Consider the following 72,089-nt stretch of genomic DNA (forward strand, 5'->3'; position numbering starts at 1 on the left):
GATATCTAAAAGTCATAAACTCCTTACTAATAGTTTAGAAACATAAAAATACTAAGAAAGTAAAATTACCATTTTATCCCTATATATGTGAAAAATGACAATTTTACTCCTAACTTAAGGATTACACATCCTTGCTCCCAAACTCACCAACATTTACATTCCTCATTTAAATTTTGTCCTAAATCTAAATATCTAATTAGAAAAATTTAAAATACATTACAACTAGGTCAATCATGCATAGGCCTTGATTTTTGTTCCAATTCTTTCAAATCAACAACATCATATGGTTAAAAATCAAAGTCCTTACATTTTCGAACTAACATCCTAACATGTAAATCAAAGTTCTAGGAACATCGTATGTGAATATTAAAGCCATTGGAGCATGCTTGCACAATAAAAGATTCAAACTTAGTCAAAATAGAATCTATTTTCAACCTCCCAGATTTCAACTTTTTAGATCTTTTCAAAACTCTCTTCAAAAACTTATAACATGCAATGAATCTTTATCAAACTTTATATTATCATGTTAAATATAATCCATAAAACAATCAGACCAAGATCTTGCCAATAACATGGTCAAAAAATAAAAATATCACACACTAACCAGACAATCGCCCAAAAAGACCTCTTCATGCTTAAATAAACTTTTCAAAAAACACCTAGAATAGCTTCAAAAAAGTTTCCAAAATATCACACACTGTCTAGATTAAAAGAGAAACAACTTATGTGAAGGGTACTTCGTTAAAAAACACCTAGAACTGCTTCAAAAGAGTTGAGAAAGGTAAGCTAGAAAAATAGTCCAAGAACTCCTCTGATTTTCTCTCTAAGAAAAGGTTTGAAAAGTGACCAAATACAAGGGGAATAGACATGAACGACTTTTAAACCTATGGAAGGGTGATATGAGGTGTGGGAAAGACACTTTGATTGAGGGGGTGTCGGTCAAAACTGTGGGTAATACCATGTGCCACTGCACATGGTTTTCAGCTAAGGAAGCTTCCTTGTGAAGGATGGTGGTGAGGTGGCTTTTGGCCCTCCTATCAACCACTATTCGGGGATAACTTGGGCATTGAAAGGATAGTTTGGCAGGGGTAAACTTCCTCCGCAAGTCTTGCCTTGATGGTTCAATTTGGTAGGCCTTAATGAGCCGAAATTTTTCTTAGACCAATAAAATTACCAATATTTATAAGAATAAATAAGGATATATAATAACATGAATTTAAGTGATTAATAGCATGTGAAAGTGATTTAATCAAGTGATTAAACACTAGGCCAAAATCGAGTCAATTGGCAAACTTTTGGGGTTGGGGAAAACCATTTGGGGTTTCAGTTTTCAACAAAATTTTAGAATTTCAATTGGATTCCAAGTGGTTGGGGTTTCTCTAAGATTGAAACCCTCTTTGGATAGTTGGATGGAATTGGATTTTTCTTAGGTGGCCAGATTTTCACTTGCCTAAGGCTCTTCACGATTTCATTATTCAAGTCAACCGCTTTTGAAGTGGACTTAAGGGCTTGAGGAAAAGGCACCCTAGATGGAATTTTTGCTACCTCATCATCTATTTGAGGTGTCAACCTCGTCATCAGCTTAAATTTTCGTATGTCTCCCTCGGCTTATGAGTTGGCTCTATAACGTTTTTGGTTTGAGTGGTTATGGCATTTACCTCCTTAAGATCTTGACTATTAGGGTTAGACGTTTGTGCCATATGCTGCCCACTAGGATTGGGTTGAGCTTGGGATGGAAACTTCTCATGCTCACTTATGGTCAAAGCACTAGTCAACTTAGAAACATGGTTCCTCATCTCTTTGTTCTCTTCTACTACTTGGGTGATCATTTACTCAAATTTCTGGTTTGTTTTACCTCGAACCTCAATAAATGCATGTAAAGTGTCCTCTAAAGGGTTCCTAGAAGGTGTGGGTTGATATGGAGGCGTAGGGTAAGCTCTAGGTGGCTGTGCAGGTTGCTGATTTTCAGATTCCTAGCTAAAATTGGGTTGATTATGCCACCCCGGATTGTAGATATTGGAGAAAGGTGTAAAAGGTTTCTTGTAAATATACCTAGGGCATTACATTGTTCCTCATACATTTTCCTCATTTCAGCAATATTGGGACACTCTTGAGTAGGGTGATCTACCCCACCTCACACAAAACACGGTCCAAAGGACTCTACACGAGTAGCCATGTGTGTTGGCTTTAAGTCTTTAGTTTTTAACACCTCTAATTCCCTAGTAAGCATCTCCACCTTAGCTTTTAGGTTATCATCTTCCCTAAGATAGTAAATTCCACCACCATTTGGATTTCCAGCAGGCCATGACCTATTTGTACTCTCAGGAGCACTAGGTCCAGTCCAAGTATGAGCTTCTTCAGCAGGCTTATTGAGATATTCTATGGTCTCTCATCTAGATTTTTCTGCAAAAACTTACCATTACACATCATCTCTATAAATTGACATTCTCTAGGTACAAGTCCCTCATAGAAATAACTAAGCGCCAGTTCTCATACCCATGGTGAAGACGCATACTTAACAGCTCCTTGAACATCTCTCAAACCTGATACAAAGTCTCACTATCATTTTGTGCAAAAGTATATATCTGCCTCTTCAAAGCATTAGTCTTATGTTAGGGAAAATATTTGTTAAAGAAAGCTTGTGTCATCTCATTCCATGATCCTATTGGTTGTAGTCTTAATGAGTACAACCAGCTCTTTGCTCTATCCTTCAAAGAGAAAGGAAAGAACCTAAGTCTCACAACATCATTTGTAGCATTACGACTATGGAAAGTCAAAAACTACTTTCTCAAACTCCCTGATGTGCACATAAGGATTTCATTCTCTAAACCATGAAAGATGGGAATTAACTATATCACCCCGGGTTTAAAATCAAGATGGAAAGTGTCAGCTGGAAACATGATGCATGATGGTGTGGGTGTGCGTGTAGGGTGGAGGTAATCCTTTAGAGTTGTAGTGGGTTGATCTTCGTGTTCACTCTTTTTTTCGAGACTAGATGGATTGTAAAATAAAGGATTAAAAAAATTGATTCTAACTCTAGCACAGGCCTACGAGCAAACCTACCCAAAACTTCTCTATATCTGTGCATGCAAGCTAAAAAAAATTCTAAAAAGTAGAAAAATACTATGAAAAGGAAATGAAAAAATATAATGTAGCAAGCTAAAAGGGGGAACGAAATTACTGTCTTTACAAGCTGCTGAAGTAAATTATGCATTGTATCAAGTCTTGCACCGTACTCCCTGGCAACGACGCCAAAATCTGATTATGCACAAACTACTACGCAATGTTATAGTATAGTTTAAGGTGTCACTCAAAAGGGAGTCTAAAGAAACACTACAAAAACGCAAACTTAAAGGAAAAGAACAATGGCAAGATGACAGGAATCTAAAAAATATTTTGAAATCTACCAAAAACACTTATTTAAAATGAGATTAAGAGACGAATAAAAATGCAAGTAAAGCTTCGGGTTCCATCAACCGGATCCAATACTTTGATTTTTTCAATCCAAATTATACACATGATTAGGAATTATAACACCAAATTCCTAATTGGAAGATATGACAATATACTCATCTAATTTTTCAATTATTTCTAGAATCTATTCCCCCTTTGCAAACCACAGTTTTCATGTATATAAAGGAATATAATATCTAAAGATGACACTATGTTCACAAATAATAGTGTAGTAAAACATCACATCAATGGCATGAAAAACATGTTTAAGTCACAATCATATATTCATAATCATATGGCTCAACAAAATCAAACCATTGCAAGATTTAATATAATTATCTCAAACTTATTATATCCAAATCAAATAGAGAATTCAATCATAGAGTCTTAAACAATAAAGCTTAATCTGTGAATTGAAACATAATCAAAGCATTTTCACCAATCAATTTCTACCCTAGGCTTTACCTAAATTTTACCCTTTCCTTTTCGCCAACCCCCTCTAATATCCATTTTTGAAAAGTCCTCCCCAAATTTTCTGATCCCCTTGAACCTCGGATTTGTTTTGTTGGGTTTGGCAAGGATTTTTTTTCTCTTTTTTTAAAATTCTCTTATCCCATAACTTGATCAGAATTGAATAGATCCAACCAAGCGCTCCCTTAAATATCACTATCTTTGAAAAGTCTTCCACACGTTGGAAAGTATTGCTCATTAAAACAATTGGGAATTGTCCCAATTCAAAAAATCCCTTTGAATTTTACAGATCAGCCAAATCCCTTAAATTTCGTAGATTAACCAAATCTCTTTGCTGAAAACTATCCTCATCTTGACCGAGTCAAATTAACCAACTGCCAAGTGATTCTTTTCCTTTTAAATCTCGGCTGGAGATCATATTTGTTCAGCAAATCTTGGACCCTCACATTTTGGCGCCCATTAACCTCCCTTTTGAATTCAAAATGTACGTCATTTGAGTAATAGTTCTAGCTCATTCTTCAAATTAATGAAATATGAGTCTTGAACCCTAAAGTTATTGGAGGCGCAAAACAGGAAAGAATAAGCATAATGGGCTTGCATCTTTCTTTTAATGGGCGTTGGCTCTCATTTGATTGGGGTTTAAGCTCCTCTTTTATGGACTCTAAAATTAAATATAAAAAATGTGCTTAGAAATATCTCAAAGTAAATAGAAATTAAATTCAAGAATACAAGTTAATTCCTATGATTTCTGTTCATATTTTAGCATTCTCGTCCAAAAATAGGGTATTTAGATTGCACTTTCGTACACTCATCATCTATTGCTATGGTTTGTATAAGATTCCACTTATTCTTGTTGCAAGAAGCTTAACCTAAGGGGTCCATGCATTTCGGCCTTTAGGATTGTGCTGAGTAAGCCACACACCTTACACACACACTTGCATCCTTCGCACCAAAAGGAAGGAGCTTGTAGCCGAGTAGATTTAAGAGCACAAAACCCTAGTTCACATTGAACATATTTGGTTTAATGTTAAATTTGTCTAATTGTTTAAAAACATACACTTCCTGCTTGCTAGGTCATAAATACATTTTACGCCGGGAAATTTGTAAGTTAGCCTCTAACTCACTATTGGATAGTGTATTTATGTTTATGTGTAAACTCTGCATCTTGATTGTTCAAATTGGATTTGGAATTGCTACTCGTTACATATCATGTATCTCTTATGTGCATGCTATGCTCAAATGTTTGCTTGTTAAATGGTTGGTTCATATGACATGTTCGAATTTGCAGAAGTGATATATGATTTGTTGAACCACTCGCATGTGGTATGCAAGTATATGTTTCGAAATGTTCTAATTCTTTCATGTTTTTGGGTTGTGCCTTAAAAATGGTTTTGTCATGACCCCAATGCTAGGATGGGAGAATATCCTAGTGGAACTCTCCTATCCACTCTGAAGTTATTAAATTAGAGTGTTGACCCCTTGGTTGATTAAGCACAATCAAAGGACTTCGAATGACTTTTTTTAAAGGATTCCGGAGCGAAGTAGGATCTAACGCTACTGGGTGCAACACATTGAAAATGCAGTCGAATTAGGAACTGTCGTATCATATGGACTCTGACGTAATCAATTGTATTTTCCATGTGTAACACCCACTAGCGCAAGGTGTTACTTCACTCCGAAATCCTTTAAAGAGAACCCATTTAAAGTTCGTTGATTGTACATCATCAACTCAGGGGTTACCACTCCAATTTAAGCACTCCAGAGCAACAGAGAAGTTTCACTATGATATTCCCCCATCCTAGCATTTGTGATCGTGACAAAAACTATTTTTCTTTTAATGCACAACCCGGAATGCATGTGACATGTACTTGTAACAAAACCATTCTTTTTCTTTTAATGCACAACCCAAAATGTAAGTGACATGTACTTGTGACAAAACCATTCTTTTTACTTTAAAGCACAACTCGAAAACATGTGACACATGACCATGTACTTTTGTGCGACAATATCATGTACTTATGCCATATACACCAACATGCATAGCTTGAATGAATTAGAACATGTTGAAACATATACTTGCATTCAACTTATGAATGCTCAAGAAAGCACACAACATTTCTCACAACTCTAAACATGTCATTTGAACCAACAATTTTATCAAGCAACATTTAAGCATAGCATGAACATATAAGATAGAATCATTGATATGAACCCATGGGAATGAATTCCCTTGAACCCACAATCAATTTGAAAACTCCCCAATAAAGCCAAAAATCAAGTCAAGGATGGAGAATCTAGACCCGATGAGAACCCGTTTCAAGAACCCAGATTATATTAAAATCTAGACCAATTGAAGAACCCGTCTCAAGAACCCAGATTACAAAGCAGGAACGCCACAAAGGTTGTGATTTACCTTTGATAAGTTCAAGAGTTCAATCAAGAACAAGAGGAGAAAACTCAACTCACAAATAAAATTCAATACTGTCTAATCTCTCAAATGACGCTACAAGGAGTATTTAAACTAAACCTAATTAAAACCCTAGCCAAAATAAAGCCCATTTTTACCGAAAATGTCCTGATGAACAGTGTCTCACTACAGTAACCGCGGCTACAGTACGACTACAGTAACACTACAGTACCTCTTAAAACCCTAATTCCTAAAAAGTAACTTTCCAAATAAGCCCTTGGCCAAAATACAACGCCTTCTTGAGAACCCTAGTTCATTGAAAATAAGACGTGTGGTCCAGGCATCTTCAAGCCCACTTATTCTAAACTAATAACATAAATCATTTAACCAAATTGGAAGTCTCCAATAACAATAGGCCCTATCTCTAAGTCACGTCTTCCACAGCTTGAATCAAGTGGATCAAAGCTAGTTCTCCTTCTTTAAGCCCATCTTGAGTGTTGGGCTCTTGCTAGCTTCATCTCAAGTGGATTGCACCAATTCGTGCATTGCTTCCTTGATCTTCTTGACCCATGATCTTGTAATTGGCCCATTTGGAATTTGCAAATGATATTTAAGAATAGGTCCACCTTGGTTCCCATCATTCTCCCTCTCCTCAAAAGGATTCGACCTCGAATCTCCACCTGGATCAAAAGGAAAAATGTTTGTAACATTAAAAATAGCAAAAACATGATACTTACTTGAAAGATCTACTTCATATGTATTTTCATTAATTTTCTCAAGAAATTGAAAATGTTCATCCAAGCTACTCCTATCATCAACAAGCAAAGCCATCAAAGGTAAATGAGTAAGTGGATTAAAACCATAAACAAGCTCAAATAGAGAATAAGAAATAGTAGTATGCATGGTTTTATATGCACACTCTAATAAGGGCAAATGATACTCTCGCAAATGTCCATGTAGCAATTCAATGAATGGTAAATGATACTCCCACAAACGTTCATGAAACACACCTAAAGTTTTTCTTACACCACTCCAATTATATGCAAACTCAATGAATGGCAAGTAATACTTCCACAAATGTTCATGCAACACGTTAATGAATGACAAATGATACTTCCACAAACGTTCATGCAATATGTCAGTGAATGGCAAATGATACTCCCACAAACGTTCATGCAACATATTGAAAGCCTTCCTTACACCGAAGTTACCCAACAAACCACCATGTCTATCACACACAAGCAACTTAAGCATAAAACTAGTTGGCACACAAAATCTATTCTCTCTAAACCAATCTAATTTATAGAACTTACCAAACGATGCTTTTTCACATGTTCCATACACACTAGCAAAGTCATCATCATTAGCATGCAATTCCTTATTATATTCAAGTCTCAACAAATTTGCATCTAAAATGAAGATAAAGACGTACCTTCTTGCTAAAGCATCAACCATAAAATTTTTCATACCTTGTGTGTATTTGAATACATGAGGAAAAGTCTCCACACAGTCCTCCCACTTAGCATGCATTATAGTCAACGACATACCTTGTCCCTTCAAGTGTGTAAAAAACTCATGTTCTTCAAGGAAAGGTCGGTTAGGAATTGTCGCACCTGGCACAAAATCAATGTAATGCTTTATCTCCCTAATAGGTGGCAATCCACAAAACACGCAGCTAGGATTCATGACCTCATATCCCTGCAACAAAGAAACAACAACACTAGGCAAAGAGTTGTTAAATTTGTTAGTATAAAAGTTTGCCTTAGCATAAAAACTCACTTTTGTCTCTCTGTTTCTCTTTGCAATCTCTCTTTCTTTTTCCTCTTGTGGCACCACTCTTTTTTCTTGACTCTCAGCCACCTCTATATTTTCTTTTTCACTCTCACTTTCTCTTGATATTTCGGCCTCATTCTCTCTTTTCATCTCACTATATTTTTCATTTTCACTCTCTTTTTTTCTTTCACTCTCCTTTTTTTGAACTCTCGGCCTCACAATTGTTTTCCAACTCATTCTCTATTTTTCTTGAGGTTTCAGCCTCACCCTCATCTTTTCCCTTAGGTAGTTCGGTCTTCCCCTTTGTTACACCTTGATCATTTTTGTCCCACTTTTGTTTCTAATGAGTACTAGAAACGAAAGTATACCTTGATGTACCCTTTATTTTCAACTTCCTCTCCACCTTCATAGCCATGTGTACCATGTCCTCTACCTCCACATAATGTTGCAACTCAACTACATTGGCTATCTCCCTATTCAACCCACTCAAAAATTTTGTCATCGTGGCCTCCCGATCCTACACTACATTAGCCCGAATCATAGCCACCTTCATCTCCTTATAGTAATCCTCTACACTCCTAGACCCCTGTGTAAGATTTTGTAATTTTTGGTGGAGGTCTCTATAGTAGTGGCTAGGTACAAATCTCCGCCTCATGATAGCTTTCAACTCTCTCCAAGTTTCTACAGGCCTCTCAAGATTCCTCCTCCTATTGGTCACTAATTGATCCCACCAAATACTGGCATAATCAGTGAACTCAATTACCGCCAACTTCACATTCTTCTCCTTAGAGTAATTATGACAATCAAACACCAACTCTATTCTTTTCTCCCACTCTAAATAAACTTCAGGGTCAGTTCTACCTTGAAATGATGGTATTTTCATTTTGATGCTCCCAAGGTTCTTATCTACTCCATCCGACCCCCCGGCTTTGCCCCAAGTCCCCTTCCACGCCTAACTCCTCTATGTCTACCCAATCCAACTTCATATGTTAAGTCTTCCTCATCCTCACCATCTCCCTCATTCTTATACTCCTTTTCAACTCTATGCTCACGTCGCCTCCTATCTCTCCCACATTGAAGATTTCTAATCGCTGCTTCTTGATGATCCATCCTATCTCTCACTTCACCCAATACAAAGTTCAACCGCTCAAACTGTTGTTACATGGCTTGCAACACATAGGATGAGTTATCTGCTCTCCCCCTTGGTGATGCGTTACTCCGTTGAGACATTATAAGGTGCTGCACAAAAGAATGTTAGTGGCAAAAAGAAAACCTCACACACTCCCTTACGTGTTTACACTCGAATAATGGCACTCCACTTGTGTTTCACTCTTAATTGGCTTTTTCTCGATAATAGTCTCACACTCTCTTGCCTTTTACCTCAAGAGTTTTCCCGCTCAAGTTCTTTAAGAACCAGTTGAACTAAATCAAGACAATACAACCTTGCATTATTCCAACCAGTAATATAGATCCAAGAAACAATAAACAAGGAAGGAATAAAACGACATGGGACTCAAGGAATTTATATAAGGGAAAGAGTAATTATAGAACAAGATACCAACTACAAATATGTATTTGGCCCCTTTGACGGTAAAACTCAATCAACAAATGTTTTTCTTTGTCTTTGTTGTAACTATGTAGCATCCTTTAAATATGCTACCTCTCCTTATCTTCTTCTCCTTCTTCTTCTTCTTCTTCTTTTTTTTATTTTTATTTTTTTGAATTTTCTTTTCTTTTCTTTTCCTTTCCTTTCCTTTCTTTTCTTTTCTTTTCTTTTCCTTTCGTTTCTTTTCTTTTCTTTTCTTTTTTTCTAATTCAATCACAAATAGAAATATTCAATTGTAAAAATCAAGCAATTGAATTGAAGCACACAAGAATTGATAACAAAATAGAAGAGAATCAATGGAACGACATTCCAAGCAATTGACAAACTCAGATATGCATTAAACCCTAGAATTTTGAAACCCTAGGTGATGCAAATTTCAGCCAAACCCAAAACCTTTAGAATTTTTGGCAGCCTACTTTTCGTTTCTGCAATTTTTTTTTTTGGCAACTATAGAACAATATAGTCCTAGAATTAAATTTAAGGATGTAAGAAATTAAAAGATAGAATCAGACCTGATTGGAAACCTGCCTCTGATACTAAATGATATGAACCAGTGGGAATGAATTCTCTTGAACCCACAATCAATTTGAAAACTCTCCAAGAAAGCCAAAAATCAAGTCAAGGATGGAGAATCTAGACCCGATGAGAACCCGTTTCAAGAACCCAGATTATATTAAAATCTAGACCCGTTGAAGAACCCGTCTTAAGAACCCAGATTACAAAGGAGGAATGCCACAAAGGTTGTGATTTACCTTTGATAAGTTCAAGAGTTCAATCAAGAACAAGAGGAGAAAACTCAACTCACAAATAAAATTCAATATTGTCTAATCTCTCAAATGACGCTACAATGAGTATTTAAACTAAACCTAATTAAAACCCTAGCCAAAATAAAGCCCCTTTTTACCGAAAATGCCATGATAAATAGTGTCTCGCTACAATACCCGCGGCTACAGTACGGCTACAGTAACACTACAGTACCTCTTAAAACCCTAATTCCTAAAAAGTAACTTTCCAAATAAGCCCTTGGCCAAAATACAAGGCCATCTTGAGAACCCTAGTTCATTGAAAATAAGACGAGTGGTCCAGGCATCTTCAAGTCCACTTATTCTAAACTAATAACATAAATCATTTAACCAAATTGGAAGTCTCCAATAACAATAGGCCCTATCTCTAAGTCATGTCTTCCACAGCTTGAATCAAGTGGATCAAAGCTGGTTCTCCTTCTTTAAGCCCATCTTGAGTGTTGGGCTCTTGCTAGCTTCATCTCAAGTGGATTGCACCAATTCGTGCATTGCTTCCTTGATCTTCTTGGCCCTTAATCTTGTAATTGGCCCATCTGGAATTTGCAAATGATCTTTAAGAATAGGCCCACCTTGGTTCCCATCAATCATAACATGTAACAAGTAGCAATTCCATAATCAAATTTGAGCAACCAAAATCTAAAGTTTACACAAAGACATAAATATATTATCCAAGAGTAAGTTTGAGGCCAACTTACAAATATCCGAAGTAAAGGAATACCAACGAACAAGCAAGATGTGAATATATTATGCAAATCATTAGACAACAAAATAACGAAACCCTAATATGAAAGTGTGTGTGAGTGGTGTGCTAAGGTTCTTCCCATTCGGTTATAGGATTCTTTCTCTATTTCATAATGTCTTTAAGTGCTTGGGCTTAAAGGGTTGCCCTAGGCCGAGAGGAGATGGTGTTCCTCCATATTTTGGTCTTAGCGTTTTGCTAGTGAGGATGGCGTGTATAAGTGGTGCATGCGATGCATCATGAACATCACTCCCATGGCTGACACTTCATAGAAAAGGAAAACCCTAGTTGAACCTAAGTGGTGGCCGAATGTCTCTCATTCTTCCAAAGGTCTCCTCTTTCACTTGTGTCTTGCTAGTGGTGGTTCAGTTTTCCTCTTGAAGAAAACCCTAGTTCCGAATAAACTTATCGAAGTAAAGTCTGAACACTCTTCTATTGACTTGGTCGTGAGGGTGGTGTTCTCTTATTAAAAAACCTGAGACCTTTGTCACCGCAACACTCTTGTGTTCGTGTGTGTGTTGGTGAAGAAATGATAGTGGGAGTTTTGTGGTTCTCACTGTGTGGTTTTCTTCAAGATGTGAGCTTCATGCTCTTTCCTTTACCCGTGTGGCTAGAGGGAAAGGATTGGTATGGGCATATGTAGTGTTTGGTTGGAGAGAAAGAAAATGGAGTTGGCCTCCTCCTATGGTAGTCGTGCAAGAGAGACAGCGAGAGATAGAGAGAGAGAGAGAGAGAGAGAGAGATAGATGAGTGAAATCTGAAGATGGCAACCAAATGACTTTTCGTGTAACCTCTTGGGCATCGGCCTCATAAAGACCCTTTTTATAGTCCTTTTCCTCATACTAGCCCCTCTCTCATCATTGATCCTAACATAGAAAATTCCAAAGTTTGAATGCTTCTTGCCTTGGTCGAAACTCCCCCTCTTCCCCCCCCCCCCCCCCATCATTGCCCTAATTTCAGGAACTCCAAAGGTCTTCATGCATGTGTGACACATAGCCTAGCTCCTTGCCCTATACTAAACCCTAAATGCCCTTGGGCGTGATCCTCATGTGGTCTAGGTTCATTGAACCTTTAGGGCTTGTAGCTCCTTTAACAAAAACCCTAAACCAAACCTAGGGTTAGGTGTGTGCATGCATGCCATGTGGCAAGTGGTGTGAGTGTGTGTCTGTTTGTGCCATAGCCGACCCTCTCTCTTCCTCTCTTCTTACAAAGTTTTTGCTAAACCTTGGGGAGTGCGTATGCCCTTTCCCCATGCAACCCTTCCTCTTCCCCATCATCTCTTTCTTCTAGAAAACCCCAACCTTAGTGTATGTGTGACACATGGCAAAGTGATGGTTGGTTTCTCTTCGATAGGTTTGAAGCCCTAGGCCAAATCCCTAAGGTTTCTTGGAGACTCGTGCTTGAGGCCCTTGGTATCCCCCATGTGCGACTCTACCCTAGGCCTCTCCTCCTCTTCCTCATGATTACACCCTTCTCGAGACTCTCATACTTGATGTGTGATAAGTGTTGAACATGGTGGTTGAGGCCCCTTGGATGGGCTTGTATCCCTTTGGCTGAAACCCTAGAGTCTCTTTGAGACTTGTGCATTAGATTTTGGAGCTTCCTTATGCTCCTCTTCCCATTCCTCATCATTTCATATCTTCTAGGAATTCAAACATCTAGTGCATGCGCAACAAATGGCAAGTGGGATTGATAAGTATTATTTTTATGTGATTTTGATTATTCTTTTATTTATGAAAAGCGTCATTTTTCCTTAAATACTATTGATTTTATTTTATTTCTATATATTTTTCTTTATTTTATTGGATTTGAATGAATGAGAAGATTTAGTATGAAATGAGAGTATTTTGGTACAAAAGAAGAGACTACAGATCCAGACCGATGAGATGCTGATGAGATTTAGGCAAGGAGACGTTCGACCAGAATTGGCGACAAGAGTTTGGCGATAAGCGAGATATTTTGCCTTCTGGGTGAGAAGACTTGGCGCAAGGCTCCAGGCGACTAGTCTAAACGACAACCTCAATGACATCGTGGGCGACAACTAGCAAAGGCGAGCAACTTTAACGCTCGGTAGTTTGACGAGAGGGTTCTATCATCTCGATCAAGAGTCTTTCCTCTTGGAAGGTGAGAAGACCAGTTATATTCAGTGCACACGGTATCTACTCAGTGGGACCCTTTTGAGTTCCACAATCAATCAATCTGTTGATCACCAAATTCTCCCAATCTCCGTAAATCAAGCTATATATAACTGAATCTTCCATTTTAGATAATTCCATTATTCTCGGTATAATTCCTTTTATGTTAATTTTTATCTTTAGAAACTATTTTTCGGATCTTCAGGATAGATTGTAGCCGTATTTATCTTGTTTTCGGATTTGAATTTTGACATATATTTAATCTCTCATCTTGTGGGATGAATAGGGGGTTCTGAATTAGTTTTTAGAGTCTGAGTTTTAGAGTAAAAAGATTCCAAAGTTTATTCTTGAAGTTCCTTTGAAAGAGACAGATCTAGGGAGCAGAGGCAGAGCTACATTCTTCATCAACTGACTCCAATGAAGAACACTAGTTTTATTGTTTTTCTTTTTAGATTCATTATGAACTAATTCTATTTTCTAGAGCTTTGATGTAGTCTATCATTGAACACATAATTTATATTCTAAGTTATTTTATTTTCAATATTTCCATGATTGAGTGTTTATTCTTTTTTCTTAATACTTGTAATTTTTTAGCTAATTATTGTTCGATCTATTGAATCGCAATGAGACCGAGAGATGATTTGTGATTAAAGCACGATTAAGCACCATTAGTTGAGCGAAAGTAGAGATACTTTACCGCAATTAGTGTGATTTTCAAGAAAAATCCGAAGAACTTAATGAGTCTCCAATTAGTTAAATTCACATAGAGATATGGAGTTATTAGTTGGAGATATTTTTTGTATTGGTCGTAACAAAATATTAAGTAGTTAATGGATTTTTATCATCAACTTGGGATAACTGAAATCCTATAACAATGAAGAATAAATTGTGTGGAATTTGCTAAGTGAAATCAAACGCTCTAGATCTATTTTTATTATCTTTAAAATCTTAATTTTGATGCTACTTTCTTTAGTTTAATTTAGATAATCCATTCTTCAAATTTCGATTTTTCAAATAGTAATTAATTTAGTAAATTTCAATACTAAATAGCATAATTATTTCCTGTGAGTTCAATATCCATTTTCTTAAAAACACTTTACTACTTGTTACGATTATGTGCATTTGCAGATATATTTTTAAGCGAACAGGCACCTTCCCTAGGCACCCAACATCATTGCATTGGTTTTCTAGGAACTTGGCACATTCATCACTATATGGTGCGTCGTGTTCACCCATTTAGGGTTTCCGAAACCCTCTTTCATCTCTTCCCCTTCTTCCACTTTTATGTCCAGGTTCATGGCACCCAGGAATTAGATTTGCATGTTGGGCATGTGGCATGAGGGTAGGTGAGATGGGCGTGTGCCCTTTGTGTGCCAAACCCTGGATTCTCCTCCATCAAATTTTGGCTTCTTCTACAAGTCTTCATGCATGTTTGCCAAGTGGCATGCTCTGCCATTACCGAAACTTTTCTCTTAACCCCCTCATTATTGCATCCTTGAAAATGTAATAAACATCCTTGCATGTGCGCCATGTGTCAAAAGCCCTTCCATTCTCTCTTCTTCATGCCTTAGCCGAAATCCTATTCCTCTTCCCTGTCATCATTGTTTTTCTTGGTACTTAAGGGACTTATTACATGGAAGACAAGTGGCACCTCTCTTGAGGTGGCCAAACCCTAGCTTCCCTTCATCCATTTCTAGTCTAGGTACAATGAACCTAGAGAAGGTGATGTGCATGGTTGCCATATGGCAGTGTGGGTGGCGTGCACTCTAGTAAACCGAGTTGGGACTGTTCATCGGGGTTTCGGACCGGGTATCCGGGTATACCCGAACCGGAACCTGGACTTCAACCCGAGCCGGGTTCCAGATCGGATATACCCGGGTTATGACCCGGGCTGGAACCCGAAAATCCGGGATCCAGGTTGTACCCGGGTAGTTTTTTTTTTTTTTTTTATTATTAATCTAGAAACCTATATTCTATTACAATTTTTTCAAGAAAAAATTTTGAAAAACATCATTTTTACATGTAAAACTAATTATCTTTTTAACTAAATGCATCCAAAAAAAAGAAATTCAATATTTATCATATAAAATGCATGCAACATATAATGCAACTCACTACTACATATTACATTATTTGATATTTTATACATTATATTACAAAACGTAAAATTACAACATATAATGCGAGAAATAGGGATGATGTATAATTAATCCTTCTAGAATGCAGCTAGCAATCAACTAATTAATGACTTGTGGAGGGATAGAACCAAACAGACCCCTGTTTGTAGCAAATCAGTCGGCCTAGACATAGACATGAATGCATACCTCAAAAATCACCTGCTCAATGCATTTTATGAGAAGCCCCAACCATTTTATCAAACATATAATGTGCAATCCACAACCAGAAGTGTGGCAAACCCAGCATAAGATCTAAATATCTATCCAACACTTGTAAATTCAAAAAACAGAACAAGCACCCATGTGAAGGAGATACTTTATTCAACCAGAAAAATGCTAGCACTGAAAACCCTAAAAAAAACCCATATTATCATGTTCTTAAACTATGTTTTTTTTGTTTGAAAAGCAGATCTCCACGAAATAATGCAAGAAACTAATTTTCTAAGAACATCAAAGTCATATACCAGATCTCCACGAGTAAAAAAAAAACCCAAAATAAAAAAACAACCCAGATATCATAGCACATCAAGGATTCTAAGATCTACAAATAAATAGAAAATATAATGCAAATTATGGGATCAGATCTAAGAGTAGATCTAGAACAAAAAAGGGTTTCGGCACTTAACAGTCCAAAACTCAAATCCATGATAGAAAATACCAAAATTTCCCTCACCTGGTCGTGGAATGGGACCCTGATGACGATGCGAGAGAGAGAGAGAGAGAGAGAGAGAGAGAGATGGAGCGACGGAGGTGATGAAGACAACGATGCGGATGAAGGCAGAGGAGGCTAGGGTTTCGGCGTGAGAGTGAGAGAGGACATCGGCGCAAGTTGCAGAGAGAGACTGAGATCGATCTGAAGGAGTCATATTTGTTTGTTTTGATACGTAGGTTTAAAAACAAAACCCGGGTACGGGTTTAGATCCAGGTTCCAGATTTAAAATCCGGTACCCGAGCCAGATTAAACAAGTTTTAATCATGCGGGTACCGGCCCGGGTATGTCCCGGGCCTGAACCCGTACCTGGAATCTGGTTATCCGGGTTCCGAACCAGGCCGAAAAAAAAACCGGCCCGGATGAACAGCCTTAAACCGAGCCCTAAGTCCTTCATCTTTCTTGTAAGATCTTCTAAAAGCTTGGTTGCATGTTTGCCAAGTGGCAACTCTTTGGCAAAGCAAAAACTCCCATTACCTAGATGCCTCATGATTGTGGCCTTGGGAACTTAAAGGTCCTCTTCTTGCTTGGCTCCAAGTGGCGCCTCCCACTTACACACACAACCCTAATGGCTTTTTTGAAGCCCTAAACCCCTTTATGACTGAAATTCACCTATACCTTGGGCTTTCTTTTAGGCTTGGACTCCTAACCCACTAGCCAAACATAAGGTCCACTTCACTCACATGGTTCTAGTCTTCACAATATATTCGGCTTAAGTCCACTTAGGTCAAAATAGAAATTAAGTCTTAACCTCAAGAATTTAGTTTTGGCCGGGTTGTTACAGAAATATACAACCTTATGATATTAGGGATTCTAGGGAAGATTATTGAGCACATCAGGTTCTTCATTACAGTTCGAAAAGGCTGTAAGGGATGCATCCAATTCGGCAATGTCATTCTTCTCTTTTACAAGTCTTGCTTGATCATGTATAGGATCACTTGTAATAGAATTTGCAAATTGGACCACAGTTTTTTTCCATTCTTCTATAATTGTCTTCTCAATAATCCCCTTACTGTTTCCTGCAATCAATGAGAGTAAACATTAATTGAAGAAGCAGCAAACACTATGTTTACTATATACATTGTGTAATTAGCAACCATGCAGTTACCTTCTAATTCTGGTATAGGATAATCTAAAATAAAATCTTGGGGTGGGGCTACATTGCTTTGCCCTTCTCCTGTTGGCTCAGCTCTCCCCCCAAGGTTCTTGTTATTAATGAAGGTGAAATACAACCTTAGAATAGTACTACACTTTTTTCCCATTCTTCTAGATTGGGTGGATTCTCCACTATCACTGTGTCAGTTCCTACAATCAGTGAGAGTAAACAATGCAAAGAAACACCAAAACACCACTTTCACTATTTTCATCATGTCATTAGCAATGATATAGTTACCTTTTCAGCCTAGCCAAAATCTGGGAACAAGATTACACTGCTTTGCCATTCTTCTAGATTAGGTTGTTCTACAATCCCCCAATTTTTCCGAAAATTAATGAGAGTACGTGATGAAAAGAAACACCAAACAGTACTACTTTTACTATCTACATAATGTAATTAGTGACGATGTAGTCGCCTTCTGTCTCTAGTACAGGATCAGCCAAGGAGTCTTGGGTTGGGGCTACATTGCTTTGCCCCTCTCCTTGTTGCTCAATGCTCATCTTCTTGGTTCCTACAATTAGTGAAGCTGAAATATAACCTTGGGCATGGATTACACTATTATGCCCTTGTCCTTTTGGCTCAGCGCTCCTCTTCTTAGTTCTTGCAATCAGTGAAGCCGAAAAAAATCTTGGGTTAGGGCTACGCTTCTTTGCCCTTTTCCATTTGGCTCAAAGTGGAGTTGATATAGAATCTTGGGTTGGGGTTACACAACTTTGCCTTTCTCCTTTTGGCTCAACTCTCTTCCTCTTCTTGGTTCCTACCATCAATAAAAGTATACAATGTAAAGGGAAACTAACAATAATGCACTGTTTTTATTTTAATTTTTTTCGGATAGGAAACATACTCTACATACAACAAGTAACTAACAACAGTGTGATTACATTGCGGGATAGTTTCTTCCAAGTTAAAGTAATTAAGTACGTGCTATATTCAAAACTTCATCAATTGGTTTTCTTTTTCTGGCTTGTTCCTTAGACTCAGATGAGAACAAGGTATACTTTCTTGCTTCACTTCCATGGTTCAAGCTACTATTTGTAGAACCGAGAAATTTTTTATATGAAGCTGCTAAGAAGTGTTCCACTCTTTCGGATGTATATCTTTCGCAAACCTTGGATAAGAAACATTTCTTCTCCTTATTTGATTTACAACCGCTTTTGGAAACTAGAGATGTCCAATTTCTCTTTAGTATTTTTTTTTTTCCTATATTCATATTTATGTACCTGAAAAGAGGTATGTACCATCAATAGAATTTACAATCACCATGGAATAATACAACTCACTGAATCTTCTCCTTCTAATGCTCCCTTGTTTGCCTTCTTCAGTTTATCTGGATAAGCCTCGTACAGTAGAAAATTTTCAACCTCAAAGTTGACCTGAACGTTCAGCATGCCTTTTCATGATAGTAATACTGCATGCATGGAAGATTCCATCGTGTATATATACATATATGTACATATGATTTACCAAAATTAACTTTGTAGTTTTGATCCTTTCCATGCTAAATAGGTACCATTCGATTTTATATGTCCACATTTGAATTGATTTATTTAATAATTTGGTTCGCTTTAGAATTAATAGAAGCCAATAAAATTAGTATAATAAGAATAAGAATTGAACATAATTACCAGGTAAATCTTCCTTTCCTGCGTTGCCTATGTTCAATTCTCTATCCTTCGAGCCTTTCAGAAAAGGAAAACTGATGTGTTGGGAATCTTTGTAACTGCAAGAAAATAAGCAATCTCTATGTAATCAAGGTAGCATTATAACAAAAACACACGTACGTATACATACACATACAATCACAAAAATATAGAAATGATGCAAAAGTAATTTTTTTTTTTTTTTTTTACTTACTCAACAAGGAGCTAAAACAGATCAATGAGTAGGCTATAACAAAAATACCTTGTCCACCATTAATGTAACATTAATATCACAGTCTTCAGGAAGTTGTGCATGCGTTTTCACCAGCTAGACCGTTGGTGAATGCTTTTTCTACAATTGGTGTAAGTGATTTGAGATGCAAGTCCAAAATCATGAAGTTAACTATGCTATATATAAATTGTATGAAACTAAATTAACCAATAAATAATATGCTATTCAAATAACTCAATCAATTTGTGTTACCACAAAAGTTTACAACATGCTTTTGGAATAAAAATTATCACTGCATGGAAATTAAAAAGCTCATGCGAGATGCATGAGAAAATGAGACTTTGTACCTCAAGGAAAAAATGAGAAAATGATTCAGATGTGACGGAAATGATAAGTGATATAATAAATTTTGAGAAAACATTATTGGAATATTTCTTTATTTATTTTCTCAAAAAAGCAAATCTGGGTCGTGTCATAGCCGCCCGTCGTGGCTTGGGATGGGTTGCGAGAAGGGAGGCTACCTACCAGTATATGGCAGGTAGCACCCCTAATGGATGCAATACTGTCTCAAACTATGCTTACAACTAACGTTTATTTTGAAGCAATGTTTAATCTACACAAAAAATAAATAAATAAATAAATTATACAAGATCTGGTGAAAAATTTTGACACTTCATTGTTATGGTGTAAAATTTTGATCAAGAGGAAAAACCATTTCTCCAAAATTTTATCCAGTTTACGAAAGCCCCCAAAACCACTTTTCTGAGAATAAAATCAAATAACCAAGAGGAAAACTATCATAATAAAGAAAAAAAAAAAGGCTTCCAACTAAGAAATGAATTATTCTATACCTGGATATAGTGGTGGCCTTCTTTTCCTCTTATTGTTATTACTGTTTTCCAAGCAAGAAAATGGCTTAGAAGAAGGAACGATAGATGAAGAATTATCGGGCATGTGCACACACAATGGACAAATTGCGATAAAGAAGAATTCCCCACTCTCAGGCGGGGTGAGAGAAGGAAAGAGCGTCAAAAATTGCCTTTGCTATATACTCAAATATTACAAAGTAAAGAGTTCCCCGCTCTTAGGCGGGGTCAGGAACACAAGAAACTATCTATATACAATCAAGGGCAAGAGGCCGGGTCGAAGAATGCTTCAGGCATCAATTTGTGACCCAAAGAGCCAAGGGAGTCGCGATCCCCCAAGGTGGGCATGAATTGGGCCAAATGCATAACCCCAAGATTTTCACAAGGAGCAGCCGGAAGACCTACAGCCCTAAGCCTGGTTATGGAGTTGCTTGGCCGACGCAAGCTGAGGGTGATCCTGGTGAGTTTGTTGTTGGAAACGGCAAGCTCGACCTCCACTTCTTCACCCATTCCTTATAGGACCTTATCTCCTCCTTGGGCCATAGATGGGACTCCCCAAGCTCTAAGTACATGTTCTTAGCTTTGTCCTTGTCTCTCTAGAGCACCACGTTCTTCACCGCCAACATGTCCTTCTTAGACTGAAGTTCCCTAATGCGCTGGTCCAAGCCGCGGCAGACTTCCTCAGCTTCTGCCAACTAGGCGACATAGCCTTGGCAGAGCTGTTGGGCCTCCCTCACCACCTCTCCTCCATGTGAAATGCCTACGCCGGCTCCAAGTCCCACTCTTCTGCGGATGCCCTAGTGCCTCCTGCCTTAAAGCCTCCTTGTCCTCACGGAGCTGGGAATCTTCCTTACAAAGGTCCTTGATGATTTGTCGTAAAAACCCAATTTTGGCCTCGATCTTGTCAAAGGCCTTCTCGGTACGCTCTAGTGCAACCTTGAGCCTGATCATCACTCAATAAGCCTACCCTCCCGGACTATGCAAGGCCTCTAGTTCATTCCCCACCTCGACCCGTCCATGACCAAGGCTACAAGGAACTCGAACCCCTGCCAAATAAAATTGTTAGGCAGCAAGAACACAAAGCCGAACATATGTGCAATGACGTCAATAAAGGAAAAGAAGTCCCACCGGGCAAAGGATGCTACTGAGCTGGTCAACTATCTCTTGTATCACCTCAGCCCTAGCCCCATTGGCAACAAGTCCTGAAGGGCAAGACGACAAAGCACCATCCTAGCTCCGAGGCGCCGAGCCACTAGGAGGCCTAAGAGCAAAGGCCCAAGGAGTGTCCGATGCATGCATTGTCAAGGTCTCCCCGATCCTGGCATCATTGGCTACCCCTTCTTCTGACTGCAAGAAATGATTGTCACCTACGAAACTAAATAGCCGAGAAATTTCTTCGGAAGCAGCGACTAAGGATATATCCTGTTTAACATAAGAGCCGATCGAGGACGAGGATGTCGAAGACCCATCCTCATTCAGCATCATGGGATTTTGATGCGAAAGGCCCTCGAGAGTGGGCTTGGGAGGCATCCTATCAATGAAAGCCATGGCAGAACCAATGCTTAAGGAGTGCAAGCCTCCCTCAGCATCGCCCTGGAGAATCCCCTCCGGTTGAAGAGGAGCATTCCGAAGGCTTCTGATTGGCAGCTCCTAAACCGGTATGAGTATGGCCAGACGACTCAGGGTGCTCCGCGACGACAATCTATCAAGGCACACTGAAAGTTAACTGTTGTAGAGCCTCAAGGAAAGCCACCTCCTGCTCCTTGTCGTCTCGGTCATGGCTAGGCACACCCCTCTTATTGCCCGACGGGGTGGTAGGAATGTCCTAGATGAACGGAGGTGTAGGTGTCACCCCCCAAATCACCACCAGATCCCTCCAACTCAGGGAAGACTATCTCTTCCTCTGGACAAGGTCTCTTCTTCACTCACCTCGACGGGCCCTTGAATGGTTGCTTAACCCCTCGCGATGTCGGGTATGCCTTTAAGAACTCATGCCCCCACAACGTGGGACCGATCGGGCGTGATGAGGAACCAAACAATATTGTCCTTGGTCAGGAGAGCATCTGTCCCAACCTCCTCCTAATGCTCCCCGAACCCAAGAGTACATCAGCTGAATGCGAGCCCACTTGCACTCAAATAAGTTGATCCCAATCTTCCTATCATTGGGAATGACCCCTCAGATAGACCGAATGAAAAATTCCTGGGCAACGGCTTCACCAGGCAGGAGCTCTCATCCTGCACCTGACATGAAGAAAAACTTACTTGTCCACAGCTTGGTGTTAGAGTGGCATGCCTCATGTCGAGTGAGTCGGAACATAGGATGACAGTGAAAACTGAAAATGTTCCCTCCTAGGCACGGACAACGTGGGTAAACAAAAACTCCTGGGCGGTCAGGTAGGTGTACTCCTCCCCAACAGACTCTAAGTTGTGTTTGGGTAATGAGGTATTTTTAGGTATTCTGTGATAGTAGTAAAAAAGTAAGGATAGAATATTGAATTGTAGTAAAAAGAAATGAAAAGTAGGTGAAAAATAATAGTAAAATAATGAATAGTAGTGAGGTATTATCAGAATACTTGAGAATACCTCAGTAATAATAAAATAATTATGTGACCATGCGCCACGCCACGCAACATGACGTCAAAATCCTCCAAGTATTGGGATGCACTTGAGTCGGGGCTAGTCCTAAAAGGTCCAAGGTGTTGCAAACCGAGCAGCAAAAAGGGAGCGTCAAACCATGTGAAAACATGCTGACGTATAGGGTGACCTTCTCGGCGTTACCCTTAAAATCAATAGCCCCACAGCCAGATTCTAGAACCTTTGAGAGAACGAAATCTAGAATTTTGTGCTAGCTGCATAGCGTTCAAGGGCCACAAGGTAGACCATCTGTGCCCGTTATAAGGGAGGCTCACTACCATAAGTGTTCTTAGAAGCCATTGAGGGTAGGTCTAAGGAACAATGAAAGAGGAAGAGTTAAAGTTGAAGAAAAGGGGAAAGGCCGCTCCAGGAAGTTGACGGGACGTGGAGACGTGACTGTTACGCCAATTCCCGAGGCATGGGGATGTGCAGCTATGGAATAAATTTAAGAGGGGGAGTTGAAACGTGTAGGGAAATAAAATTCTAGCCATGTTCACATGACAGAAATTTACGTGATAACTGGAATGAAATTTTTATAGCTAGTTGAGCTGGGCTCAGGTCACTCCAGCAAAATCCATGACTTGGAGGGCCTAGAGATGATAGGGAAGAACTCCAAGTAGGCCCAAGAAGGGAGATCTTGAGCACCATAAGTGGAATCTAGATTCTTGAGCTTTATAAGCTCAACATATATTTGGAAAATAAAAAGAACCATTATGATTCTTTGTTTGGAAAATTTTACAACCTATATTAATGCAAATAAAACATATGAATAAGGCTACTATGCCTCTTCAATTTATCTCCTCATTTTGACCGCTCATACATTTATTTTTTTTTTTTTTTAAAAAATGGTTAAGGAAGTGACTATTAATCATGTATTTGTATTTTTTTTTTAAATGTTTAAACATGCCTAAAAAATGTTTGAAATAAAAAGCAAAAAAAAAAAAGTGCAATTTGTAGGCAGCACATAGAGTAGGCACTTGCAGGCGGTAGAATAGCACCGCTCAAAACATATATTTGAAAAATTTTCTTTGTTTATAATTTTACAACCTACATTAATGCAAGTAAAGCATATATTTGGAAATTTTTCTTTGTTTATCCCATAACCTGCTCAGTACTGTATCTAAGAACTCGGAGTGATAACTAATCCATCCTCCTTTAAAATTTTTCTTTCATACCTTAAAAAATCATCCAGTTTCACTTGCATTAATGTAGGTTGTAAAATTTATTTCAACTCGACACTCTTAAAGTCTGTAAATCATTTGAGAGCTTTTTTTTTTTTTTTTTTCCAAATATTAGTATCATTGATTTAAGCACACGAAACTCAGCATAATTGTTCTAATATATAAGCTTCCAGTTAAAAGGCTTACACATTAAATTGTAGGAGGACGAAAAAAGTAAGATTTTAGGTAAGTTGTTAACAATACTTAATTTGCTAATGAAGTGGGGGCCACTACTAGTACACCAGTTGGTCCCTTTATCGGTGGAACAATCATAAACGAATTAGTTTTAAAGATAATGTACATGCAACAATATGCAGCATTTATCAGACTAATCAATGAATTAATATGAGTAATTAATTTTTTGAAATAAACGAATTAGTTTTAAAGATAATATCAAATCAAGAATTCGATTGAATTTGATTTTTGTAATTATCAAAAGTTTCATAATTATTAAATTAAGAGAAACGATTTTTATAATGATGACTTGGAGATATTTATCTTATTCGACACATCCCTCAAAGTCTCTCTCTCATTTTCTCTTTCTTTATTAAGAAAAAATTGGGGAGTCCGATAGGTTGCACCAATGTGCATTTCTGTATATTTTTAATATTATAAATAAATAAAAAAGCACAGAAGTGCACATCGATGCACTTCCTTGATGCAATACATCGGTGCACGTAGCACCTTTATATTATGTTTTATTAATCACAATAAAAGAGAAAATAAAACAAAAAAAAGATACATGATCGCAACTTTTAATTGCACAATAGAATAGAAATATCATGTCATCCATATTCTGAGAATGCCTAATAATTATTTTTATCTATCAGTATAGTGATTTTTAAGATGATATGGGCCAATGGCAACGAGGGTTTCTTTATTAATTGGAGGCTTTCTAATAAGGAAGGTAAAAACTCTAGACTTTAATGCTAAAATCGATATATGATAAAATAGTATTTTTATTAGATATAAGTTTGGTGTGTAACACATCACTTATTATATACATATTATATTTTTTTTAAAAAAATATATAAAATGCCAATATTTAAATATATATATATATATATATATAATATCAATATTTTTTAAAGTAAACTAATTAATATGGTTGAGTAATTGAATTCAAAATCTGATAAAGTGAACACAATGGTGAAACCCGGCCTCATCTCTAATTAATTGAGTTCAAATTCATAATTCAATCCTCATCAAACAGATCAGTTACGTCACCATATAAAGCCTATATACCTACTAATTTGATAATTGAAAATAGTTGATGAGATAAATTGAAAATAAAAAATAAATAAATAAATCTTGTGCAAATTGAAGCACCGTAACCAAAAAGAGTAATCTAATGAGTTTGGACTTCTATTTTTATGTGAATAAAAATGGTGGAAGGGTCAACTAAGGTGCATGACTTTCTCACTTGGAGTTAACCACATAATAACACCCCACTCGCTACTGAGTTTGGATTTATTTGTCTTGTTTTGATTTTCAGAATTTTGATTTTATAACATCCCACTCACAACATAACCTTGTTCAAATTATGGGTCTATATATATAATAGTTATAATGAGACAAAAGCTCTTCTAAGACCTATTTAGATGTTGAATTGAATTGAGATGAATTGAACTCTTTATGAATAGTAGTAAATTGAAATGATGGAATAAATTTTGTGGAATCTACCTAAGATAAGTTTAAAGGTATTTAGATATATTTATGAGTTTAAATATATCTAAGATTTGGGCACCTCTCTATTGAGCATAAATCAGATTTTTGTAATGGTTAGACATTCCTTTTGGAGCCGAAAGAGGGGGGTAAATAAGAATTTGTCTATTATTGATGTCTCATTTTTTATTACATCTCTCATTCTCTGCAATCTCTTTGTAAAAAAATGGACTACATTTTAAAAAAATAAAAAAAATATTATTCCATTTTAATAGAACTAACCATTTTACAAATAGTCTACGTTATACTTGTCTATTTAAAATTTATAGCTAACATTACTAACATTTATTAGATAGTTGTTCATATCTTATAGTTAGCTCCTGTTGGAATAGTGAGATGAGATGATTTTAAATAAAAGTTAAAAGTTAAATAAAATATTATTAAAATATTATTTTTTAATATTATTATTATTTTAAAATTTAAAAAAAGTTGAATTAAAATTTAAAAATATTGAATTGTTTATTATTTTTTGTGTAAAAAATTAATAAAATTATAATAATAAAATAAATTAAATTGAGATGATTTTTCAATCCAAACGATACCTTAATGGCATCCAAGAATTAACTTTATTTACCTAAAGAAAGATAAAAGTAAACAGTTGGTTTCAGTTTTGTGGTCAATGAAAGGTTCCGAAATCTATGAAGAGCAGCCAGCCTCGTGGGCGGCCTCTTTCTTATATTCAAGAAAACAAAAAATAAAGAAAAGAAATAAAGAAAAAGAAAATAAAAATTAGGATAAAATAAGTATAAATAAAAAATAAAAAATTTTTCCAACTTCCAAAAAGATTCTACCTCTTTAAAAGAGTAGATAGGTCAAGGGTGGGTCTCGCCCACAAGCTGGGAGGTGCCGCTGGGGCTCCCGCCAATGTATTATGTGTCTTTTTTTTTTAATTTTTTTTTATGATTTTTTTTTATATTTTTAAATATATTTTATAAAATAAAAAAGTTCATCACATTATTAAAAATTATTCACTTAATTACGAAGTAAAAATAAAACTAAAAAGAAAAAATTATCAGCAGGAGCTCCCAACAGAGCCCAACGGTAAGCATGGCATTTTCCTAGGTGAAGATAAACTTGACCAAGTCAGCAAATAAATTTTGGAGGCCAAGCCACCAAACATTTGGTCAAACTGGACTTCTAATTAAAACATGCCTATTTGGATTAATCTAATAAAATAAATAAATTTATAATTATTTAAGAAATAATAAAATGATTATTTATAAACAATTTTATTTTTTTATGTAAAATAAAGTTAATTGTTGAAGATGACGAAGAAAGGAAACAAACATTTATCTCGGCTATTTTAAAAATAAAAAATAAAATAAAAGAAAAAATCTAATAAAAGGAATTTTTTTTTAATTTATTTTCCCGCAGTATTTTCAACGAAGCGCCAACTATGATTCTCTCCCTCTCTTTCTGTGAGTTCGGAGACACGTATTGACATTAATAACGCCGAGAGAGAGGGGCTTGCGATGCGCACCCCAGAGTTTGAATCAGAATGGGAAACGGAATCCCAATTCCTTCCTAACTCCTACAAACCGGCGTCGTTTTCGTCTCCTCCTCCTCCTCCTCCTCCTCCTTTAAAGCCATGAAATCCTCTCCTTCCTCCTCTGTTTCTTCTGCTTCTGCTTCTGCTGCTGCTTCTTCTTGAACTTGCGTTTACATCCGGAGCGATGGGACTCATTATATTGGAAGAGCAAGAGAATGAAGCCATCTTGATCCCTCCCTCCAATTTCTCCATGGTCGAAGATGGCATTTTCAGATCCGGATTCCCTCAACCCTCCAATTTCGCCTTCCTCGAGTCGCTTAATCTCCGATCAATCATGTATATCCTTCTTTTTCCGCTTTACGTATTTCACGAAGAACACAGATTCTCTTTCCGTACGTATATATCGGGTCTTGGTTTGAAGAGTTTTTTGCAAATAGTTATTGTGGACTCTGTTCGGTTTTGTCGCCGCGAAAATTTTTGAGGGAAAGAAGAGAAGAATAATCTGAAATACATTGAATTGCTTTTTGTCTTGTCTCGCTTGGCATTGATTTGGAGAAGTTATTGTACCAGGCAGAAGTTTTTGGAGGAGCTTGTTTTCTTGAAAGAAAAATTTAATTTTTCTTCAGAAACAATCGCATTACAATGCCCTGTATTTTCTTTTCTTTTTCTGCGATATGTCTCTGATTGCGATTTGGTGCAGATATTTGTGTCCCGAACCCTATCCGCAAGAAAACTTGGAGTTTCTTCGCTCTCGTAATATTCGGCTCTTTCAGTTTGGAATCGAGGGGAAGACGGTATAATCTCTGAACTTTCCTCGGTCATTATGTGTTTAATTCGAACGAATTCATTGTCTGGCATGTCTGCATGTTGATGTATGTACGAAGTTATGGCAATGCTTCAGAAAACTCTATGCTTGGGCTTTTGTTTAATTTTCAAGATTGTGTAATTCTGTTGGTATTTCACATTAGATAGCAGTTTTAGCAGTTTTGAAGGGATTTTACATCATATTGTTGATCTCTATATCGATACTAATTAATTTAATCATCAAAAGAAATAAAATAAAATGGTGGAAATAATTTTAAATGTTCAGAACACGAGTTATGTTTTTTTTTTTTTCTCTTTTACTGTTTTCCTGACACGATTTGCATTTGCAGGAGACTTCTGTATCCATTCCGAAAAATACTATTATGGAAGCTTTGAAAGTTTTAGTTGGTAAGATTAAATTTTCAATAAACTTAGGTTTAATTTATTTAGATCCTCTCGCTTCGAATTTCTTAGCTCTCTTTTTTGGGTGTTTCCAGATGTGAGAAATCATCCAGTTTTGATTCATTGCAAGCGTGGGAAGGTATACTTCACATTCTATTTTTAGTTTAATCTTTTCAAACTGTTTGCTGCTGATAGCCAACACTTTTTTACATTGTTTCTTGAAGATCTCTTCAGTATTAATGTAGAGTGAACTGTATTTTATTTCCAACCCGAGAAAGGAAAAGTTGAGAGACTTATTGGATTTTAATTAATAAAAAGTCAAACCATATGGGTCCCAATGAGCCTTATTGGATTTGACACTGATTTTTTTTTTTTTTTTTTTTGTATTTTTCTTGTCCTGTAGCACCGGACTGGTTGTCTAGTTGGTTGCCTGAGAAAGTTTCAGAATTGGTGTTTGTCTTCTGTGTTTGAGGAGTACCAACGGTTTGCTGGTGCAAAATCAAGGGTAACAGATATGACATTTTTAGAGACATTCGACGCAATGCGCCTTAGGCAGTGTCTGTACAGCATTATATATCAGTATCAAGGATTTGGTTCAAACAAGAGGCGATTGCTGTACAGAGAGGAGAATATGCCAAAGCCTCGAGTTACGTCAATTTAGCAGAGTCGACGTGGACGAGCCTATTCTTTTGTTTTTTTTTTCTTTTTTTTCCCGGATTTTTCTGAGTTGCTCTTTAGTCACACGCCTTTGTTGCACATATAAAAACATCCATTGTGCTCTTGTTTTTTGGTTCACAGTTAATCATTCCATTTTTACACGCACAAAAAGGTTTTTGGCTGTTTCTCTCTGCTACAGCATTTATTGAACATAATGCTGTAACTCGAGGTTTTTAGGCTCGAGTATTTTTACTGTATATGAACTTTTCTTTTAATTTCAAATGCTGAACACCAGTAGCAAAATTTACTTAAAAAGAGTTACAATTTCTTTATTTAAAAAATTTTACACTATAAACCATTTAGGTTACATAAATTAATTTGAAATATAAATTTTAAAATTTGAATCAAGTGTTGAACTTTTATTCAGATAGGTCAACTCATAAGTTGACTTCAATTGCGTAGAGAGCGTACAGATGGAAAGGTGGCGATATTAGTGATAAAGACTAATGATATATCTACAGTTTTTTTATAATCATTTTACAAATTATTTTCAAACGACTAATGAAATCATATCATTTCATTAAAAATAAATTTTAATATGGGTAAAGATATCCTTACACTTCCTTTATTATTGTTTTACTAAGTTATTTTTTGTTATTTTACTCTTTGAATTTAGATTAAAAATTTCCGAATATGACATTCTTATATAATTTAAAAGAAAATAAATTCAATCAATCAACGTAATTATTTAATTTAATTAAAAATAAATTCAATTTTATAAAAATTGACTCAAAAAGTAGAATAATGTCAATTTTCATAAAATTGAATTTATTTTTAATTAAATTACATGATTACGTTGGTTGATTGAATTCATTTTCTACTAGATTATGCAAGAATATCATGTTATGAAATTTTTAATTCAGATTCAAAGAGTAAAAAAAAAAAAGAAACTGAATAATAAAGTAATAATAAAGAAGATATAAGAGTATCATTACTCAAATCTAAATATATGGTAGGGCTGGGCAAAATTTCGGAAATTTCGACTCCGCCTGACATCCACTCCAATTCCGACTCCGACGGAGTCGAAGTGGTCGGATTTCAGAGTCGGAGTTTAGAATAGCTCCGAACTCAGTTTCGGAGTCGGAGTCGAAGTTCGGAGCTCTATGGAGCTCCGACTTCCGACTCCGAAATTTAAAAAAAAAAAACTCAAATGCATCTGGGGTTTTCTTAAAAAAAAAAAAAAGAAATGACGTCGTCCCACTTAATGTGGGACGGCGTCGTTTTCTGGAACGGAGGGGGCAAAAACGCAGGAGCCCCCCATTCCCTTCTTCTTTCTTCCTTCTCACTTCTTTGTTCTCTCTCGTCTGGCATCTGCGATTCTGTTGTGTCCACGATCTGCTGTCGTGCTGCGTCTCACGTCTCTCTTGCGTCTCGCATCTTTGTTGCCGTTGTTCGTCGTTGCTCCTCCGTGCGACTTCAAGCCGAGCTTCAGCATACGGTGAGAGTGACGGGTTCCGAACTTCCGAGCCCTAGAATTAAATTTAGTAGTTTAATTAATTAATTTTATGTAAACGTCTCTCACTCTCTTGTGAATTGATATTTTGTTGTGATTCCTATGAATTGATTTTGTAAATTTGTAGTAAGGAAATGTATTTAATGAAATGTATGATGTGTTTGTAATTTGTTTTGTATGCATACATAGTGTTTGATAAAATGTGTAAGAGATGTGTAAGAGTCAAGAGATGTGCATAGAGTCAAGCTGGTTCATTTGCGTTGTTTTCTTTACATGTAAAACAAATAACAAAGTCATTGAAACCACCCAACTGCTGGTAGTGTCTTTATGTCGATGATCATAGTGTGTTGACATGGATGGGTATGAAAAGACTTATTTTCCAAGTTCTGCCAAAATTTATTTGCCTATCACTTCTAATTTGTGTGTGGAAGATTGTACTGAGCGTTTAAAATGGTTTTCACAAAAAGTGCACCATCAATTTTGGTAAGATCGGTGTTGGTAGAATTACGAAGAACAACCATTTCTTTTACCCTATAGTTGGGTGGACACATTTGTCACTGATCCTCTCCAGAGCTCATTTTGTATGAGTTTTTAGTTTAATGTTTCTATTTAGTTGACATGGTTGATGACAAGAACGAGAACTTATGGAATCAATTGTTTGTTTCTTACCTTGTCAATTTTAAATTCTTGATCATTAAGATTCATGTGCTTTGCCTATTTTTAGTAAAATTATTATTTACTGATTAAAAAAAAAAGCTTCATGTGCAATACATAATAATATTTAAGAATAGATATTACCCTTCTCTTTCTCCTTTCAAACAAATTGAAAGGATTGAAGTTTTGCTATTTGGAATTGTCTTAGATCTAATTCCTATTGCTTTGACTGGATTATTTGCAACAACATATTTACAATATAGAAGATGAAGTTACCGTAAACTTCATAAAATTTTTCGATTAAAATTAAACGAAATTATGTGGCAAGTGAGAGGCTTGTGGCAAATGTGATGACAACGAAGTGGCAAATGTGATGACAACGAAGTGGCATAAATATGAAGGTGTGGGTAATTCATATCACTTATCATAATGGGGTATCGCATAGGATCTCCTTCATAATGTCCTAATGCATTAACTTTTGAGGCCTGAAGTGAGTAGTGTAACCTCTTAACATCGACATTGGAGGAGAGGACATTTTTGAGTTAAATATGTGTTGCTAGTGGCATAATTCCAAAAAGAAGCAGGAAACATTAGTTGATGTTTTATTTGGCGTTTTCTGAAGTGACGAGATTAAAATCTCATTTGGATTATTAAACTAATTTTTTTTTCATTATTATTTTTTCAGCTTCTTTGATTGTGACATAGATCGTCCACAAGGGGATGTAGTGGATGCCAATGCTACAACTCCTACACCGGTGTGTACTTCCACCCCTAGAGCCACATCTAGGGCAGCTGCATCTAGAGCTGCTACATCTCGAGCAGCTACTTCTTGTGCAAGTAGTCGACTCCCACTCCCAGTTGATATAGAGGATGAGGATATGTTCAACGAAGAGTAAGAGATGCCGATTGAGCAAGATCAACCACCACGGCCTTCTAAAAAGAGGTCGTGGACATAGGAGAATTTTACCAAAATTCCTGGTGATGTTGCGAACCCGGTAGCAAGATGTCATTATTATGGATTACTTTGTGGATGCCATTCGAAGAAGCAAGGTACCAGTATGTTAATAGCACATCTAAATGGTTGCCAACGATATAAGATAGTGAAGGGATTGCAAGTCACTGATCAGACCAACCTCAGTTACCAAACTTCTACAGCCACTGATAGTACACAAAGTAAGAAATTGGTCATCCCTCAATATAGTGAGAAGAAGTTGAGGGATACGCTTGCAGAGATGATAATTATTGATGAGATGCCATTTACCATAGTCGAGAAAAGAGGCTTTCGAAAGTTTCTAAATTTTGTTGAGCCACGATTTCCGATTCCATCACGGTATACAGTGATGTGAGATTGTATGAAGAGGTATGCGAAGGACAATGAGAAGATGAGGAAGATGTTTATTACCACTGGTCAAAGAGTGTCGTTTACGACTGACACATGGACTTCCATACAGAACGTCTGCTACATGTGTATCACAGCACACTACATTGACAGTGAGTGGATTTTGCATAAAAAAATTATTGGTTTTAACGAAATCGTGGATCACAAAGGTGCATCCATTGGGGCGAAGATGGATGATTGTTTAAAGGACTGGGGAATTCGAAAAGTGCTGTGTATTACAGTTGACAATGCCAGTGCAAATGAAACAGTAATTGATTGGTTTAAGTGGAACACGACGGTGAGAGATGATGTCATTCGGGCCCACGAGTTTATTCACGTTCGATGTTGTACTCATATCATTAATCTCATAGTTGTTGAGGGGTTAAAAGAGGTTGATGATTCCATAATCCGAGTCCGCAACATTGTACGATATGTGAGAGATTCCCCTCAAAGGCTTGCCAAGTTTAAGGCAATAGCAGAAGATCTTAAGATTGAATGTTCTAGTATGCTGTGCTTGGACGTTCCGACTCGATGGAATTCTACATACATGATGTTGGATGTGGCACAGAAGTACCAAAAAGCATTCGAGCGGATGGAGGTCGAGGATGGGGGCCTGAGGTATGCTTTGTTGGAGCCAGCAAGACAGGGGCTCAGTCCGCCGGACGCACATGATTGGACCAGTGTGAGATACTTTGTTGAATTTTTAAGAACTTTTTATGACATAACCATGCGGCTATCTGGATCCAAATATACGACTGCGAACTCATTCTTCAGCGAGCTCTCGGAGTTTCACTTCCAGTTGAAAAATAGTTGTACTGACTCTGCTGGATTGTTATCTGCTGTGGCTACGAGGATGAAGATCAAATATGATAAATATTGAGAAAATATTGAGAAGATAAATAGATTGCTATTTGTGGCTGTGATCCTTGACCCCCGAGTTAAGTTGGCCATTCTAGAATTTTGGGTAAATTCCGTTCTCGGGGCAGTGAAGGCTGCAGAGTTTATTAGATTGTTAAAAAGTGATGTTGATGACTTATATAATCACTACAGTAATAGTTGTCAGCCTTCATCCGCAGCTGGTAGCTCCTCACATTCGAGGCCGACGAGATCGACAGTTTCCTCAGGTGATACTGACCCATCTATAGGGGTTAGAGGCAATCGTATTATACGGCAGTATCATCAGCTCATGTCAACAAGGAATATTATGCATTGTACATCTAAGGTTGAACGATATTTTATGGAAGCTGTCGAGGCACCTAGTGATGTATTTCAGTTATTAACTTGGTGGAAAGTTAATTCCACCAAGTATCCAGTCCTTTCTCGTGTGGCCCGAGACGTGCTAGCCATTCCTGTCGCTACGGTTGCCTCAGAGTCGGCATTTAGCACTGGAGGTCGCGTGTTGGATGCTTATCGGAGTTCATTGTCACCGTCAACCGTGGAGGCCTTCGTTTGCACACAGAATTGGATAAGTGAAACGCCCATTGGACTAGATATCGTTGGCGTTGATGCCGAGAGCTATAAGCTTGAATCGGGTAAGTTTATATGCTTTTAAATGATGATTTAATTATTTTTAATGTTTCTAACTTCTACTTTTTATGATTTTATAGATCTAATTGTGAACCCTAATATAATTGCCGATGATTGAGAGTATGGAACGGACGCCACTTGAGAGTTGGGATGGAGTTGAGAGAACCCCTTTATTGGTAAGAATCAAATTATTCTTTTACCGTGTTCAATTTTTTATTATCAATTTTTTTTCATTTATTGATTGCAACTTTCTATCTTCATTTCAGGCATGACCAATGGAACAAAAAGCATTTGAGTGAAATCCGTAATTAATTTTTATGTAGTTATATTTCAAGGTTGAGTCATATTGTTATTACGTTATAAATGAGACTGTTATAACTTATGGCTACATCATACATGTTATTTACTTTTTAAACTATTTATGTAGTTATATTTATGTAGTTATATCTCGAGCAAAGACATGGGATAAGTACTCTTTATTCTATAATTTCTATTAGTACTTATCCATCATCTCTCAAACATTTATAATTTATTATCCAACTGAAATTAATCGAATTATACAAATTCGTACCATCATTCTTCTCTATATATACATACATCATCTAAGCTTACCTCAGCATATGGAGGATACTTATGGTCTAAAAGTACAACTAGTGATGTGAACAGATTTGAAGGGATAAATTATGCCCATCAAAAGCCTTGAAAAAGCAAGTGTTGCATCAACAACAAGCCTACATACTAGTGTTTTAAATTTCGTACCGTACCGGCCGGTAGGGTCGAAATTTTTCGTTTCGGCCGTCCGGCCAGTACAGGTACTATACCTGTTCCGTACCGGCCAAAATACCGGCCGTACCGGTTGGTACTGGTCATACCGGCTTGAATTTCGGCCTGTACCGGCCTATATTTCGGCCTGTGTTTTTTTTTTTTTTTATTTTTCAAACTACAAGCTTATTTTTTAACCTCCAATTCAGACTAGACTATTTATAATTTATATATATATGTATTTATATATAATTTATTAATATATAGACTATTCTTTTGGAATATAATTTTTATATATATTTATATATATAATTTATTCATATATCGACTATTCTGAAACATTATCCCGAAACGCTATCCTGAAACGGTACCAATACCGAAATATTTCGTTCCAGTGTCTTGACCGGTACGGCGTCCGGTACAGTATTCAAAACATTGCTCCATACTCTAGTGTTGAGGGAAAAATTAGTTGATTGGCACATTCTTATGAAAACCTGTGTAAAATTGAGTTGTAACAAGTGTTGAAGCAGTATAATATGAAAAAGATTGAAGTGTGCTCAATATGGCTCAACTGGCGCTCGATCAGCGCTCGAGCGAAACCCATCCAAAGAGGTTCGCTCGATGTGCGCTCGACTCAGCACTCGAGCGGAACCCATACAGAGAGGTTCGCTCAATGTGCGCTCGACGTGGCGCTTAAGCAGAACTTATACAGAGTGGTCCGCTCGACGTGACGCTCGAGCAGAACCCATACAGAGTGGTTCGCTCGATGTGCGCTCGAATTCTCGCTCGAACGGTTTCAGAAGACAATGTGCGCTCGACCTTCGCTTGACACCTTGCTCAACCTTCGCTCGAGCCAATGTTCAAGACAACCTAAAATTCATGATTTTGAGCGACGTGTCTTGCTGGGAGTATAAATAGAACAGCTTGTTTTGTTCTTTGGTGTAGAGAAACAGAATAAAAACCCTAGTTGCTTCAAGAGTCATAGAGAGAAACATTTCCTTACATTGTGAATCTCTCTTGGACAAACACATCTCCACCACACCACATTCAAGATCAAGTCTTATTCAAAATCCATTGAAGTGGACGTTTTGTTTGGCCAGAAGGTTTCCGGAGCTACTGTTGATGCAGAGATCGAGAGGTTCTCGTGGGATGCTATAGAAAGGTTGGAGTTCCGACACTATATGCGTGTAGAGATCGAGTGGGTCACTCGTGATATTGCAAGCCAAGTTCAGGAACTACAAAGGTTTTGTGAGTGTCTCTATATTGGTTGTAACAAACTTTTTCTATAGTGGATTTTAGGTGGTGGCTTACACCCGGAGTGGTTTTAGAATTTGAAGACGTTCTTCAAATGAGTTTCCACTTCGTGACCAAATCTCTGTGTTGATTGTTTGTATGATTTGTGTCATCTTTTAATTGCTTCTTGTCATTAAATTTTATTACATTAGAAAATTTGAACTGCACCTATTCACCCCTCTCTAGGTGTTGTATGGGATAGAACCATTGCCTTTTCATCTTGTAAATTAACCACAACAAAACAATTGCAATTTGTAGTGCACCCAAGGGTTAAAGTCAGTTAAAAATTTGTGTAATTTTCGACTCATGAGTCATGAGCACTTTTAATGCTAAATTTCAGGCGGACATAAAACAAATTAAAGATATAATCAAAATTCAGTAACAAAATCAGAAGGAATATTTAAAGTATTGAAAACTCTTGAATAAACCAAATATGTGTAGACTTATAAAAAAAAAAATATGTTGCTCACTATCTGAAACGAAATTGAACCACAAAATTTAAATAAAAAAAAGAACAGAAAACAGCAACTAGAAATTTATTTCCGAACGGAGTTCGGAAATTAAATTCGGAGTCGGAGCTCCGACCACAGTTCAGAGTTCCGATTGGATGCCGGAGCTCTGACCACCGTTCGGAGCTCCTATCGGAGGTCGGAGCTCCTACATCCTATCGGAACTCCGAACTGTGGTCGGAGCTTCGGCATCCGATCGGAGTCGGACTCCGACTCCAGTTCGGAGTCGGAGTCGGAGTTACAATTCGGCTCCGACTTTTTTCGGAACTGGAGGTCGGAAACGACAACTCCGACTCCGTCGGAGTCGGAGCCCACCCCTAAATTATATGGTGTGACTTCCTCCCATATGAGAAGAAGGTTGGTCCATTCAATTTATTTTTTAACTTTTGTTTTTTTCATTTTTTATATTTTATTTTTTCAAATTTCTTTTACTTTTTATAATACTTTTTTTTCTTGTTATTTTTCTATTTTCTATTTTTTATGTCTTGATTTTTTCATATTTTGGATTTTTATAATTTTTTTACTCTTGTTATTTTATTTTCTAATTTTATCTTGAACACGTGGCGTGGCAAACTTGTACACGCGGTAGGTCATACATGAGGTTGGCCGCACACCTTTTTACGTGAAAACTTCTCCATTATGGTTTTCTCCGGATAAAAATTGGAAAAAAATATATTTGTCATTGTGAATTGTACAACAGTCACGTAATCGTTTTAAAAAAAATGAATAAAACATTAAACCCACATGAAAAAAAAATTAATAGTTGACTCCACTTCTTTTCAAAGCGGTTACGTGGCGTTTACGCACTTTAATGTTGTATGTAGCATCAGTCTGTCGCGCTCGAACGATCAAGAGTCATCATATATTGGTTCAAAAATGCTAGATACAAGCGGCATGCGTAACCCCTGCGCAAACAATGCCTAAGTGGAAAATGAAATAGTTCATTTTGGGCTTGGATGAAACGGATACAATTTGGCTCCCATTCACCCTCCCTCGTCTTCCCCATTCTCCCCCATCTTTATTCAAACCCGTTCTCCCCCTGCGAATCGTTCCCTCCCCCAACTCTCTCCCTTAGACTTGCCCTTCCTCATTCTTCCTTAATTACATGCCCTTTCACAACTCTTGCAAGAAAGCAGTTGAAGAACAATACGAACCAACATGAGCATAAATAGCATAATGGTGAAATAGGTCTACAACAAGGAGCCATGATTTCACTAGTTGTGACCTACCAATGTGAATAAAACTTTTTTTGAGTAGTTTCATGGTCGTATGATGCACCATTTCTTTCTCAATCAAAAGTTATCCTTGACTACTTCTTCGCTGCAAAAGATACCAGTCTCCAAGGGAAAACACTCCTCACTTAAGTGAAACGCCGTTCAGTTGTCCAAACATGAGCAACCATACCTAGGTCTGCACAAATAGTACGAACTACACGGACTCGAGAGCTCGCATGGGTCCGAGATCGCCTGTAGTCCAAGGCCCACGCGGATCCATCCTAGTAATATCCTTTGAGGTTCCCGTCTGGTTCTAACTGGAGCAGGAGGAATCCATTGATGGGTCTGTGGAAGCTATTGAAGGGTTGTATGTCCACTGGTTTGCTTCCATTTTGATACATGCCCAAAAATTGGGCGTAAATCGGTCCTCGCCCTTCGACTACCTCTGCTTTGGCCTCCATCGTTGTGTGTTTGTAGTATATCTAATCAAAGTTTGATCCAAATTTTGCATATAAGCCCCAAAAGTCATAACCTAAGCGCATCAAGTAAAGCCCATTCGATGAAATCAAAGACATGTTGGCGGTCAAATTTTGGGTCTCGACGAGGGTATCAATGAGAAAGTCAAAACTTTGCCAGATAACTGAGGGGTGGTCGTCGAGCTTTTGTATTTGCAGATTCGAGGAGTTGAGGAGCACGACAAGGTCACCGTTGGTCCGAGTGGACCAAAACACATTCAAGTGAGGATCTGAAATAACGAGACTACCATTGAAGAAGAGTTGCGTGGTATCAACCAGCTAGCTAACTTATTTAGGTTGGCGAGCCAAAGTGATTCGGAGGACAGTAGGTGGAGGACGACGAGGGAGAGTTGGTTCTTGTTGACTCGGAGGAAAGCGAGTGAAAAATTACATGTGGAATCATTAAGGAGAGGTTGGAACGACGACACCTTAGGGTCTAGGGTGGCTTTGAAGCCTCGAAGAAGCCCTTGGGTGGTGGCTCCAGCGCTAATATGTGTCATATGGATGTGAAGAGAATATGGGTAGTGAAAGGGAGGAGCCGAGTTTCACATAGACGAGTCACCGATTTGGCGAGTGCGTTCATCGCTAGAGATAGAGATATCATGCAGATTGAGTGAGGATCAATTTTCAGAAACAGCAACGAATAGTGTTCATAATATCGAGACACACTTGAGATAACAATTCATTTTCATCTAGTAGATAGCTAGCAGGAAAGGTTAGATGAATCAAAAGTAAATAATTCATTTTAAATCTGAAGTGGCATGAACGACTGCATATCGGTTGTATGTAACGACTGTATATAGAAGAACTGATATTGGTTATTGTCCGGTCAACAATGACGTGGCATGCCAGGTTAATATACAAAGTCAAATTATGCTGACGTGAGATGCTATATAAATGTTGACCGATCCACGTAGTAGTGTAATGTCACGTTAGTTCGTATATGAGTGTCTGTGCCTTTATCGATGTTATTAGGTTTTAGAATAAAACTTGGGCAAAAAAATTATGAGTCATGTTATATATTGTCATGTGTTGTGCAAGCATCGCACATTCCTTTTGAAAAAAGTAGAGTCTACTATTAAAAAATTAGTTTCTTTATGTAGGTTTCATATTTATTTACTTTTTCAAGAGGAGTGTGCGGCGCTTGTATACTCTATAACTACAAATATCATTTCTAAAAAATTATTTATGAATAATGCTAGATACAGTTATGGGTTCTGCATATGCCGCGCACTCATTTTGAGAAAAAGTGGAATCCACCACTAAAAAATTAATTTTTTCATGTGGGTCTCATATTGTAACACCCTGCCTAATTACCTATTAGGATGAACACTTAATCTCCTTTAGAATGAGCTTATAATACTATATTATATTTTTGGGATTTATAATTTTTTTTAGCATAAGATTTTTTTTTTTTTTTTTTAAGGGAGTTAGTTAAATTTGTTTTACCCATTAAACTATGGCACTTAGTGTCATTAGTGGTTAAGCTTAAGGGTTAAGTACGGGTTGTTTAGTAAGCAAGCCCATTAGTGCTACACTTAAGGCCCTTAAACCCTTAGAATGTTATGGGCTAAGACTTAGAAGCCTTGAATCAAGCCTTATAAGACTTTAAGTCTTTGTGGGATAGCTTTAGAAAGATTTGGCCAAAGTGTGAGGAAGGCATAAGGCTTTTTGGGCCTAACTTGGTGTTAACTTTGACCCATAACCCATTTATGATAAGACAAGCCCTTCAAACTCCATCCTTGTGGATCTTGAGGTCTGTCTTGGGGAGTTTCCAAATTGATTGTGGGTTCAAGGGTTTTCATTCCCGTGGGTGGCAAAGGATTTCCCTTGAAAACCCTTGAACCCACAATCAATTTGAAAACTCCCCAAGAAAGCCAAATTCAAGTCAATGGATGGAAAACTAGACCCGATAAGAATTCGTTTTAAGAACTTAAAGCTAGACCCGTTGAAGAACCCGTCTCAAGAATCTAGATTACAAAGGAGGAACGCCACAAAGGTTATGATTTACCTTTGATAAGTTCAAGAGTTCAATCAATAACAAGAGGAGAAAACTCAACTCATAAATAACATTCAAAATTGTCTAACCTTCAAATGAGGCTACAAGGAGTATTTAAACTAAACCTAATTAAAACCCTAGCCAAAATAAAGCCCCCTTTTACCCAAAATGCCCCTGATGAACAATGTTTAGCTACAGTACTCGCGGCTACAGTACAGCTACAGAAAATGCTACAGTACCTCTTAAACTAATTCTTAAAAAGTAACTTTTCAAATAAGCCCCTTGGCCAAAATACAACGCCTTCTGGAAAATCCTAGTTCATTGAAAATAAGACGTGCGGGCCAGGCATCTTCAAGCCCACTTATTCTAAACTAATAAAATAAATCATTTAACCAAGTTGGAAGTCTCCAATAACAATAAGCCCTATCTCTAAGTCATGTCTTCCACAGCTTGAATCAAATGGATCAAAGCTGGTTCTCCTTCTTTCAAGCCCATCTTGAGTGTTGAGCTATTGCTAGCTTCATCCCAAGTGGATTGCACCAATCTGTGCATTGCTTCCTTGATGTTCTTGGCCCTTGATCTTGTAATTGGCCCATCTGGAATTTCCAAATGATCTTTAAGAGTAGGCCCAACTTGGTTTCCATCATTCCCCCTCTCCTCAAAAGGATTCGACCACGAATCTTCACCTACATCAAAAGGAGAAAGATCAGAAACATTGAAAGTAGCAGAAACATTATACTCACCTGGAAGATCCACTTTATATGCGTTGTCATTAATTTTCTCAAGAACTTGGAAAGATCCATCTCCTCGAGGATGCAACTTCGTCCTTCTTTGGGCTGGAAATCTTTCTTTGCGCATGTGAACCCAAACCCAATCTCCCGGTTCAAAGATGACACGCCTTCACCCTTTATTGGCTTGGGAAGCAACCCTTTCATTCTTTTGGGCAATTTGAAGTCGTATCCTCTCATGAAGTGACTTCACCAACTCCGCCTTCTTTTGTCCATCCAAGCTACTCCTGCCTTCAACAGGTAAAGGCATCAAATCCAAAGGAGTAAGCGGATTAAATCCATAAACAATTTCAAAATGAGAATATGAAGTAGTAGTATGCATGGTCCGATTATATGCAAACTCTATAAATGGCAGACAATCCTCCCAAGTTTTTAAATTCTTTTGAACAACAGTGCGTAAAAGCTGAGTTAGAGTCCTATTAACTACTTCAGTCTGACCATCAGTCTGTGGATGACAAGTAGTGGAAAATAAGAGCTTAGTACCCAATTTCCCCACAACACCTTCCAAAAGTAGCTAAGGAATTTAACATCCCTATCAGAAACAATACTCCTAGGTACACCATGGAGTCGCACTATCTCTCTAAAAAACAAGTCAGCTATGTTTGTGGCATCATCTGTGCCATCTTACTAAATCTATCCACAACCACAAAAATAGAATCTCTATCCCTTTTTGTCCTAGGCAGCCTCAAAACAAAGTCCATAGATATGTCTACCCATGGCTCACTAGGAACGGGTAAGGGTGTATACAACCCATGTGGCAAAACCTTAGATTTGGCCTTTCTACATGTAATGCACCTTCCACAAATACGATTAACATCTCTCTTTATCTTAGGCCAAAAGAAATGTTCATACAAAATGTCCAAAGTTTTCTTGACACCAAAGTGTCCCATTAATCCCCCACCATGTGCCTCACGCACCAATAACTCACGCATAGAACAACTTGGCATACAAAGTTTGCTTTCCTTAAATAAATAACCATCATGCTTGTAAAACTTACCAAATGCCGCTTTATCACATGCCATATACACATCAGAAAAGTCAGCGTCATCGGCATACATTTCTTTCACATATTCAAACCCAAGCATTTTAGCACTCATAGAAGTAAGAAGTACATACCTCCGGGATAGAGCATCAGCAACAATGTTCTCCTTACCTTGCTTGTAACGGATGACATAGGGAAAGGTCTCAATGTATTCCATCCATCTAGCATGCCTTTTATTCAACTTACCTTGACCCTTGAGATGCTTCAATGATTCATGATCGGTGTGGATTACAAATTCCCTTGACCATAGGTAGTGCTGCCAAGTCTCTAATGTACGAACAAGAGCATAAAGCTCTTTGTCATAAGTAGGGTACTTCAAGGATGCCCCACTTAGCTTTTCACTGAAGAAGGCTATGGGTCGCCTATCCTGCATCAAAACGGCTCCAATCCCTATTCCTGAGGCATCACATTCAATCTCAAAAGCTTTTTTAAAATCAGGTAATGCTAATACAGGTGAAGATCATAACCTTTCTTTAATAGTGGCAAAAGCATTCTCTTGATTAGCCCCCTACTAAAACCCAACATTCTTTTTAATTACCTCAGTGAGTGGTGCAGCAATAGTGCTAAAGTCTTTAACAAAACGCCGATAAAAACAAGCTAAGCCATGAAAGCTTCTTACCTCAGTGATGCTTTTTGGCGTTGGCCATTCCTTGATGGCCTTGACTTTCTCTTCATCCACCTCAATACCTTTTGTACTAACAACATAACCAAGAAAAACAACTTTTTCCATGCAAAAGGCACATTTCTTGAAATTAGCATACAACTTTTCACATCTCAACACATCAAACACATATCTCAAATGCTCAATATGTTCATTTAAGTCATTGTTGTACACTAAGATATCATCAAAGTACACAACCACAAACTTGCCTATGAATGCACGTAGGACATGGTTTATTAATCTCATGAAAGTACTGGGCGGATTTGTAAGTCCAAATGGCATAACCAACCATTCATAAAGCCCATACTTAGTCTTAAAAGCAGTTTTCCATTCATCACTATCTTTCAATCTAATTTGATGGTACTCACTTTTAAGATCAATTTTACTGAAAATACATGAGCCATGCAATTCATCAAGCATATCATCCAATTTAGGAATGAGATGGCGATACTTTACCGTGATATTGTTGACCGCCCTGCAATCAACGCACATCCTCCATGTCCCATCCTTCTTTGGCACTAGTAGCACTGGTACTGCACAAGGGCTCATGCTCTCCCTTACGTACCCCTTGCCCATCAAATCCTCAACTTGCCTTTGAAGCTCATTTGTCTCCTCTGGATTACTCCTATAGGCTGGTCGGTTTGGATTGGCAGCCCCGGGCATAAAATCAATCTGGTGCTCAATGCCTCTAATAGGTGGCAACTCATTTGGCATCCGGAAATACATCCTCAAACTCCTGCAACAAAGAAACAGCCAAACCAGGAAGAGACTAGTTAGTTTCATCAAGAGTAAGATATGACTCTTTATAGACAAGAAAAATCATAGGGTGATCTGCGAAGAAAGCCCTCTTAACCTCACTCTCTCTTGCATAGAAACTCACTTTTGCCTTTCATTTTTTCTCTGCAGACTCTCTTTCTTTTTTCTCTCGTGGCTCCACTCTTTTTTCTTTACTCTCAGCCACCCCTCTACTTTCTTTTTCACTCTTTCTTTTATGCTCATTTGCACTCTCACTCTTTCTTTTTTGCTCAATCTCTTTTTCACTCTTTCTTTTTTGATCACTCTCATTTTCACTCTCTCTTTTGATCACTCTCATTTTCACTCTTTCTTTTTTGAGTAACCTCACTTTTCAATTTCAATTGGTCCTCATAGACCTAACTTGGAGTTAAAGGAGCAAGCTTGATTGTTTTGCCCTCCTTCTCAAAGCTGTACATGTTCTTGAACCCATCATGTGTCACCCTCCTATCATACTGCCACGGTCTCCCCAACAAAATATGGACAGCATGCATAGGCACAACATCACAAAGCACCTCATCCTGATACTTTCCAATAGAAAAAGTAACTAACACTTGTTTGTCCACCCTAACCTCTCCACAATCATTCAACCACTGCAATTTGTATGGTCTAGAGTGTTTTAAGGTTAGTAAATTCAATTTCTCAACCAAGGTAGTGCTAGCCACATTAGTACAACTCCCCCCATTAATGATCATACTACATATCTTATTGTTGACATGGCATCTAGTATGGAAAATGTTCTCTCTCTGTTGTTCTGCGTCATCCACCTTAATGTGTGCATTGAGAGCACGCCTGGCAACAAGAGACTCACCGGTCACGGGGTATACCACTCCATCATCATCACTAGCATCAACCAACTCGGGCACCTCATCACTATCATCCTCACTCTCAGTCATCACCTCCCCATTGTCACGCATAATCATCACCCTCCTATTTGGATATTGAGAAGCAATGTGCCCTGAACCCAAACACTTAAAACATTTAATATCTCTATTCCGTGAAGGTTGGGATTCTACCTTGGGTTTGTTGCTAGTTCCCTCATCTTTTCGCTTAGGTGGTTCGGTCTTTCTTTTTGCTTCAGCTGTATCATTCCTATCCCACTTTGATTTCCAAGTAGTGTTAGAAACCGAAGTGTACCTTACTGTCCCTTTTCTCTTTAACTGCCTCTCCACCTTCATTGCCATGTGTACCTTGTCTTCTATCTCTACATAATGCTGCAATTCAATTACATTGGCTATCTCCCTATTCAAACCACTCAAAAATCTAGCCATGGTGGCCTCCCGGTCCTCCTCTACATTAGCCTGAATCATTGCCACCTCCATCTCCTTATGGTAATCCTCCACACTCCTAGACCCCTGTGTAAGATTTTGTAATTTCTGGTAAAGGTCTCTATAGTAATGGCTAGGTACAAATCTCCGCCTCATGAGAGCTTTCAACTCTCCCCATGTCTCTACTGGCCTCTCATAATTCCTCCTCCTATTGGTCACTAATTTATCCCACCAAATAATAGCATAATCAGTTAACTCAATTACCGCCAACTTCACTTTCTTCTCCTCAGAGTAATTATGGCAATCAAACACCAACTCTATTTTTTTCTCCCACTCTAGATAAACCTCAGGGTCAGCTCTACCTTGAAAAGTTGGTATTTTCATTTTGATGCTCCCAAGGTCTCTATCTACCCCATCCCTACCCCTGAGATTCCCCTCAAGTCGTCTTTCACGCCTAACTCTTCCATGTCTACCCGACCCAACTTTAGATGCTAAGTCTTCCTCATCCTCACCATCTCCCTCATTCTCATACTCATTTTCAACTCTGTGCTCACGTCGCCTCCTATCTCTCCCACCTTGTAGATTTCTAATCGCTGCTTCTTGATGATCCATCCTATCTCTCACTTCACCCAACACAAAGTTCAACCGCTCAAACTGTTGTTGCATGGCTTGCAACACATAGGATGAGTTATCTGCTCTCCCCCTTGGTGATGCGCTACTCCGCTGAGACATTATAAGGTGCTGCACAAAAGAATGTTAGTGGCAAAAAAGTAAACCTCACACACTCCCTTACGTGTTTACACTCGAATAATGGCACTTCACTCGTATTTCACTCTTAATTGGCTTTTTCCCGATAATAGTCTCACACTCTCTTGCCTTTTACCTCAAGAGTTTTCCCACTCAAGTTCTTTAAGAACTAATTGAACTCAATCAAGACAAAGCAACCATATTTTATCCTAACTAGTAATTAGGTCCAAGAAACAAGAACAAGAGTAAGACGAAAGGAATAAAAAAAAATGACACGTGAATCCAAGAAATTATACGAATGAAATAGTAACTGTAAGACAAGATACCAACTAGAATAATGTATGCAGCCCCTTTGATGAGAAGGCTCAAGAGAAATTTCGGTTTTCTTTTTTCTTTTTCTTTTCTTTTTTCTTTTTTTTTTCTTTTTTTCCTAGACGATTTTTTTTTCTTTGGGCGGATTTTTTTTTTCTTTTCTGTCTTTTTTTTTTTGTCACCAACTGATTTGATCACAATCAAGAATAAGCAATTAAGAAAACTCTAATAATAACTCAAAAACCCGAACACAAGTGCTATATGGCAGCCCCTAGAACAATGAGATTAAGAAACCCTAACAATAGTGAAGAAATACAACAGCCACTATTTTTTTTTTGTAATCAATCCTAGAGCAATGAAACCTTAGAATGAAATATGCAAGAAATAAAAGATAGAATCAGACCTGATTGGAAACTTTGCTCTGAATACCAAATGATATGAACCCACGGGAATGAAAACCCTTGAACCCACAATCAATTTGAAAACTCCCCAAGAAAGCCAAATTCAAGTCAATGGATGGAAAACTAGACCCGATAAGAACTCGTTTCAAGAACCTAGATTATATCAAAAGCTAGACCCGTTGAAGAACCCATCTCAAAAACGTAGATTACAAAGGAGGAACGCCACAAAGGTTATGATTTACCTTTGATAAGTTCAAGAGTTCAATCAAGAACAAGAGGAGAAAACTCAACTCACAAATAACATTCAAAATTATCTAACCTTCAAATGAGGCTACAAAGAGTATTTAAACTAAACTAATTAAAACCCTAGCCAAAATAAAGCCCATTTTTACCCAAAATGCCCTTGATGAGCAGTGTCACGCTACAGTACGGCTACAATAATACTACAGTACCTCTTAAAACCCTAATTCCTAAAAAGTAACTTTCCAAATAAGCCCCTTGGCCAAAATACAAGGCCTTCTTGAAAACCCTAGTTCATTGAAAATAAGACGTGTGGGTTAGGCATCTTCAAGCCCACTTATTCTAAACTAATAAAATAAATCATTTAACCAAATTGGAAGTCTCCAATAACAATAGGCCCTATCTCTAAGTCATGTCTTCCATAGCTTGAATCAAATGGATCAAAGCTGGTTCTCCTTCTTTCAAGCTTATCTTGAGTGTTGGGCTCTTGCTAGCTTCATCCCAAGTGGATCGCACCAATCCGTGCATTTCTTCCTTGATCTTCTTAGCCCTTAATCTTGTAATTGGCCCATCTGGAATTTGCAAATGATCTTTAAGAGTAGGCCCAACTTGGAGAGGTTAGGGTGGACAAACAAGTGTTAGTTACTTTTTCTATTGGAAAGTATCAGGATGAGGTGCTTTGTGATGTTGTGCCTATGCATGCTGGCCATGCTTGCTCCTTTAACTCCAAGTCAGGTCTATGAGGACCAACTGAAATTGAAAAGTGAAGTTACTCAAAAAAGAAAGAGTGAAAATGAGAGTGATCAAAAGAGAAAGAGTGAAAATGAGAGTGATCAAAAAAGAAAGAGTGAAAAAGTGATTGAGCAAAAAAGAAAGAGTGAGAGTGCAAATGAGCATAAAAGAAAGAGTGAAAAAGAAAGTAGAGAGGTGGCTGAGAGTAAAGAAAAAAGAGTAGAGCCACGAGAGAAAAAAGAAAGAGAGTCTGCAGAGAAAAAAGGAAAGGCAAAAGTGAGTTTCTATGCAAGAGAGAGTGAGGTTAAAAGGGCTTTCTTCGCAGATCGCCCTATGATTTTTCTTGGCTATAAAGAGTCCTATCTTACTCTTGATGAAAGTAACCAGTCTCTTCCTAGTTTGGCTATTTCTTTGTTGCAGGAGTTTGAGGATGTATTTCCGGAGGAGATTGGATTGCCCATTATGTTGTTTTTCCAAAAATGCCCCTGCTTTTTTAAGATTAACACTTGAGAATAATTTAGTGTTTGGAAGATTTAGGTTTAGGAAATATAAACTATTTTAGTAGTTTAGGTTTTAAATAAAATCACATGTTTAATTAGAAATTTATGCAAATTACGTGTTTATTTTTATAGGCGACTGATTACATGCCAAAAGTAGTGGATTAGTGTTGCAAGGTAAGTAGCATGATTATACCCTTACACGTTTGTAGGGTAAACTGCATGTCATTTATAAAAATATTACGCATGTAAACCCTCCATTGGAAGCCCATTTTTACGTACCCGAGACAAGACATGATAAAATTAGGAAAATCCATGATTTTATGTGAAAAATTATGCATTAAGTTGTTTATGAAAATTCATGATTTTATGAAAGGTGTTATGCATCAAAAGATTTATGAAAAGTCAAGATTTTATGTGAGAGTTATACATTAAAATAATTTATGAAAATCCATGCATGATTTTATGTGAAGATTTATGCATTAAATAATTATGAAAAACCATGATTTTATGTGAGGAAATATGTATCACGGAAATTATGAAAGAATGTGATTTCATTTGAAATCTATGGTATGATATGACAAGATATGATAAGTATGTATGCGATTTCTTTTGAAATCTACGATATGACAAGTATGCAAGTATGATTATAATAAGATATGTAACAACCTATGTTATGATATGAAGACGGTACCTATGTTATGAGCATATTGCATTGCCGATCATACATGCTGGTAGTGCACCCAATATGTCTTCCTTATGTATGGATTCCACAACCCGTGGCCAAGAGTGGAATTAGAATCTACTTAGATTCGCTAACCCTCACTCACGGGGGTCAACAATGAGTATCGGCCTATGATAAGTGAAAGATGAATTCATGTTATTTATGCACGTATTTATGAGTATGCATGTTTTTCAAGAAACCTTATGTTTATTATGTTTACTATATGATGTGTTGCTTATTGAGTATTCGACTCGTAGTTTTGTATATTTTATGTTTTTAAACAATCCCAGGTGATGAAATTTATGAGGATGAGGCTGCAGAATAGGACTTGACTCCAGGAGGCGAGGTAGAGGCCTAGACAGATTATGCTATAATTATTTTTATGGTTTAAGGTTTAAATAAATTATTCTGATAAGCTCGAGACTTTTGTACTTTTTTAAATAAGTGCTTTGGCAAACTCTATTTTGCATTTTAGATATATATTAAATTTCATTTTATTTATAGAATCTTTCGCATTTTGGCGCGTTGTTAAAAATAAAGTTTTTAAGTTCAAGTTTAGTAGCACACTGGCTACCCGAAAATTCTAAAATGTCTTTATTGGGGAGTGGGGTGTTACAGGCTAAGAAGATCTTGCCAAGTTTCCAAATAAAACTTCTCTAACCTAATTTGGACATTCCACACTGTCATTTTGAAAACACTACACTGGATGCTATTTTTGAGGTTACTATTCACTCCGGGAAAGTGAAAAATAAACTTTACACTGTAAAAATCTAAATATTCATACAAACCTAACTGTGGAATTTGTTTATTGAATTTCAATCCCGAAGTGCCTCGAAATAAGCAAAATGCGTTTCGAATAAGCGTATCATCCGAAAATTGAAAATGAGATTATTGCACCGCAAAGTCCTAAATAATCGACTGAGTCTAATGGCACAGATCATATCTCAAACTGACACTTCTAACTACCTAAAATAAATAAAATCGCACTTTTGGCACCATAGTGAGTGATAGCTCTGACTATCTGACAGACTAAAACCTAAGCGATTGATCGAATCATGAAAACTTACGGTGTCTTCACGAGGTTCCTAAAGCCTATGGAAATTCTACTATTGAATTTCTAGCGGGCTATTAGATTTGAGGCCTTGATTTTTGTAAGTATTCTTGCTAAGTATTAGAACAACATGTTAGGTTTTAATTTATGCCACGAGAATGAATTTCGATTAAGTTTAAATAAGGTTTAGCATGCTAAGTTCAAAATTGTGTCAAATTTGAAGTTTTGTTGGAATTAATTATGTTGGGTTGAATTTTTAGCCATGGCATGTGTTGGTATGATTTTATATGTTTCATATCTTAGAATGATTTTTTAAGGGTTTAAATTTGAGGTTGAAAGCATGCCATGATTGTTTTTAATTCTATCTTGTGTTGATCACGCAAGCATGCACGGTTTTGATTAATTTGTGCATAACTTATTAAGTTTTTATTTGTTTCACCAAGACCTGAAATATGAGCATTTATAAAATCTTGTGATTGGGATAATAAGGGAAATGCATGATTTACTTCCAATTTTTGAAACTTTTCTTGATGAAAAAGACTAAGAGATATCATACATGCTTAAGGGTTAGTTTATTAGTGATTAAGGACTTGAGCCATGTTTAAGCGTTAGGATGAACTTGTACTAAAGCTTAAGTTTTAATTTATTCCTAAGGTTATAATTTCTAATGGCACTTAATGAATTTGAGTGCAAATGCATCCATAGAGATGGAATACTTGAAAACACATCTAGCCCCCAAGGAATTACAAGCCACGGGTTGAATGGGTTTAGCATAGTTGCACTTTGAATTTTACAATTCTAAGGGCATATATGGTTTTAGGATAGTGAGAATATGAGAATTGTGAAGTTTGGTTAAATTTTGGGCTTATTTGCAAATAGTGAAAAATTGGAACCTTAGTGAAAATTTTGGAAAGTTTAGAGGTATTTTTGTAAATATCTATTTTTAAAACCTTTTGATTATGAACATCTTCCATAGTAGTTCAAATCCCAACTTAGTACAACTTTGATTATGGTCGTTACGATTTTTCCAAACTCAAGCAGTTTGTAAGTTGGTATCTAACTTACACCTTGATAAGTTATTTATGAATAGATAAATGCCAATTTCATGTTATGATTGTCATTTTGAGCATGAAACATCATGTTATATGATACATTGAGTACATGACTACTTGCTTACATGATATGTGAAATTTTCACCATTTTAGCATATCATATAAATATCATTTTCATATGAAAGCTTACTACATATACACATGTCATGAATTACATTTTTCAAGCATAGCATGGAAATAACTTTTTTCATGACCCCAAAGGCTAGGATGGGGAATTATCCTAGTAAAACTTCTCTGTCCACTCTGGAGTGAGTAAAAATAGAGTGGTAACCCCTGAATTGACAAAGAACAGTCAACGGGTTTCGAATAAGTTCTTTTTAAAGAATGTCGAAGCGAAGTCAAATGTTTTGACATTATGCTGTTGGGTATACATGTTATGATGTTATGTTATGCTACCAATGCATTGAGAATGAGTTTACAAATAGCGTAGTTTTAACACGAGTTGTACTGCGGTCACCAACATGTACTCACAATGCATATGGGGAGAACTATAATGATACCATACATTATGATGTTAATGTTATGATTAATTATAAATTGCTAATAATGATGAAACGTTATGATGAAATATATGTTTTGAAGTGAAAAATGTTCTCTGTAAGAAAATGTGTCTCAGTTATCTAAAAATGTTGAGGAATCTGGATGGGAGACATATACTGATTTTTCTGCATCACACGCATTTCATATTTATCATTCACCATGGTTGTGCACCTTGGTTGTCTAGCTTATTGAGATTCAAGTAAATCTCACCCATTGTAAATCCACTATCATTCCTCTCAGAATGATAGAAGTTGTGTCAGGACTCGACGAGGATTAATCAGATCGACAAGTGGATCCGATTGATTGAAGAGGAGTCGGATCTCAACAAAAGATTAGATCTCATCTTGATGTTTATAGTCCTAACCCTTCGTGTATTAGAACGCATGAAGCAGTTGATCTAGCCAAGGAGACTAATTATCAAGAATAATTGTACTAAGATTATGCTACCTTATGATTTGAACTTATGATATTTATGAATGACATTGTGATGCTTTAGTTTATTCTCGCATAAGTTTACGCACTTTTTTGAAAAGAAATGCGTGATGTTCGCGCACTTTATGACTGCAAATATCATTTCTCAAAAAATATAAAATCCATAAACAAAAATTGATTTTTTATTTTGAGATTTAGTTTTCAATTTTAAAAAAAAAAAATTTGGAGACTTAATTTTTACTTTTTTTTTTATAATAGAATATCATTCCATATAAGAGTACAATTACACTGATGATTCAATAATTACATATTATTTGACAACATCTAGGATTGCTGCCACCAAATTTTAATATCCTCTACACAGAATTTAGCCAATATATTTACTATATAATTTGCTTCACGACCAACATAACATAACTTCATTTGTTCGAAACTCTGTACATAAATGTTTACTATCTGCTACCATAGCTCCCTGGGGTGACATATCCACATCAAATGAGTTCAATTTATTCACAATGGTATGGCCAAAAAATAAAAACTTAGTCACAATGGCTGAATCACTCTCAATAAATTAATAATAAGTCTTGGAATGCCCATATGAAAATTGAATTGTGGGCCTTAAGAATAGCAAGAGCTTCCACTGTAATATGTACCTACTTCTCGTATCACATTCTCTACTTTACAAGCTGACATTAGAATGGGCCCATATTCATCATGTAGAACATATCCCACTCCAAACTTAACTGTATAGGAAGAGATTTGTAAGACAATTTATCTAGTCGGATTTTTTTGGGACCGAGTTTTTTACCGGCCCAATGCAAAATCTGGATAACTAGATTTTGGATACGATTTCCGACCTAGATATATTCTGGTCCGAAATTTGGATTGACTTACCCGGTTCTATCCGGTCTGGATGTGGTTATGAAATCTAGGTATTGGATTTAAAACACGACATCCGGTTTCTATTTAAAATAAAATAAAACTCAAACCATGCAGTAATGGGTAAAAACCCCCCCTCCCAAAAGATCTCTCTCTCTCTCTCTCTCTCTCGTATAAACCCTAGCTCCCAGCTCCTTCTCTCACGCGTCGAACCCTAGCTCCCACCGCTCATTCTCTCTCGCGTTGAACCGTAGCTCCCGCCGCTCAACTTTCGTCTTCTTTTTTTGCCTCGTCCAACCCTCCTATTAACGTTCTCCTCCTTCTCACATTTTTCTAGCTTTTGTTAAGCTCTTTTTTTATGTAAATGTAAGAACACTCAATAAACACACACGCAGAAACACAATAAATTCCAAGGAAGAATATGACTACAAATTCATAAATTCACTGGGTTATTCAAGGTAACCCAAACCTCCTTACAGAAGAAAAACATTCAAAAGATTCTCGACAACTTTTTCCTTTCACTGATTTCCTCCATATACGCATCATGCATTTCGTAACTAACTGCAGAGTAAGCTAACGTAACCAGTACAACACGATCTATAGTGACAGACAAAACTCACCGTTTGGTGCCTAACACCAAAAAAGGTCTTCTACTACAAATAACGATACCATTTATTTAAAGCTCTAAACGACACAGACTCACCTAAACGGCAACCATAATGATTAAGTTGAATGCCGCATTTTGCCCTGGCCCAAAATGCAACGTCTTGCTTCTTCATTCTGGAACAACACCGTCTCAAATTTCCCTAAGCTTCCAACTTAATCTCTCGATCTCTTCTAGTTCCACTTCAGATGTAGTTCGTCTACCCCAAATGCACTTCTAGGGCTTCATAACAACTCTCTCCCCCTTATAGCACCTTGTCCACAAGGTGGGGGTACTTTTGCTGGAACTTCCACAAGATTTCCCAAGTATTGTCATCTTCACTAGCACCGATCCATTTGATTAAAACATCTGTTAATGCTCTGTTTCTGTGTTGCTTCATGCGCCGCTCCACCATGGCTTCGGGCTTCGTTTGTATCTCGCCTTAAGGGTTGACGAGAGGGAGGGTGGCAAGGGGTTGTATGTGACTTCCAATCTTCCGTTCGAGACAAGACACGTGGAAAGTGGGATGAATCTTTGAAGACACTGGAAGCTTCAATCAATAAGCTACCTGCCCAATCCTCTGTTCTATCTGAAAAGGACCATAATAGGGAGGTGCGAGCTTGAGATTGCGGCAGACAGCAACAGAGCTTTGGCAGTAGGGTTGGAACCGCAGGTACACCCAATTTCCAACATTGAATTTTCTCTCGGATCTATTTTTATTTGCATGGAGTTTCATTCTAGCTTGTGATGCTGTTATGTTTTCCTTTAATAGCTTCAGTATCTGCTCTCTGGTGTCTAGTGTCTGGTCAACTAGGTTATTAGATGAAGTTCTAGGAACATAGGTCAATAGCTGAGGGGGTGGGTTGCCATATAATGCTTCAAACGGAGTGAGTTTAGTAGCTATGTGATAGGAAGTATTATACCACCATTAAGAAAATGGTAACCACTGGACCCAACTTTATGGCTTAGCCCCTGCATAACACCTTAGGTATCCGTCCACGCATTTGTTTAGGGCCTTTGTTTGACCATCAGTCTGTGGGTGATAAGCAAACTTGTGGTGGAGGTCAATTCCCTACAACAAGAAAAAAGCCTTCCAAAAAGCACTTACAAAAACCGGGTCCCTGTCAGTCACTATGGTCCGAGGTAATCCATGCAGTTTAAAGATGGGGTTCATGAATTTAGAGTAGCCACTACAGAAGCTGTATAAAGGGTGTGAGAGCGGAATGAAGTGACCATATTTTGTAAACCTATCAATGACCACAAAAATCACATTCTGGCCCTTGGACATTGGCAAACCCTCTATGATGTCCATAGAGATATCTGTCCAAGCCTATTGAGGCACGGGCAGGGGTTGTAGTAGCCCTGCGGGTGGGGTCGTCTCGTACTTCACCTTTTGACATGTGTCACATTCCCGTACCAACCTTTTTATATCTTTTTTCATACCCTTCCTGTAGAAGTCCCTCTTAGCTCGCTGGAATGTTTTCAAATAACCTGAGTGTCCACCATATGGGTGATCATGGATGTAATGCAGTACCTTACTCTTGATGGACGAGTTGGGCACAATTACAATTCTCTTATTCTTTAATAGCAACCATTGCTGTATTTGATAGTCTTTTAAGGCTGAACTGTCCACTCGGGGGAGTGTTCATAACTGTCCTTCAATTGCACGACCCAATCACTGTTAGGAAAAGAGTTCATTGCTAAGGACCCTTCCACTAACTCATTTTCCTCCCTTCTCCGCGACAAAGCAACGACCACTAGGTTTTCCTTCCCCTTTTTGTACATTATCACGAAGTCATAGCCCATCAGCTTGCTCACCCACCTCTGTTGAGCCACTATACCAACCTTTTGTTCCAGCAGGTGTTTTAAGGCCTACTGGTATGTTTTAACAATAAACGACTGGCCTAAACTATAAGGCCTCCACTTCCGAACAGTCGTGACTAAGGCTAGGAGTTCTTTCTCATAGGTGGACAAGAGAAGGGCTTTACCCTTGATTGCCTTACTTAGATATTGTAACAACTTGCTCCTTTCTCACTCGATTGGTCACGAGTCTATTCTACACGTTTTAAATACTGAAGCCATGTTTTTAAATATAGTTGTTGATTTTAAATAAGCCTAGTGTTTTAAAGCCTTGAATATTTCAAGTGCCTTGGAAATATTTATATGGGATATTTCCAGAGTTACTGAACCAAGCCTGATTTTAGGTAAGACAATTATAATATTTTTGAAGATCTCCAAAAATATTATAATTATAGAAAATATTTTTATCTAAATGATTTTAGTATTTAAAATATTATAAGATTTAAATTATGTTGAAAACTCTAATTAATTAGATGGTTTATTTCTCTTAAAGATATTAAGCAAGACTTCATCATTTTATTAATGATGAAAAAATTTTATTTTATAAACTAAAGTTAAGTTTAAATAATATTCTATCTTAATTCCTTTCAGTGCCTTTAGTTAAATTAATGTTTACGTATTTTCAAATCAATATTTAAAGTCCATCGTTAGATCGTCTTGAAGATCCCAAGATGAAGGGTTGGGATTAAAACCCTAGCTCCCTCTCTTTCTCCCTCACTTTTCCCTTCCCTCTCTCTCTCCTCTCCCTCAGCTCATGCAGGCGTCCCCCTCTCCCCTACCCGATCTCCTTTCTCAGCCCAGCCTAGCCACTTGTTGTTGTCCCCATGCCACCATACCACCACCGGCAGCTCCCTCAGCCGATGAGCACCATCCCACAGAACCTACCCCTCCAGTAGCCCCATTTCCCTCATGCGAGCATCTCTCCTAAACGGGTTTACCATACCCACGAACGAGCTCTGCCACCCATGGCCAATGCACCACCACCAGAAGCTTCTCCTCCCACTAACGACCTCCCTTAGCCACCCTCATGCCCAGCCGAGCCACCTAGCCTCCCCACGCATGTCCCCTCTCTTACGGGCTCTCTCTCATGCATGGCTCAGATCTGCGGCCTCCAGCCACCGCGGTGCCAACCCAACGCCACCACTAGCTCCACTGCACCTCCCTCAGCCCCTCCATGCCTGGTCATAGTGATAGGAACCAAGGACGGCCTAGTCTTAAAGATCATTTGCAACTTCCAGATGGGCCAATTACAAGATCAAGAGCCAAGAAGATCAGTGAGGCAATGTAAGAATTGATGCAACCCACTTGAGACAAGTTTAGCAAGAGGCCAACATTCAAAATGGGCTTGATGGATGAAGATCCAGTTTTGATTAATTTGATAAGCTATGGAAGAGGGCAACAACACGACTTAATGGCTTTGGGCACTTGAAAGTTTTCAACTTGTTTAATTCATTTAAAGGACTTAAGTTTATTACTTTAGAATAATTGAGTTTATTATGGGAAGGACTTAAGGGGGGCCTATGCAAGGGCATGTTGGGAAAGTTATTATTTTATTGAACTAGGGTTTCAAGAAGTTATTGTAGCGAATACTGTAGCCGCATTGTAGACGCGACATTATTCACTAAAGGGGCATTTTTAGTAGATGGGGATTTATTTTGGCTAGGGTTTAATTAGGTTTTGCTTTAAATACTCTTTCTAGCATCATGTTAAGAAGTTTATGAAATTTGATGAATTTATTCATTGTGAGTTGAGTTTTACTCTTCTTGTTCTTGATAGAACTTTTGAACTTATCAAAAGTAAATCACACCCTTTGTGGCGTTCCTCATTGTAATCTGGGTTCTTGAGACAAGTTCTTCAACGGGTCTAGATTTTAATATAATCTAGATTCTTGAAACGAATTCTCATCGGGTTTAGATTCTCCTTCCATTGACTTGATTTTGGCTTTCTTGGGTGAGTTTTCAAATTGATTGTGGGTTTAAGGGATTCCATTCTCTCGGGCTCATATCATTTAGTATTCAGAGCAACGTTTCCAATCAGGTCTGATTCTATCTTTTAATTCTTTCATCTTTAATTTTGATCTATGGCTTCATTGATTTTAGTTCAACTAGTTCTTAAAGAACTTAAGCGAGAAAACTATTGAGGTAAAAGGCATGAGAGTGTGAGACTATTATCGAGAAAAAGCCAATTAAGAGTGAAACACAAGTGGAGTGCCATTATTCGAGTGTAAACACGTAAGGGAGTGTGTGAGGTTTTCCACTAACATTCTTTTTGTGCAGCACATAATTATGTTCATTGGAGTGACTCATCACCAACAGGGATGGCAGATAACTCATCCTTTGTGTTGTAAGCCATGCAATAAAAGTTTGAGCAGTTGAACTTGGTGTTGGGTGAAGTGAGGGATAGGATGGATCATCAAGATGCGGTAACTAGAAATCTACAGGGCATGAGAGATAGGAGGCGACGTGAGTTTAGTGTTGAAAATGGGTATGAGAAAGAAGAGTATTGTGATTCTCTTGTTACTAGGCGTGCACTCAATACACAAATTAAGATGGATGATACAGATATGCAGAGTGAGAACATTTTTCATACTAGATGCCACATCAACAATAAGGTATGTAGTATAATTATTGATTTGAGGAGTTGTATTAATTTGGCTAGCACTACTTCAGTTGAGAAATTATATTTACTTATCTTGAAACACCCTAAATCATACATGTTGCAGTGGTTGAGTGATTGTGGGGAGGTTAGGGTAAATAAGCAAGTGCTAGTTTATTTTTCAGCTGGGAAATACCAGGATGTGGTCCTTTGTGATGTAGTGCCTATGCATGCTAGCCAAATTTTATTGGAGAAACCGTGGCAGAATGATAGGAAGGTGATCCATGATGGGTTAAGGAACATGTACAATTTTGAAAATGATAGAAAAACAATTAAACCTGCTCATTTAACTCCAACACAAGTCCATGAGGACCAACTGAAACTAAAAAGTGAGGTTACTCAAAAAAAAAAGAGTGAAAATGAGAGTGATAAAGAAAGAAAGAGTGAAAGTGAGAGTGATCAAAAAAGAAAATGTAAAAAAGCGATTGAGAAAAAAAGAAGAGGGTGAGGCTGAGACCTCAAGAAAAAGAGAGAATGAGTTGGAAAATAATTGTGAGGTCGAGAGTACAAAAAAAGATAAAGAAAAAGAGAGTGATAGAAAAAAAAAGAGTGAAAGGGAAAAAATTAGGGAAACAGAAAAAGTGAGTGGAAAGAAAAGAGAGAGTGAAGAAAGTGAGAGAAAAATAAACAGAAAGGTGAGTTTTTTTGCTAAGGCGAGTCTTAATACTAACAAACTTGACCTATCTTTGCCTATTATTGTTGTCTCTTTGTTGCAGAGATATGAGATCGTGTTTCCTAGCGGTGTGTTTAGTGGATTGCCACCTATTAGGGAGATAGAGCACTACATTGATTTTGTACCAGGTGCGACAATTCCTAACCGACTTTTCTTTGAAGAACATGAGTCATTGAGACACTTGAAGGGACAAGGTAAGTTGTTGACTAGAATGCATGCTAAGTGGATGACTATATTGAGATTTTTCCTCATGTAATGAAATACACACAAAGTAAGGAAAATTTTGTGGTTGACGCTTTACCAAGAAGGTATGTCCTTGTATTCATTTTATATGCAAAATTATTGAGATTTGAATATGATAAAGATTTGCATGCTAATGATGATGACTTTGCTAGTGTGTATGGAGCGTGTGAGAAGGCGTCATTTGGTAAGTGTTTATAGAGAATAAACTTTGTGAGCCTACTAGTGTTATGCGTGAGATGCTAGTGCATGAATGTGGTTTGTTGGGTCATTATGGTCTAAAAAGAATTTTAGATGTGTTGCATGAACGTTTGTGGGAGTATTGTTTGCCATTCATTGACTTGTTGTATGAACGTTTGCGAGACTATCATTTGCTTTTCATTGAGTTTGCATATAATTGGAGTGGTTATTTTGGTGTAAAAAAGATTTTAAATGTGTTACATGAACGTTTGTGGGAGTATAATTTGCCATATATTGACTTGTTGCATAAACGTTTGCGGGACTATTATTGCTTTTCATCGACTTTGCATATAATTGGGGTGGTCATTTTGGTGTGAAGAAAACTTTAGACATTTTGCATGAACATTTATTTTGGTTTAAGATGAAGAGAGATGTCAATCGCATTTGTGGCAGGTGCATTACATACAGAAAGGCCAAATTTTAGCTTTTGCCACATGAGTTGTATACACCTTTACCCGTTCCTAGTGAGCCATGGGTAGAGATATCTATGAACTTATTTTTGGAGCTGCCAAGGACAAAAAGGGGTAGAGATTCTATTTTTGTGGTTGTGGATAGATTTAGTAAGATGACACATTTCATTTCATGCCATAAGACAAGTGATGCCACAAACATAGCTGACTTGTTTTCCAGGGAGATAGTGCCACTCCATCGTGTACCTTGGAGTATTGTTTCTGATAGGGATGTTAAATTCCATAGCTACTTTTGGAAGTTGTTGTGGAGAGAAATGGGTACTAAACTATTATTTTTCACTACTTGTCATCTGCAGGATGATGGTCAGACCGAAGTAGTTAATAGAACTTTAACTCAACTTTTATGCACTGTTGTTCATAAGAATTTAAAAATTTGGGAGTAGTTTGGATGGACTTTTCCAAATTCTTGAACAAATTAATGATAATGCATATCAAATGGATCTTCCAAGTAAGTATCATGTTTTTGCTATTTTCAATGTTATTAACCATTTTCCCCTTGATCCAGGTAGAGATTCGAGGTCTAATCCTTTTGAGGAGAGGGAGAATGATAGGAACCATGGCGGGCCTAGTCTTAAAGATCTTTTGCAACTTCCAGATGGGCCAATTACAAGATCAAGAGCCAAGAATATTAGTGAGGCAATGCAAGAATTGATGCAACCCACTTGGGACGAGTTTAGCAAGAGCCCAACATTTAAGATGGGCTTGAAGGATGAAGATCCAGTTTTGATTCATTTGATAAGCTATGGAAGAGGGCAACAACACGACTTAAAGGCTTTGGGCAGTTGAAGGCTTCCAACTTGTTTAATTCATTTAAAGGACTTAAGTTTATTACTTTAGAATAATTGAGTTTATTATGGGAATGACTTAAGGGGGGCCTATGTAAGGGTATGTTGGAAAATTTATTATTTAATTGAACTAGGGTTTCAAGAAGTTACTGTAGCGAGTACTGTAGCCGCACTGTAGATGCGGCACGATTCACTCAAGGGGCATTTTTGAAAGATGGGGATTTATTTTGGCTAGGTTTTAATTAGGTTTTGTTTTAAATACTCTTTGTAGCCTCATGTTAATAAGTTTATAAAATTTGATAAATTAATTCATTGTGAGTTGAGTTTTACTCCTCTTGTTCTTGATAGAACTTTTGAACTTATCAAAGGTAAATCACAATCTTTGTGGTGTTCCTAATTGTAATCTGGGTTCTTGAGACAAGTTCTTCAAATGGTCTAGATTTTAATATAATCTAGGTTCTTGAAACGAGTTCTCATCTTGTCTAGATTCTCCTTTCATTGACTTGATTTTGGCTTTCTTAGGTGAGTTTTCAAATTGATTGTGGGCTTAAGGGATTCCATTCCCTCGGGTTCATATCACATAGTCCCCAGCCACCCTTAGCCTTCACATGCATTGATAGGAACCAAGGTGGGCCTACTCTTAAAGATCCTTTGCAAGTTCCAGATGGGCCAATTACAAGATCAAGGGCCAAGAAGATCAAGGAAGCAATGCAAGGATTGGTGCAATCCACTTGGGATGAAGCCAGCAAGAGCCCAACAATAACGATTGGTCTGAAAGAAGAAGAACCAACTTTGATCCACTTTATTCAAGCTGTGGAAGACATGACTTAGAGATACGGCCTATTGTTATTGGAGGCTTCTAATTTGGTTAAATGATTTATTTTACTAGTTTAGAATAAGTGGGCTTGAAGATGCTTGGCTCACATGTCTTATTTCTTATGAACTATGTTTTTGGGAAGGCCTTGTATTTTGGCCAAGGGCTTATTTGGAAAGTTACATTTTAGGAACTAGGGTTTCATCAATTTATTGTAGGGGTTACTGTAGCCACGGGTACTGTAGCCGGTACTGTTCATCAAGGGTAATTTTAGGTAAAATGGGCTTTATTTTGGCTAGGGTTTTGATTAGGTTTGGGTTTAAAAACTCTTTGTAGCCTCATTTGAGAGATTAGACAATATTGAATTTTATTTGTGAGTTGAGTTTTCTCCTCTTGTTCTCGATTGAACTTTTGAACTTATCAAAGGTAAATCACAACCTTTGTGGCGTTCCTCCTTTGTAATCTGGGTTCTTGAGACGGGTTCTTGAAACGGATTCTCATCAAGTCTAGATTCTCCATCCTTGACTTGATTTTTGGCTTTCTTGGGGAGTTTTGAAATTGATTGTGGGCTCAAGGGAATTCATTCCCACGGGTTCATATCATACATCCTCACCCTCTCGGAGGCACTGTACACGACTCGATCAGTCGTGTTCTGCCCCTCACCGCCACCACAAGGCCACCATGAGCCCTTCCAAGACCACACCTAGCTATCCAAATGCCCAAACAGCCACCATACATGATGGACAACCATTATACGTGGCTAACTGCCACTGTACATGACCTTAGCTGCCACCCACGAACTCCCCACCATGTTGGTCACCCTCGCATAGCCTAGATCTACCCACTAGAATCCTAAATCCGGTCCCCGAGATAGTCCTGTTGTAAGGTCACAGTAGTGATCACTACCTCCCAAGCTAGTGGCTTTCAACGCCATTGGTCATGCTGGACAACGAGCAATGCACGAGTTATCTCGTCGATGGTATAACTCTCTTTCCTTTATCCTCGTTATTATGTTAGTTGGTTGGTTAGATTATGGATTCTGCTATTAGTATTTGTGGAGTTTGCTGGTGTGGTGATGTGATGTGCTGTGTATGTAAAGTGTTGGGCGTAGTTGGACAGTGTGTTGTGAAGTGTGGTTGTGAAATACGTGGCGTAGTGGTGGATTGGGAAGAGAGTGTGCTATCATGGCCTAGAGTGGAATGAGGAGAGTATACATGAAATATACCTTCCTAGCGTAATGTGGAATGAGGAGTACACGTGAAGTGTACTCTGTGTGGCGCAGCGTTATGTGAAGGGAGTACATGTGGAGTGTACTCCATGTGGTAGAGTGATGCACCATATGGCGTGTATGCCGTAGTGGTGATGTGACGTTGTGTGTGTGAAAGGAGTACCCTTGGAGTGTACTCTATGAGGTGAAGCGATACACCGTGTGGCATGTCGTGAAGATAAGGATGGTTACGTAGTTGATGAGCGTAGAGCGTGATGAGTAGTGTCAGGAACTGTGGAACAGTGTCCTGAAGTAACTTTGATATGGCCTGTAGTCTAAGGTATTAGGTGTCACCGTGTAGTTGACTTATGGCTGGGAATATGTGTGAAGTGACAGAATAGTGTAAGAGTGGCGCAACGGAAGCATGAAGGGGGAATGTCACAAAGTGACATGGTTAAACAAGAAGTCATGCTTGTGATGAGTGAGGAGTTAGTGTAAGAGCGACGTAACGGGAACGTGATGAGATGTCACGATGTGACAGGTGTATGTGAAGGACCGTATTCATGATGAGTTAAGAGTTGGCATAGAAATGATGTAGCAGGATGTCAGTTGACGTGACAAGGTCACGATGTAGCTTGGGAGTAGTCTCAAGGTATATGACGTGACGTAAGGTGTAGTTATGAATGGAGTCTTATTGTTTAAGTGTTGGGATGAACTATCAAGAGGGATGGGTAGTATGAAGACTCATGCTAGCCGGGTTAAGAGAAGGATGGTATTGGAGTATGGGCTTGTTTACATAAAGAGGTGATCGACGTGTTATATGTTGATCTTAAGTGATAAGGAGGTAAGGTACATGTGTAATCTGGTAAAACATATGTGCCAGATGGATTTACTATGTGTAATGGGTAATCTATCCTAAGCATAGGTACATGATGTTTGAGCCTCAGAGTTGGCTTAGAGTCGTGTGATATGCGTGTGATATGAACCCGCGGGAATGAAATCCCTTGAACCCACAATCAATTTGAAAACTCTCTAAGAAAGCCAAAAATCAAGTCAAGGATGGAGAATCTAGACCCGATGAGGACTCGTTTCAAGAACCTAGATTATATTGAAATCTAGACCCGTTGAAGAACCCGTCTCAAGAACCCAGATTACAAAGGAGGAACGCCACAAAGGTTGTGATTTACCTTTGATAAGTTCAAGAGTTCAATCAAGAACAAGAGAAGAAAACTCAACTCGCAAATAAAATTCAATATTGTCTAATCTCTCAAATGAGGCTACAAAGAGTTTTTAAACCCAAACCTAATCAAAACCCTAGCCAAAATAAAGCCCCTTTTACCCAAAATTACCCTTGATGAACAGTACCGGCTACAGTACCCGCAGCTACAGTAACCCCTACAATAAATTGATGAAACCCTAGTTTCTAAAATGTAACTTTCCAAATAAGCCCTTGGCCAAAATACAAGGCCTTCCCAAAAACATAGTTCATAAGAAATAAGACATGTGAGCTAAACATCTTCAAGCCCACTTATTTTAAACTAATAAAATAAATCATTTAACCAAATTAGAAGCCTCCAATAACAATAGGCCGTATCTCTAAGTCATGTCTTCCACAGCTTGAATAAAGTGGATCAAAGCTGGTTCTCCTTCTTCAAGCCCATCTTGAGTGTTGGGCTCTTGCTAGCTTCATCCCAAGTGGATTGCACCAATCCGTGCATTGATTCCTTGATCTTCTTGGCCCTTGATCTTGTAATTGGCCCATCTGGAATTTGCAAATGATCTTTAAGACTAGGCCCACCTTGGTTCCCATCAGCGTGGATGAGAATGATGATGACGACGTGGAAGCGTAAACTCGAATGTAGAAAGTGACGTATGTGTTGTCTAGGTTGGGATGCATGACTTAGTCGGTCTGAGTCATGCATTGGGATTGAGGTTAATGAGAAGAATAAAATGGAGGTCTTAGTGTCTTAACCCTAAGGTGAATCATAGGGTTCACTCTAGTGGGAAAGCACTCGAAGTAGAACTTCAAGTTTGGAAGAGGTAGTGACCATAAGTGGATCCCAGAAGGTTTTAACATAGTAAATGGCACGTAAGAGCCCAAGGATGGAAGGAGAGTGTTCCAAGTGAAGTTAGTTCTATTTCTAGTTTAGTTGTTTATGCCCTAGATAGAGAATGACACTAAGGTTATGTGTATGCATGTAGGTTGCCATCTGACACGCACATGAATGGACTGCATGATATGAAAGTAGCATGGACTTCAGGTAAGTTTTATGTTCATACTCTTCTAGAGTTTTGTAAAATGATATGAAATGAAAATGAAATATTTTTCCTTTACGATGTTTTACAAAATGAAATGAAATAATGTTTTATGAAAGCATGCTAAGTATAAGTGTTCAAAGGTATACGTATGTGATGACCCTTCTTGGCAGCTCCTTTTTATGCAACCTAAGTATTAAGTGTATGCATGTAAATGAATGACTATATGTAGTATGTATTGTATATATTTTCATGAAATGAGATGTGAGGCTTATGCCTTATACTTTAAGCGATGCTTTAAATGATGGGAACCAAGGTGGGCCTAGTCTTAAAGATCATCTGCAAATTCCAGATGGGCCAATTACAAGATCAAGGGCCAAGAAGATCAAGGAATCAATGCACGAATTGGTGCAATCCACTTGGGATGAAGCTAGCAAGAGCCCAACACTCAAGATGGGCTTGAAGAAGGAGAACCAGCTTTGATCCACTTTATTCAAGCTGTGGAAGACATGACTTAGAAATACGGCCTATTGTTATTGGAGGCTTCTAATTTGGTTAAATGATTTATTTTATTAGTTTAAAATAAGTGGGCTTGAAGATGCTTAGCTCACATGTCTTATTTCTTATGAACTATGTTTTTGGGAAGGCCTTGTATTTTGGCCAAGGGCTTATTTGGAAAGTTACATTTTAGGAACTAGGGTTTCATCAATTTATTGTAGGGGTTACTGTAGCCGCGGGTACTGTAGCCGGTACTGTTCATCAAGGGTAATTTTGGGTAAAAGGGGCTTTATTTTGGCTAGGGTTTTGATTAGGTTTGGGTTTAAAAACTCTTTGTAGCCTCATTTGAGAGATTAGACAATATTGAATTTTATTTGTGAGTTGAGTTTTCTCCTCTTGTTCTTGATTGAACTCTTGAACTTATCAAAGGTAAATCACAACCTTTGTGGCGTTCCTCCTTTGTAATCTGGGTTCTTGAGAGGGGTTCTTCAACGGGTCTAGATTTTAATATAATCTAGGTTCTTGAAACGGGTTCTCATCGGGTCTAGATTCTCCATCCTTGACTTGATTTTTGGCTTTCTTGAGGAGTTTTCAAATTGATTGTGGGTTCAAGGGATTTTATTCCCACGGGTTCATATCATTTGGTATTCAGAGCAAGGTTTCCAATCAGGTCTGATTCTATCTTTTAATTTCTTGCATCCTTAAATTTAATTCTAGGGCTACATTGTTCTAGAGTTGGAAAAAAAAAAAATTGCAGAAACGAAAAGTAGGCTGCCAGAATTCTAAGGGTTTTGGGTTTAGCTGAAATTTGCATCACCTAGGGTTTCAAAATTCTAGGGTTTAATGCATATCTGAGTTTGTCAATTGCTTGGAATGTCGTTCCATTGATTCTCTTCTATTTCGTTGTCGATTCTTGTGTGCTTCAATTCAATTGCTTGATTTTTACAATTGAGTATTTCTGTTTGTGATTGAATTAGAAAAAAAGAAAAGAAAAGCAAAGAAAGGAAAGGAAAAGAAAAGAAAAGAAAGGAAAGGAAAGGAAAAGAAAAACTAAGAAAATTCGGAAAAAAAAAAAAAAGAAGAAGAAGAAGAAGAAGAAGGAGAAGAAGATAAGGAGAGGTAGCATTTAAAGGTTGCTACATAGTTACAACAAAGACAATGAAAAACATTTGTTGATTGAGTTTTATCCTCAAAGGGGCTGAATACATATTTGTTGTTGGTATCGTGTTCTATAATTACTCTTTCCCTCATATAAATTCCTTGAGTCCCATGTCGTTTTATTCCTTCCTTGTTTCTTGTTTCTTGGATCTATATTACTAGTTGGAATAATACAAGGTTGTATTGTCTTGATTTAGTTCAACTAGTTTTTAAAGAACTTGAGCGGGAAAACTATTGAGGTAAAAGGCAAGAGAGTGTGAGACTATTATCGAGGAAAAGCCAATTAGGAGTGAAACACGAGTGAAATGTCATTATTCGAGTGTAAACACGTAAGGGAGTGTGTGAGGTTTTTTCACTAACATTCATTTGTGCAGCACTTTACAATGTCTCATCAGACTGGCTCTTCACCAAAGGGGATGGTAGATAACTCATCATTTGTGTTGCAATCCATGCAACAACAGTTTAAGCGGTTGAACTTGGTGTTAGATGAAGTGAGGGATAGGATGGATCATCAAGAAGAGGTAATTAGAAATTTACAAGGCAGGAGAGATAGGAGGAGGAGTGAACCTTGTATTGAACATAACTGTAAGAATGAAGAGTATCGTGAGTCTCTTGTTGCCAGGCATGCTCTCAATATACAAATTAAGATGGATGATACAGAGAAGCAGAGCGAGAACATTTTTCATACTAGATGCCACATCAACAACAAGGTATGTAGTATGATCATTGATTTGCGGAGTTATATTAATTTGGCTAGCACTACTTTAGTTGAGAAATTGAATTTACCTACCTTAAAACACCCTAGACTATACATGTTGCAGTGGTCGAGTGATTGTGGGGAGGTTAGGGTCAATAAACAAGTGGTAGTTACTTTTTCAATTGGAAAATACCAGGATAAGGTCCTTTGTGATGTAGTGCCTATGCATGCTGGTCATATTTTGTTGGGGAAGCCATGGGAGTATGACAAGAAGGTGATCCATGATGGGTTAAGGAACATGTACAGTTTTGAAAAGGATGGAAAAACAATCAAACTTGCTCCTTTAACTCCAACACAAGTCCATGGGGACCATTTGAAACTGAAAAGTGAGGTTGCTAAAAAAAGAAAGAGTGAAAATGAGTGTGATCAAAAAAGAAAAAGTGAAAAGGAGATTGAGCTAAAGAGCAAGAGTGAAAGTGAGATTGAGAAAAAAAGAAATAGTGAGGCCGAAAACGAGAGAGAGAGTAAAATGAGAGAGATAAAAGATGAGGGTGAGGCTGAAACCTCAAGAGAATGAGAGAATTAGTTGAAAAACAGTTGTTAGGTCGAGAGTTCAAAACAAGATGAAAGAAATGAGAGTGACAGAAAAAAAGAGAGTGAAAAGCAAAAAGAGAGTGAAAAAGAAAAGAATTGTGGAAAGAAAAGAGAGAGTGAAGAAAGTGAGAGAAAAACAAAAAGAAATGTGAGTTTTTATGCTAAGGCGAGTCTTAATACTAACGAACTTGACGTATCTTTGTCTAGTGTTATTGTCTTTTTGTTGTAGGGATATGAGGTCATGTTTCCTAGAGGTGTGTTTAGTGGATTGCCACCTATTAGGGAGATAGAGTACTACATTGATTTTGTGCCAGGTGCGACAATTCCTAACCGACCTTCCTTTGAAGAACATGAGTCTTTTTCACACTTGAAGGGACAAGCTAAGTCGTTGACTATAATGCATGCTAAGCGGGAGGACTGTGTTGAGACTTTTCCTCATGTATTCAAATACACACAAGGTATGAAAAATTTTGTGGTTGATGCTTTAGCAAGAAGGTACGTCCTTATCTTCATTTTAGATGCAAAATTGTTGAGACTTGAATATAATAAGGAATTGCATGCTAATGATTATGACTTTGCTAGTCTGTATGGAACATATGAAAAAACATCGTTTGGTAAGTTCTATAAATTAGATTGGTACTTGTTTAGATTTTGTGTGCCAACTAGTTTTATGCTTAAGTTGCTTATGTGTGATAGACATGGTGGTTTGTTGGGTAACTTTGGTGTAAGGAAGACTTTCAATATGTTGCATGAATGTTTGTGGGAGTATCATTTGCCATTCACTGACGTATTGCATGAACGTTTTTGGAAGTATCATTTGTCATTCATTAACGTGTTGCATGAACATTTGTGGAAGTATTACTTGCCATTCATTGAGTTTGCATATAATTGGAGTGGTGTAAGAAAAACTTTAGGTGTGTTTCATGAACGTTTGTGGGAGTATCATTTGCCCTTATTAGAGTGTGCATATAAAACCTTGCATACTACTATTTCTTATTCTCCATTTGAGGTTGTTTATGATTTTAATCCACTAACTCATTTACCTTTGATGGCTTTGCTTGTTGATGATAGGAGTAGCTTGGATGAACAATTTCAATTTCTTGAGAAAATTAATGAAAATACATATGAAGTAGGTAAGTATCATGTTTTTGCTATTTTCAATGTTACTAATATTTTTCCTTTTGATCCAGGTGGAGATTCGAGATCGAATCCTTTTGAGGAGAAGGGGAATGATGGGAACCAAGGTGGGCCTAGTCTTAAAGATCATCTGCAAATTCCAAATGGGCCAATTACAAGATCAAGGGCCAAGAATATCAAGGAATCAATGCACGGATTGGTGCAATCCACTTGGGATGAAGCTAGCAAGAGCCCAACACTCAAGATGGGCTTGAAGAAGGAGAACCAGCTTTGATCCACTTTATTCAAGCTGTGGAAGACATGACTTAGAGATACGGCCTATTGTTATTGGAGACTTCTAATTTGGTTAAATGATTTATTTTATTAGTTTAAAATAAGTGGGCTTGAAGATGCTTAGCTCACATGTCTTATTTCTTATGAACTATGTTTTTGGGAAGGCTTTGTATTTTGGCCAAGGGCTTATTTGGAAAGTTACATTTTAGGAACTAGGGTTTCATCAATTTATTGTAGGGGTTACTGTAGCCGCAGGTACTGTAGCCGGTACTGTTCATCAAGGGTAATTTTGGGTAAAAGGGGCTTTATTTTGGCTAGGGTTTTGATTAGGTTTGGGTTTAAAAACTCTTTGTAGCCTCATTTGAGAGATTAGACAATATTGAATTTTATTTGTAAGTTGAGTTTTCTTTTCTTGTTCTTGATTGAACTCTTGAACTTATCAAAGGTAAATCACAACCTTTGTGGCGTTCCTCCTTTGTAATCTGGGTTCTTGAGACGGGTTGTTCAACGGGTCTAGATTTTAATATAATCTAGGTTCTTGAAACGGGTTCTCATCGGGTCTAGATTCTCCATCCTTGACTTGATTTTTGGCTTTCTTGGGGAGTTTTCAAATTGATTGTGGGTTCAAAGGATTTTATTCCCACGGGTTCATATCATTAAATGATCAAAGAAAGTGTTTTAAAATGTCCCTATGAACTTATACTTTATGGATGTCGTGAAAGATGATGTTTAAGCTCATGCTTTTAAATAACATTTTCTCATGAATGGATTGATAAATGACTGAAAAGGAAAGGACTGAATGAAAGGAAATGAATGTTTTAATGTATGAAAATATGTAACGGCCATGACTGAATGAATGATGGTACCAAAGGACTGGACAGATTGTAATGCCAGGTAAGTAGTACTGGCCCCTAACTGAAAGAGATTCCCAACCTGTGGCCACTAGCGGAATCCAGGTCCAAAGGAAAACTACTAACCCTAACACACGAGACGTAATAGTGTGTATAAGCCAAAGAAAAGTGATAAGAGAATGTATGAATGCAGTTAGTTCTTTAAGAAATGAAGGCACAGACAGGAGAAATGTTTTACGAAAAAAAAAACCACTTTTAAGAAAAACCCCTCTTAGTGATGTTTTCAAAATGAATGTATGTCTTATGTACGTATAGAAAATGCATGAATGAAAATTTATGTTAGTATATTTTAACGTATGAAGTAATGCTTACTGAGTATTCGACTCATTTTAATTTTTATGTATGTCCCTCCCCCCACAGGAACTAAATGAGCAGAATGCGTCAGGACAGACACAGCCCAAGCAGAAGAGCATGGAAGTCTAGGCATGAGAGTTTTAATTGTATGAGAGTCCTTTTTATTTTAAGATTGATGTTTTCTGTTGTAAAGCTCTTTTATTCTCAAACATATTTTATTTTGTAATGTAAAGTCTTGCACCCTGAGTATGGAAGCAAAAATTTTAAAAGGGTCAGTAACTCCCGTCTCCTCTTCTATAAAACTATTTTATAAAAAGTCCCACTACAAGGACAAAGCGTTATAGAAATGCAAGAGGTTGTCCCGACTGCGTTAGCACTGCCCCAATTCCTTTCCCACTAGTGTCACACTCAATAGTGAAGGATTTAGAAAATTCCAGCAACTTAAGCACTGGTGGACTTGTAACTACTGACTTCAGCTCATTAAAAGCCCTTAAAGCTTCATCCAACCACAAAAAAATATTCTTTTTTAGTAAATCTATAAGTGGGGTAGCAATGGTGCCATAGTTCTTCATAAATTTCCGGTAATACCCGTTGAGGCCCAAAAAACCCCTTAGAGACTTCACACTTGTTGGGATAGGCCATTCCAACATTGCTTTCACCTTGTTTAGATCGACCATTACCCTTTGCATTTATAACATGCCCCAAATAATCCACTTCTTGAAACCCAAACTCACATTTAGAAAGTTTGGCAAACAACTGATTTTTCATCAAAATTTCCAGCACCTTCTCCAAATGCCCCAAATGTTCACTCCACCCTTTGTTGTGCACTAGTATGTCATCAAAGAATACTAGTACAAACTTCCTCAAATAAGGGCGAAAAATATGATGCATAAATCCTTGGAAGGTTGACGGAGTATTAGTAAATCCAAACGGCATTACTAAGAACTCATAATTTCCCTCATGAGTGCTAAATGACGTTTTAGTCACATCCTAAGGAACTACTCTTATTTGGTGATAGCCAGCACTTATTTGGTGGAGAAATTGGTTTTAACTACCTTGAAACATCCTCAACCTTATCGGCTTCAGTGGTTGAATGAATGTGGGGAAATCAACGTGACAAGACAAGTGTTGGTGGCATTATCCATTGGCAAATATGAGGATGAGGTGCTTTGTGATGTGGTTCCTATGCACGTATGCCATTTACTGTTGGGAAGACCATGGCAGTATGATCTGAGGGTTACGCATGATGGATTCACAAATAAGTATTCCTTCATTCTTAATAGGCAACCTATTACTCTTGTTCCATTAACTCCAAAACAGGTCAGGGAGGACCAATTAAAGTTACAAAGTTCGAATGAAAAAAAAAAGGAAAAGGAAAGGAAGGCCGAAACTAAAAAAAAGACTTTCAAAAATAATGAGAGAAAAGCATTGATCGGAGTGAAAAAGAAAGAGAGAGGATTTCGGCTATAGTGAGAGCAAGAGAGGAAAAATTCAATTACATTGCAAAAAAAAGTGAGATCAAGAGAGCATTATTTTCACACCAGCCCCTTATTGTAGTCATGTACAAGGAGGCTCTTTTATGTACTAATGATCTCGTTGGTACTTTGCCGAGCAATATTGTTTCTCTTTTGTAGGAGTTTGAAGATGTCCTTCCTGAAGAGGTACCTTATGGTTTACCTCCAATCCGAGGGATTGAACATCAAATTGAATTCATACCTGGTGCATAAATTCCAAACCGACCTGCTTATAGGAGTAATCCCGAGGAGACCAAGGAACTTCAGAGGCAAGTAAGTGAATTATTGGAGTAGGGGTTTGTCCGTGAAAGTATGAGTCCTTGTGCGGTTCCGGTGCGCTGTTAGTTCCTAAGAAGGATGGAACATGGAGGATGTGTGTTGACTGCCGAGCCATCAACAACATAACGGTAAAGTATCGTCATCCCATTCCTAGACTAGATGATATGCTGGATGAATTGCATGGTTCTTGTGTCTTTACAAAAATTGATCT

At 37.6% G+C, this 72,089-nt stretch overlaps 1 protein-coding gene and 1 pseudogene across 1 annotated transcript; one reads left to right on the top strand and one right to left on the bottom strand.

The window, feature by feature from the left end:
- Positions 1-27,177: 27,177 nt before the first annotated feature.
- LOC121259134 (tyrosine-protein phosphatase DSP3) lies at positions 27,178-29,283 on the top strand. Its single transcript, XM_041160632.1, has 5 exons — positions 27,178-27,571; positions 27,936-28,029; positions 28,390-28,447; positions 28,537-28,580; positions 28,845-29,283. The coding sequence occupies exons 1-5, from the start codon at positions 27,420-27,422 to the stop codon at positions 29,100-29,102; spliced, it is 606 nt and encodes a 201-aa protein (XP_041016566.1). The 5' UTR covers positions 27,178-27,419; the 3' UTR covers positions 29,103-29,283.
- An 8,376-nt stretch (positions 29,284-37,659) lies between these two features.
- Positions 37,660-38,963, bottom strand: LOC121260154 (annotated as a pseudogene).
- Between the last annotated feature and the right edge of the window lie 33,126 nt (positions 38,964-72,089).

Source organism: Juglans microcarpa x Juglans regia, chromosome 4D (genome assembly GCF_004785595.1).
Source record: "Juglans microcarpa x Juglans regia isolate MS1-56 chromosome 4D, Jm3101_v1.0, whole genome shotgun sequence".
NCBI classification, from domain to species: domain Eukaryota; kingdom Viridiplantae; phylum Streptophyta; class Magnoliopsida; order Fagales; family Juglandaceae; genus Juglans; species Juglans microcarpa x Juglans regia.

Excerpts from the sequence above, each read along its gene's own strand:
- LOC121259134 (XM_041160632.1), top strand. The coding sequence starts at position 27,420 with ATGGGACTCATTATATTGGAAGAGCAAGAGAATGAAGCCATCTTGATC. Across the intron at positions 28,030-28,389 it reads TTGGAATCGAGGGGAAGACG|GAGACTTCTGTATCCATTCC; the intron begins GTATAATCTCTG and ends TTGCATTTGCAG. Across the intron at positions 28,448-28,536 it reads AGCTTTGAAAGTTTTAGTTG|ATGTGAGAAATCATCCAGTT; the intron begins GTAAGATTAAAT and ends GGGTGTTTCCAG.